At 42.6% G+C, this 72,089-nt stretch overlaps 3 protein-coding genes across 3 annotated transcripts in view; 2 read left to right on the top strand and 1 right to left on the bottom strand.

The window, feature by feature from the left end:
* Nucleotides 1-1,813, bottom strand: part of ipmkb (inositol polyphosphate multikinase b) — a gene marked incomplete in the record, with an annotated part of 27,558 nt that extends 25,745 nt beyond the window's left edge. Inside the window, 1 exon segment of the mRNA XM_034237165.1 lies at nucleotides 318-1,813. Within this exon segment, the coding sequence (XP_034093056.1) occupies nucleotides 318-555 (238 nt within the window).
* An 18,214-nt stretch (nucleotides 1,814-20,027) lies between these two features.
* On the top strand, nucleotides 20,028-47,941 carry ube2d1b (ubiquitin-conjugating enzyme E2D 1b). The gene is made up of 7 exons (XM_034237166.1): nucleotides 20,028-20,255; nucleotides 29,309-29,372; nucleotides 29,988-30,019; nucleotides 31,910-31,987; nucleotides 34,539-34,644; nucleotides 46,700-46,793; nucleotides 46,891-47,941. The coding sequence occupies exons 1-7, from the start codon at nucleotides 20,232-20,234 to the stop codon at nucleotides 46,934-46,936; spliced, it is 444 nt and encodes a 147-aa protein (XP_034093057.1). The 5' UTR covers nucleotides 20,028-20,231; the 3' UTR covers nucleotides 46,937-47,941.
* Nucleotides 47,942-70,214: 22,273 nt separating this feature from the next.
* Nucleotides 70,215-72,089, top strand: part of tfam (transcription factor A, mitochondrial) — a 7,614-nt gene continuing 5,739 nt past the window's right edge. Inside the window, exons 1-3 of the mRNA XM_034237162.1 lie at nucleotides 70,215-70,500; nucleotides 71,608-71,750; nucleotides 71,948-72,018. Of these exons, the coding sequence (XP_034093053.1) occupies nucleotides 70,415-70,500; nucleotides 71,608-71,750; nucleotides 71,948-72,018 (300 nt within the window). The 5' untranslated portion in view covers nucleotides 70,215-70,414. The remainder of the gene's footprint in view (nucleotides 70,501-71,607; nucleotides 71,751-71,947; nucleotides 72,019-72,089) is intronic.

The raw sequence follows: 72,089 nt of genomic DNA, 5'->3' as shown, positions 1-72,089 counted from the left end.
TTCACTCTTGCTGACAGCAATTGTAGGCTATAGAATTAGTAGAGTTAGGCCTTTTGTGAATTTCTTCTTTTTCATTGTTTAGGTTAACTGATCTTCCCACACAGGTTTTCCAATAACAAACTGTGGGTGGTGCAGTCTGAGGAAAGTTGTAGATAAGAAACTGTTGGTGGGTTGTTTGTGGGCTAAATGTTCCCCCCAATCTAAAAGCAATATATTATCCAATTCACAACAGTTGGCAGCCAGGTGTAAACAAATTGATCTATTATTTTAATGACAGAAGCTTTAATCATAGGAAAGGTCTTGTCCATGTTACTTACCCACTGTATCCACTCCATACTTGTGACCCGCCACCTGATGTGACAGCGGGACGCAGCCGTTCAGGTGAGCCTGGCCTTGTGGCCCCGGTGACCGTTGACCGGACTTCTCTTTCCCGGGGTGCCCGGCGGAGAGCCGCGGGGTCAGGCTGACCCCAACAGCGCCTGAGCTGGGGGTCAGTTCCAGTCTTCCAAGGGCTAGAGAGGACTCCATCATCATTTGACGCTGGGTTGTTGACATTTGCAAACAAATATTTAAAAAATGGGGGGAAACAATCTTTGTCTAAGAAAAAAATAAAATAAAAAAATCAACCAGATGACTGAATTGATTCACATGCTGTTATTATGTAAGCACACAATACAGCCCAGAACACAAATTGTTAGGGCGTGAGTTTGAGAAGCCCTCATGGAAATGGTCCAGTCCAGGCGAAACCAGCACAGCAACTTCGGTCGTGTCTGCCGTGTTCGACCACCGACAACAGTCACGGGCAGCAACAGTGTCGTTCCCCCCGCTGTGTCCGGTTGCGAAACAGGGCTCCCGAACCAGCGTGAATTGAGTGATTTTCATATCTTAAACAGAAGCATAAATACACCCTGGCCACATCCCACTTCCTAGTAGTGTCAAATAGTTTGAAGGCAAGGCCGACTTCCGTTTGCAACTTCCAAAATAAAGCGAATGGAGATATCGAATCTGCAGTGTACCACGGTATTAATAAATCGTTGATATATGTTGCTATTAGAGCCGCCTGTCGTTGTGTCAAAGTGTTTAGACTCTGTCCAATCTCAAACGATGTTGATCAAAGTCAAACCAAATACATTTGGCATATTTATTGTGAAGGCAAGGTCAACCCACTTCCGGTCTCAACTTGATCACGTTCTGCTAACCTGACGCAACTTCACTTCCTCGGTCCAGAGAAGTAAATACTGTTGTATCTCAGTAATGGTGATATTACGACACACTTAACAGTGATATCCAGTTCCAGTCATCAAATAGAGAAGCAGGCGGGGCGAATGGAGACAATAAAGTGTCGAAATTGCATAAAGGGCCATTCATCAGTCCTTGTGTTTGCTAAGTCATCGATACTGTCCATTAGGCTGCTAAGCGAGCCCTTCCTCGCGTCACAATTCGGCACACCAGAGGGACCTGACACTTGTCGTACAACCGTCCTCTAGACGAAAGGCAACCCGTTCAAGATGATCACAAAAAAGATGCATTATCGTCCTTAAATCCATCATATTGGATTGTATCTCAGTTGTAGATATCCAGGTGAGTGTAGGCGGCTACCTCTCCGTACCGAACAGCGCCCAAAGCCTCCCACACGTTTGCGACAGTTTCCAATAGTGCCGCAAATCATTCCTTCACATCAACTGACAGTTCGGCCCAATCCCAAACCAAGGCCCCGTCTCAGGTCGGTTAAATTAAATCCTTGCTTCCCTCACTTGCGTCGTTTCCCTGCGACTAGTCCCTCGCACCAGGGAAGCATGGAGAGACGCAAGGAAACCACGAGAAGCAGGGAAATGAGTTTTAAGAGCAATGGGACGTCCTTTCCTCCGGAGCGTCACGTGAAGCGACGTCCGTTTGTGATGACGCTGCACAGCTGATCGTCTGACAGCAGCTCTGTCCCCGTTATTTCCACACACACCCCCGCCTCTGTTTGTACACATTTACTGACACAAACATGTGTATCATCTGTTGCAGACCCAAATAAATAAAATAAAATAAGAACTCATTCTCAAAAAAGATAAACGCCATTCTTAAAATGTATAAACGAACAATAGTTTGATTAATATTGATTAGAGTGCACAATAGAAATAAAAATAATTGAGAGAAGAAAAAGAGATATGTTATCTATCAAAACCCAGTTAGATTAACATTCATTGGATTGCACACTTTGTGTGTTTGTGTGGATATGTAGCACATTAACATTTTAATAGCACTTAATGACTGACTGAATGGAAATGACAATAAATGAAAATGTAAAACGAAAAAAGCGATCATGAAATTGTTTCCAACAAATGAATAAAATGATTTTTCACCACTTTGTTGTTCAGATATATCACATATTTGTAAATAAATGATACATGAATTGAAACAAAACACAGTATAAACTGAGGAGTGACTCCCGTGAGGTTCATGTATTTTCTTCACTCCGCTGGGAAACGGCTCTCATGTCAAGAAGCATCAGATCAGTGCATGCGCTGCATCGTCCAATCAGTGAGCGATACACAGTAAGGGGGCGGGGCGAGTGTCTGAGGATTTCATCGGAGGATGGTCTGGTGGTTCCTCGGTTATCGCTCCTCCATTATCGCTCCTCGCTCCTCGGTCCTCGGTCCTCCGGCAGAAATAAGAGCCACGGGACGGTACTCAAGATGGTGCAGACAAATCAACTTCCGGTGAGACCGAGGAGCGAGGAAATGAAAATAGTCGACCTGAGACAGGGCCCAAGTCATACACATTACCCCTCCGTGACGGAGTGAACTCTGTGGAGTGACACTCGCAGCTCAACGAGGCTCCCTCTTGTCAGATGGAGGGAGTAAATACAGCAGCAAGCTTTGGGACAAACTCCCCTCTCTCCGGCAGAAACAGGAAATGCCATGTGTAACAACGGTTTCAAATCAGCATCTCTTAGACAAAAAATAAAAATTCATAACTAAATTAAAACTCCAAAAATCTTTAATTGTGTTACTTCTTCTGTAAAGCTCTTTTAGTTTTAAACCTGATTTGTATAAGCTTCTTAGTTTTTACAACAATCTGTAAATATACACAACTTTATCATAAAATGCACACATTTACCTTTTTCTAGATTAAACACAGGTACGATCCTAAATTAAAAACATATGAGATTATCATGAGGTTGTTAACATCGCAATTTATCAGTGGATGTTTGCTGGAACTACTTGTTAACAGCGTGTTTCCTGAGGGACACACACTGCGTTGAGACCGGCAGGGGCGCGGGAAGGGGGGGGGGGGGTGAGGGCGCTGCAGCACTCCCTAGCGGCAGGCGGAGCAGAGCTCCCCTGTCTGCACATTTATTTTATTTTTATATATTTATTTCATTTCATTGTGCCTGAGATTATATTTTATATGATACATTATTATTCAAATGATCATTTAAAACTATATGATAACTTATTTTGCTTCAGGGAAGAAAAATAAAAAAGATGTGGAAAAAAACGTTTTTTGTTAGGAACAGTATAACCCTAACCCTCAGTCGGCTATTTTTAACGTGACGCACAACAACACAAGTAACTGACATGGCGCAAAAACGTATCTCGGAATTTGTTCTCTCCATATCATGTGCATAATCTGTATATGTATCAATATCATGTTTGTGGTATTTTAATTATTATTTTATGGTTATAGCTGCTGCAACTGTGCATAATCTGTGTAATATGTAGCCAATACATTCCACATTGTTGGTAAAATAATATTTTACATATTTGTAGTGTGTGTGTGTGTGTGTGTGTGTGTGTGTGTGTGTGCTTTTGTGCATGCTAGTGCCCGTAATAGTGTTCACTAGAGTCCATTGTTATGCCACTGTCCGTGGCCCATTCCCAAACCGCCCGCTACACCCTACCCCTCCGTTTGCGCGGAGGGTCCGCCATATTAAGTGCTGTTCCAAACCAACGAGTGTGGAGCGGTGTGGAGCATGGATGTATAATAAGAACTGGATACAGCGTGGGAGGCGGGGCCTCATTCATTCCTATGAAAGTTGCTCATTGGCACATGATAAAATGGCCCCAACTTTTGCTTTTGAGAGAGCGAAACGTCACAGATTACCCGGCATGCCTGAGAAGTACCCAAATGTGCGCACATAGCGCATGCGCAACTTTAACCATGCCCCCCAAAATGCTCGTTCACATCAAGCACGTCAATTTGCGTACACGTAACAGCACCTCACGTTCATGACAGCATGGTACTCGATTGTTATTATGATGGATTTGATATTAACGAGGCAGCAGTTAGCAGCTAGCTGCTAGCTAGTAATTATGCTAATTTGCACATCAATCGTTATGTACTTTTATATTACGCTGTAACAGGATCTAGTGATATCCAAGCAACAGAGTTTAATTTAGCATGAAATAATTATTGCACTGTATATATAGGCCTATATATATATATATATATATATATGTATATGTATATATATACATATGTACATATATACATATGTACATGGGCGTAGGAAGCATCCTCAATGTGGGTGGGACAATTTGACGCGGGGTGTGGGCAGGTGGTGGAGGGAGGCGTGTGGTGCAGTGCGTTGTTTTTTTTTGGGTCAGGGGGGCACAGGTTCAAACCTCACTGCAGTCAGCGTGTCGTTGTGTCCCCCCAAATTGCTCCTGTGGGGATTGTCCACAGTATTGAGTATGTTAGTCGCTTTGGATAAAAGCGTCTAACAAGTAACATGTAATGTAATGTAATATTTTTTTAAATGTTGAAGTTAAAAGCATCAATCTGGTGCACTTTGAGAGCAAAGTTAGGGACTAGATCTATGGATACATCTCTCAACACCCATATGAAACAGAACTGTTTAAGACAGACTTACTTTTTTTGAATGCATATTTTACAAATCACTCCCCTTTTAAACTGTATTTTAGTTTTACTGTCGTCTGAGCTGGAATTATTTCATACCTTTTATTCTCTTATTTTGTATAATGATCATATAAAAGATGTGCCTTGGAAATACTTGTTTACATGAGATAACTTAGAGTCTTAGACTAAAGTCTCTCGTTCACTCTCTCTCTCTCTCGCTCACTCACACAAAATGCGCTCCTCGTGCCACACACACAGCCGAGCTATGACACACAAAGACCCATAATAACTTAATGCTGTATCCTATTCTTTTCGATGGCTTTATTGTATGATAAGACAGAGGAACAGATCGCCACCGGGCTTACAACTAAAGACACAGCTACGCACAGAACGCAGCATGTGTATGGCTCTGAGAATCTGCCTTGGTACAAAGTAGCAGGGAAAACATGGGACGGAGTTTCATTGATTTGGGCATTCTCTCAATAAGCAAGTGGAATGGATTTGATAATGAAGCACCGACACAGCGCTCTACAAAGGGCGGCGAGTGGATAGACCGATGCACGGACTTTCCACATGGGGGGGGGTCTAAACTAATCATTTTAAAGGTGGGGGGGACTTGTCCCACCCTCATATAATGGCTGCGACGCCCATGCCTATGTATATATACAGTGCAATAAGCTTCTTAGTGGAATAAGAAGCTACAGGGACGTTAATCTACGTCGGTAATATTAACTTTATTTAATACAACATTTACGGTACAAGATTTAATCATACAGCCCATGTAGTATAATATTTTACAAATGATGAATTACAGCAAACATGTGCAATATATCCATTATTACAGCTCCGTGGGATGGCAGTAAGGCGATATGGGTCCGTTCTTATTGTGCATCCATGGGTAAAGATAAACCCATGTAGTGCTGAACACGTAACTTGAACGTGCAGGGCGGCGCGGTCCCGTGGGTTAGATGCGCGTTCATAATGCAGAGGGAAATAACTCTCAGAATAACGTTATTAGCACATTTTTACAACTTGAGGAACGAATGTTTTTAATAAGGGCTATACAAGTGTTCATACTGGGTAGTTTATTTAGTTTCAAAAAAATTATCCAACGATTTACAGACCACTCTTTCTTTCTTTCCACTCTTGACTTACATTGGGTAAGTCAATGGGAAAAAGTGTTTCCTGGCCTGGCAACCAAACAGAAGTGTAGTACCGCCGTTTGGCCATTTGGTCTAACCCTAACCCTAACCCAAATAAAAAAGGAAAGTGAAACTTATGCTTATCACCCTCTCCCACATTAATACAAATGATCCCAATATGTATGATTGTATGAACTATGAAAATATCTTAAAATCAATACAAATGTATTTATTATAAACGTTAGTCCTTAACATCTAACACTGTGTATATCACCATTCAAACATCTTTTAAAAGTTGAACAAACCCCACACAGCTCAGTAAAGACTGTGAAATGTTGACTTTATTTGATCATTTCAGTAAAAACTAACGTTCATATTTCTCTTTTTGATTATAATACTGATGAACGTTCAGAAAAAAGGACTTTGGCAACTTACCACATACGTTTTAAAATGCTTAATAAGCACCGTAACTTTCATGATATCATTTCTCGGTCATAATCGGTTGTTTCCGTGAACGGCCAACTGTTGAGTGACGGCAAATGCTGCGGTTGCAATGCATTGTGGGGCAGCATTTTCTCCTCTCCTTTCGGTTAGGGAGGTCCAGTGGTTCCTAAGCTAAAGGAGGTTATAAAGGAAGTTTGAAACCTCCTTTCCTTCATTTGGAGAATTGGAACGGCACTTATCATGGCTGCCACTGAGGGACTTCCGGGTCATTTCACTTGGTTAGGAAGGTTCCTAAGCTAAATGGACTATTGGAACGCAACCCCGGATTAGAAAGTCAACATCTCACGATCTTTACTGAGCTGTGTGGGTTTTGTTCAACTTTTAAAAGATGTTTGAATGGTGATATACACAGTGATAGATGGTAAGGACTAACGTTTATAATAAATACATTTGTATTGATTTTAAGATATTTCCATACAATCATACGTATTGGGATCATTTGTATTAATGTGGACCGGAGGGAGAGGGTGACGAGCATAAGTTTCACTTTCCTTTTTTATTTCAATTCCAACTTTGGGTTATGTTTCTCTGTTGTCCCCGTTCATAAAGCATAAAGCAACAGCATTAGAGCACGGTGCAGAGTCTCTAGTCTCGTTCTTATTAAACATCCATGTTGTAGTCCGCTGTATATAAAACTGTAGTTTCCATAGTTCCCCCACAGCCGCAGACGCACATTCATGACGTCCGCTGGCGCATCATAAACACGTCGGATAGTGAAAGTGCATTCGGATTCTCTAAAGTACCGCAGTCTCTTCTCCTAAGTCCTTTTGAATTCTCCTATCCACTATCCCTTAACCCCGTGACGTTTCACTCAGAGGTCAAGGAATAGGAGATAGGGTTAGAATTTAGGAGCTGATTTTTGGATTATCGGAACGCAACCCCAGTCTCTACCTGACCGGAGTCAACGCTGTGTGTGTCCGTCAGGAAACACGCTGTTTACAAGTAGTTCCAGCAAACATCCACTGATAAACTGCGATGTTAAAGGGAGGCAATCCTCATGACACGCATTTTTAAATAATTATCATCCGATAAAACAGACCAGTCTCTGCCAGTCTTTTCTTTTTTTTTTTTAATCCGATGACGTTATCAGTGATTTTAAGCTGATTAATTACCAAAATAACATCAACCCTGTGGGCGGCGCCATTTTGACGAGTCACATGACTTATTTTACCGGAAGTGACGTGAACTATGCGTTTGGTGTCAAGGACATATGGACGTATGTGCTTTGTTCATGTTGTTTACTCTAGTTACTCTCACAATTCTATTGAAATATGCCTCATTGTATCGCGAAACATTGCCACAATTCGGATAGGAACAATCCACGGAATGCTCGGTTCCATCTATTGCCAACGGGTAAGCGTAGGAAGTACGTTCGGAGGCAGTGGCTAGCGAAATGTGCTCGGCCTGAACCGAAAGATCCACAGGCGAACATTTCAAGTTTCCGGACGACTACTCTGAGAGTATGATGAAACATAAAATGGGATTTATTAATCAACCATTACTTAATGGCAGCGACGTGCAGTCAGGGGAGGCAGGGGAGGCAGAGCCTCCCCTGTCATACTCCAATGTAACGGAAAAACAACTAAAGAAAAACATTAATAGTAATAATAATAAAATGTCTCCACTGATCTGTGTTGTAAATGTGATTTATGTATGATTCCAATCGTTTTTTATAGTCAAAATCAGCAAATTGGCCGAGCTCCGCTACAACTACGGGTAGCGATGAGAAGTGAGGCAGGGACGAGCTCTGCCTCACGTAAGCCCACAGTAACTGGCTGGAGCGCGGGCACTAATGTAGCACGGGCACTTATTTTGTGAGCGCGCTCAAGCCAGTTACTGTGTGGTGAGGTGAGGCACAGATGAGCTCTGCCTCACCTCAGAATGCGTCACCCCACAGAAACTAGCTGGAAAGCGGGCCCTAAGCGCATGCCTGCACCATCTCACTGTATGTCACCAATGTAATGTTTGTAGATCCCTTTATTACATGTATCCTCGCCATCCATAGTCTCTAAATAACTTATTTCACGTATATATGATATTTAGGCCCGCTGGTCTCATCATACAACGGCAATGAAAAAAGAACCAGGGGAGGCAGCCATAACCTCTGCCGCATTGAAGGGGGCGCACGTGAGCCCACAGGTTCCTGTTGCTACTGTTATTCTATGCAGAGACGGTAGACCCGGGCCCTTTCTCATTTCATCAAATCCCCCTCCTCGACTCCTCGACTCCTCGGTCCTCCGGTAGTGACCCGGAAATGAATTTTAGCGCGCCATGTTGAAGGACATCTCATTTCTCTCAATGCACTTTGAGGACCGAGGATCGAGCGTCGAGGAGGCTCTCTGGAGGAGCTATAACCGAGGATACACTGATGGGTCCTCCACGGTCCTCCACGGCTCCTCCGTTCGCATCTCCTGTGGGCGGGACTAAGTCTCGAGGATAGGAGTCGAGGATAGGAGTCGAGGAGGGGAGTTAGAGAAATGAGAAAGGGCCCCGGTAGACGCGAACAACAAACTAGACTGTTGAAACTACAGGAAGATAAGGAGGACTTTTACAAAAAAGTAATGGAGATTGTTTTCCAGAAGGATAGCATGGACTTCATCTTCAAGTCAAGGTAAGACCACCATTGTAATGAAAATGGGATCTTACTAAGAAAGAACAATCCAATATTTAGATTTTGGGTATCCTTTTGTTGAACGGTCTGTTTAAAATTCAATCGAAGCATCAGACTAAAAAAGCTTTTGAAAATAACAGCAGATAACGGAATTGCAGTTTTATTGCTTATAGATTATCAGAACATTTCAAAGGGGACACAGTCACATTGGATATTAACCTATGGATTAACTACATCATCGTTTTTATTGTTGTAATGCCATTGAAGACGAGTTTAGACCAGACAAAGACCAAGGTAAGCCATGTTAGCCTAGCGCATGTTAGTACCTAGCGCCACTTGTTTTGATGTACGTTTTTGTTGATAACGTCACGAGTTTGTATCTTTCAGTGTTGAGGTGAGCACCGTTAGATTCTGTGTCTTTACGATCATAAATGATGTGTTGGATGTGCAGCTAGGATAAGTAATAAGGGAGCTAGGAGTGATTTTCGGTGCAGTAATAGGTTAGCATTTTTCGCTCGGGGCTAATTCAGAGGCTCACTGTTAGCATTGTGTGTTTGTTTTTTTTAAGAAAAAAATGAAAAAGATCAGTTAAATTAGTTTTTTTCCCCGTTATATGGATATAAAATATTCATAGTTTATTAAATATTAAGGTTCCTTAGACGTTGTTTCCTGCAAATGACGTGATTTCGGCCCCGGAACCGGGTCCGTGGGGCCTAAGAGGATAACAGAGTATGTTTTTTATTTTTTTTACAGTTGTATTTGGATGGAATGAATACCTATAGTGATAATTTAAAGTAAGTCTGCCTGGACTTTATTTTTCTAAACTTCTTCCTCGGCTGACGAGTCCGAACTCAAATACTCCGCCATGTTTTCGTCGTGTGTTTACAAAGTGAACGCATAGATGACGTCACGACCTAGTTTTTCGGATCATGTGACTACTGAAAATGGCCAAAATGGCAGCTGCCTGACGGAATATACAGGTTTTGATAAAAAAAGAGCTATAAAATCATTATTTACCGGGGAATATCGCTGATTTCTTCAGGGTATGGTTTAAACATGTTTCACTAAATACTGAAGTTTTGATTAACTATCTAATGACTGGAGCCTTCCTTTAACAACCTCATGATAGCCTCATATGTTTTAACTTAGGATCGTACCTGTGTTTAGTCTAGAAAAAGGTAAATGTGTGCATTTTATTTTAAAGTTGTGTATTTACAGATTGTTGCAATAACTAAGAAGCTTATAAACATCAGGTTTAAAACTAAAATAATTTTACAATAAAGTAACACAATTAAAGATGTTTGGAATTTTATTTGAGTTATTAATTTACATTTTTTTGTCAAAGAGATGCTGATTTGAAACAGTTGCTACAGTTACGGCATTTCCTGTTTCTGCCGGAGAGAGGGGAGTTTGTCCCAAAGCTTGCCGCTGTATTTATACCTCTATGATTTATACCTCTATGATTTATACCCTTAACCCTTAATGGAGGGAACTTCATTCAGCTGCGAGTGTGGCTACAGACGGAGTTCACTCCGTCACGGAGGGGTAGGGTCGAGGGGGTGATTTGGGATTGGACCATCGTTGGAAAGCTCCGTCTCGCCTGCACAATATCATCGGATCCAAATATGGTAATTTCCTTTGTATCAGCAATCAATCGTGAAAGTACAAAGGGGTCTTAAACCAAGAAACGAAATCTCATTGGCTGGTGTACATTTTTGACAACGTGATTCGTTCAGATGCGTAACGTGGTGTGCTAAAACACTTCCTGGTTAGCTTTCCGCTAGAAATTTAAATTTCAAAATGGCAAAAGAACGGCAAAAAAAACGTTCACAGAGAAGACGACAACAATTGTCACTTGCACGAAGCAAGGTTAAACAAAAAACAAATGACCCCGAACATGAAATACCTTCACGGAGTGCGTCAATGCGCAAGCTATCATCCAAAGAACAGGAGGGTTTAGCTAGCGCCTCACTGCAGTCTTTAAAGGTTGTTTTCTCAAAATGAGTTTTTTCTCCTACCCTGAGTTCGAAATGTCCACTTTAGTAGCACTTATATACACCAAACCTTCCAGTTATATTCCTATCAATATTATGAAGGCTTTTACAGAAGGGTTTGTTCATATATCATTCATAGCCTGAATTATACAACATTGTATACCTAAAAACATGGCGAAAATTGATATGTTAGGGCTGTTGACAGTATTTTCTGATTTATGGAGTGATAAAAAGAGATATCCAAAATATATATACCTTCTGTAAAAGCCTTAGATACTAATATGACTACAAAATGAAACAAGAATTTTGAACCTGGCTTTATCCAAAGTTCAGATTTCAGTTCCTGAAATGTGTTAAAATATGCGCATATTTAATGTGATAATGGTCATTTGCATATTCAAACATGCTATTTCAGAAAACTTGTAGTACAAAGAACAATTGCCTTATTGTAAGTAATTAACTGGAGACATTTCTAGCTGATATCTTTAAGTTAAAAAAATTACCCTATTCACCTGGGGTGTCTCGCCTTAAGCATGAATTTGGATAACATGAGGTAATATGTGTTTAGTTAAAAATAATAAAACCTTACTTTCTAGGATACATCTAACTAAAATGTGTAAATGTTTTATTTTCAGTTTAAGTGTAAATATTAAATGAAAATTATGTATTTGACACCATGTGGATAATAACTGTTACTGTTTGAGTGGTTATAGTGATTTCTCATTGGTATACCACCAAGGTTCAAACTATCGCTAAATAATCAAAACATATCCCAAATGACAACTTAATTATAGAGACCTTAGCCTTTACAGTACTCTTTGTAAATTAATTAATTTAACGTAGATTATTGGATTTTTTTGTATACACAGGTGATCTTGAGAGAAGCAGGAAACAGATCCACAGAAGATAATGTTAATGCTGGAAATGGAGATTAGTGATAAAATATACACATAGTACATTACAGACAATGATTAGTTGCTAAATAGTTGTTAATCCTGGTTCGACAGTGATATTATATACAGACCAATATACATATTTAGGTTTTGTTTTGATATAGTAGATGGCTTTTAATGGAGATATTAGTGTTTAAGGTTTATTAATGTTTAAATCATGTGTGAGAAACTTGATTTAAGGGTTCCGTTAACTCAAATATCCTTCGTTTCTGATTATTTCTTTATTGCAAATCTTAACAAACTAATACAATATGATGGACATTTGCCCTGTCAAAGCAAGAACAGCAGATGATGGCCGAGTACCACAAGTGTCTCATTAGGCCCTTGCAGTGACCCACAATGCAAAATATGACATCATAATAAATCAGACCTGGGCTTTTTCTGATATTATATATCGACATGTCTGCTCTGACGAAGCTGAATAGTAGGACCCTCAATTTGTCCTGCTATACACCCATGAAAGCATTTTTAATGTCAGAAATATGTCAAAATGTCCAATAGAGTTATGGAACCGTAGCAGGGTGAGCTCAACCTACATTGGTGATAAAACTCCAGCAATATCTCAGCAGCCTTTTAGTGTAGAGTAAAATCAATGGTAATCCAAGCAAAAGTGGAACTCCAGTTAGTAGTTGGACTGTAAAGGCAACACGCCTCAAAAGAGAGGAATAATGACAATTCAGTGTGGCTCCAGTAGGCACTGGATCATCCATGGTACATTGGGCCTCAAATGGCAGTGGAATTCCATTAGGAAGTGAAATAGCAAAAGGCTCTGTGCAGCAGAGGGACTGATGAACAATGGGTCCGCAGCAAAGACTGCTGCTGTTTTTTCCACCCACTCTGAAATTTGACAGCTATGGTCCTCACGTAGGAGGCTCTTTCAAGTATACTGCATGGAAACGATAGTGCCTTTTTATATTGTTAGGCTCCTTTTCTAATCCATTCATTAATTTCTCAAAATAATACATCTATATTTTAAGGATATTATTGTTACCAGTAAAACCCTTTCCACATTTGTTTTTGTTTAGTGAATGATGGGTAATAAGCATTTTTGATTATGGAATCAATGTATTAATGTTGTTGATGCCTATGTGATTCTCTGTGTTTCATTTGGAAAAAGGCAGTCACTGAGAACTAAGTAACAGTAAAATGTCTTTGTACTGAGGAAGATCGCTAAATAATCAAAACATATCCCAAATGACAACTTCATTATAGAGACCTTATAGCCTTACAGTACTCTTTGTAAATTCATTAATTTAACGTAGCTTATTGGATACACAGGTGATCTTGAGAGGAGCAGGAAACAGATCCACAGAAGAGGATTCCCTGTTAATGCTGGAAATGGAGATTAGTGGTCAAATATACACATAGTACATTAAGCAATGATTAGTTGCTAAATAGTGGAAGATGAATGACTGAATGAATCACCCTTGTAATCAGTTGAGGACTTGTTAACTGATAATAAATAAGGCAAGACATTCTGAAAGTCCTTCAAAGAAAAACTGGGTGTTCTCTCTATGCTGCAGGAAGTTAAAAGAAACACTTAGTCGGTAATTCGTAAGCAAACTAGCAACTCTCAATATTTTAGAAGTGATTCCCAAACACTGTATCAAGTAACATACTGTATGTTTTCAACAGTGAGTTTGAGATGTCTCTCTCTTGTATCAGCCAGAACATCAGTATATATTATAGTCAGTCTGTGCCTCCTTTCTCACTCTTGGCCCTTCATAATATCAAAACTAGTCCAGCTGTCAAAAGTGAAGGCCAGCTCTGTTCTGGGGAGCCCGCTTGACACTGTGGAGGTGGTGGGGGACAGGAGAGTGATGGCCAATCTGTCTTCACTGCTGGACATCATGTCCCACCCACCCGAGGGTACTCTGCTCCTTCAGCAACAACAGGCTGGTGTCCTTTCTCCCTGCAGCAGTCAGACTGTACCACCGTTACAGCCCTTGGTAAACCAGAGTGTAACCCCACTTTAAGTGCAATATAGAATGTCTTTTTGGCTGCTATTTCAATACTCAGATTGTAACACCACGGTTGAAAAAAAGACTTTGCCATGTGGAATATACACTTTTTACACACTTAATGTTGTCACTTGCTGCTACCTCAGTACTAATATATGTTTACTTATATATTATAATTTACAATGGATGTTTAGTTATTTGATTTCCTTTCATTAACGCATGCTTCCCTCTGTATTTAATATGTTACTCTTCTCCCTGCTGTGGGAGTAGAACATGTCATAGATATGTTTGATTGAGCCATTTACATGTCACACTTCTTCCTGAATTGAAACTGAATGTTGTGAGTGATCATGAGTCTCAACTGCATATTGTTCATACTGTTAACTGCATATGAACATAACTTGTAAGGGATAGGTTTAAATCTTCTGGGCCTCTTATTTGTTTAAACTTTAAACAATGTATTTCATTTTGGGTCAGGCCGATTGTCGAACCTCAGATTGAGGAGGAACAATGCGGATTCCGTCCTGGTCGTGGAACGACGGATCAGCTTTTTACTCTCGCAAGGATCCTGGAGGGGGCCTGGGAGTACGCTTATCCGGTCTACATGTGTTTTGTAGACTTGGAGAAGGCGTATGACCGAGTTCCCAGGGAGTTACTGTGGGAGGTGCTGCAGGAGTATGGGGTGAGGGGGTCTTTACTCAGGGCCATCCAATCTCTGTATTCCCAAAGCGAGAGCTGTGTCCGGGTCCTCTGCAGTAAGTCGGACCCATTTTCGGTGAGGGTTGGCCTCCGCCAGGGCTGCGCTTTGTCACCAATCCTGTTTGTAATATTCATGGTTAGGATTTTGAGGCGTAGTCGTGGGGGAGGGGGTCTGCAGTTTGGTGGACTAAGGATTGCACCACTGCTTTTTGCAGATGATGTGGTTCTAATGGCTTCATCGGTCTGCGACCTTCAGCACTCACTGGATCGGTTCGCAACCGAGTGTGAAGCGGCTGGGATGAGGATCAGCACCTCCAAATCTGAGGCCATGGTTCTCAGCAGGAAACCGATGGACTGTCCACTTCAAGTAGGGAATGAGTCCTTACCCCAAGTGAAGGAGTTCAAGTATCTCGGGGTCTTGTTCTCGAGTGAGGGAACAATGGAGCGTGAGATGGGCCGGAGAATCGGAGCAGCGGGAGCGGTACTGCAGTCGCTTTACCGCACCGTTGTGACGAAAAGGGAGCTGAGCCAGAAGGCAAAGCTCTCTGTCTACCGGGCCATTTTCGTTCCTACCCTCACCTATGGTCATGAAGGATGGGTCATGACCGAAAGAACGAGATCGCGGATACAAGCGGCCGAGATGGGTTTTCTCCGCAGGGTGGCTGGTGTCTCCCTTAGGGATAAGGTGAGAAGTTCGGTCATCAGGGAGGGACTCGGAGTTGAGCCGCTCCTCCTTCGCGTCGAAAGGAGCCAGTTGAGGTGGTTCGGGCACCTAGTTAGGATGCCACCTGGGCGCCTCCCTAGGGAGGTGTTCCAGGCACGTCCAGCTGGGAAGAGACCAAGGGGTAGACCTAGGACCAGGTGGAGGGATTATATCTCTTCGCTGGCCTGGGAGCGCCTTGGGATCCCCCAGTCAGAGCTGGTTGATGTCGCCAGGGAAAAGAAAGTTTGGGGCTCTCTGCTGGAACTGCTACCCCCGCGACCCGACCACGGATAAGCGGAAGAAGATGGATGGATGGTTTGCTTCATGACCCTTCAATAACATGTAAGAAGCAAGGGTAGCCTTTTCTTACGATAAAACGCCTCTGTGTTATGATGGATAACTGTTGATTATTTATCCCAGTGTGACAAAACAACTGTTTTATTGAAATATAGCATGACAGTTTAGTATGGAATGCATGTGAAATAAATAATCTGCGTTCCTGACATCAAATGTTCCCCCATGAGACTTTCTCTGTCAGACACTTTAAGAGCCTTCTCTCCTCATACATCCAGAAAGGTCCATGTTCATAATTGCTCTGACAATTAGGCTGCCTTTATCTGTTAGAACGATTATGTTATCACTCATACCAGCATGCAGTCCCATAAACACAAGTTCTGGGAACAGTAAACAGATTGCAGCTCTGTTTACAGTCAGTTCTCTGGCTCCAAACAACATCATGATAGTGTTTACGACATGGGCCTGTCGAGGACCTTTGCCTCGTCGTTAAGACCATAACACCATACTTTAGAAGAAATGGAATTCAGCCGGTGGCTGACGTTAGAAGAGGACTCACTCCTTAAGTGCTCATATTATTATTTTCTATTTTTTGCATATATATTTCACACTGGCCCTTAAAGTACACAATCAACATTACCTGGGGCCTGTACTACGAAGCTGGCTCAACCTAACCAGGATATGTTTGAGTTAGCCGGTTGGCCTAATCCAAAACATACGCGCTCTCGCTAAATTGTACTACGACGCTGATTATCAAGTGGATCGCTCAAGCCAGCCGTGTCCTATCTAGTTAGGTGCGCGTTCACATGAAAGGGGTGGTATCTGGAGCATTCGACCAATCACAGACATGGAGAAGCGCACTGACAGCGCAGCGTCATAATTCCTGAATGAAAAGTCAACTATAATAAGACATATGAAGAAGTTAAACTTTAAACATCCATGACTTAAACACTTGATCCAGGATCAAAGCCACAGAGCTGTACCTGCAAGGTGAATACAGCTGGTAAAAGAACAAGTGTTTGAATGCGTTAACAGGTTTGATATCACTGCCCCGTCTAAGACACCATCTGACTTTCATTACATTTGTCTCGAGTGTTTCGTCAAGTTAATGTGTTGCTTAAAATAATACTTCTGCATACAGTCTGTGACACTGTGAGTGTTGCACTGCCAGATACGGCTAAGCTGACTCAGATAAGAAAATATATTATACATTATGAAGTGATATGCCGCGGACTGTACTTAATGTTACTCTGATCCGGTTACTTATGTTGTGGCAGATATTTAAGTAAGCTTTCTTAACGCTAATGTTATAATAGTCAGATTGCTCTGAAGATGGAGGTGATATTCTATTCATGTTCACGTTCACACCAGCGGCGCCGGATTCATTTCAGAAGTGGGGGGGGGAAAAAAGTGCGAGTGTATGTGACATAGCCTACTTGCCAACCCTCACGATTTTCGCGGGAGACTCCCGTTTTCCTCCCGGGGTCATATTTATCCCGCATTTCTCCCGATTTCTGACTAAATCTGATTTGTTTCATTCTAACATAACGCACCAAATGTTACTGTTTCCACTCGGACTTCAATACAGCTACACCATTGTTTGGTATCCATGGTAACGTGTCTCTTTAGTAGCGCGAGCAAATGAAAGTCTGAGAGGGTCTTCAGGAGGAAGATAGTCAGAGAAAACAGAACAAGAATGGACAACTCAACCCTCTGCTCACTCCTTTCCTGTACATTAAACTATACAGACCAGCCCACATATGACAGCGCAGTTGCTCATTCCATCTCTTCTTTTTTCCTGCTATACGCTCTTGTTTGACAAGCTGAATGTTGACTGGTGTTTGACTGAAGTAAGCTCTGTGAAAAGTTCCAGTTATTAACTCGGTATTTACAAAGCTGTCATCTCCACATTTGGAGAAAGTTACAAGCCGTTTGACAGCAGCACATCTGCATATTTCACAGAAGGCTCGTTTAGTGGTTTTGCAAATAATTAACCACTCTCTGTTTTTGTACCATTCTGCATTGAAGTACCTTTCTCTTTGCCCAAATAAGCTTTTATTGGCCCGTCACAATGTCCCGACAACAAACCTCCATGCAGTCGGTACCAGCCTGTTTCGGTTCAACGATGCCGGCGGCGGCGGTTTTGACAGCCTCTGCGGCCGCAGAGCTGCTGCTGGGGTTCATCTGGCTGCGCTGGTTCTATGGTTGAAGGACCAGGCTCCGGAGTTGTGGATGTCAGGGATGTGACATTCAAGTTGTTGAATTTCAGCTTAGTTTGACTGTATTTTGTTTTCTTATGCGCCGGTTCTTCTGACATGTTTGCAAGTTTATCTATCTAGGTTAACGGCTGACACACACTGAACAACGTGACACATAACGTAAACAACGTAACAAATAAACACATCTAAGCTTTGTTATTGGTTGTAATGTACATGGATATATTTGAATGGTGTGACAATGTCCTATTTGATTGGATTAAAATGTACATATTCTTCCTGTTATGTCTGCCTGCTGTATTTTACCTAATGCAAAGTGACCTGCTCCATCGAAATCAGTCGCATTGATCCGAAGACACATTTTGAGTTGTATACACTGTTGGAAAGAGGAGATTCCTAGCTTTCTAATGATATCAGGATTGTTTTTGTACTATATTAAGCAAAATATGTCACATTATATAATGACTGTCACCGAGTCATCATTTTGAGAAAAAGGTCTTAAAGTTTCCTCTTCTCTGGATCGATCTGATTGATTATTAGCGGAGCAAATGATCAAAGTAGTACGGAGGGAAGATATTTTCGTTTGGATTACTGGTCTGGGGGAAGCTCGCGAGTGTGTGCGTGTATACCACGTGTGTGTGTTTGTGTATTTTTGCGTTTGTTTCCCGGGGAAAACTTTCAGGAGAAACACCGGCTGTTGTTATGCTTGCTGTGACGTCAAATTACTCCGTTCTCCGCTTGTAATTATGCCGTTAAAAGCTTCAAAGCTGTATTTATCATCTGAATTTGCCGAAACAAGTTTAATATTCTGAAAGCCAATACTTTGTTTATTTGAAATCAGATGAAAACAAACTGTAACGGACCCTGCGGTGTTATCTATGATTACTATGCCTTACATTCATAATGTCAGCGGAGGGAGGGGAAGCGGCGCTGTAGAAGAGCAGAGTGGCGAGTGAGAGGCGAGCTGTGTTCTTCCCTTTACAAGCTTCAAAAATGCCTGTAGCTAATGAGATTGAATATAACAATCAACAATAACAAAATATACACAGCTAGATCAGATGGCGTTCTTTTTAGATGCGACTTTAGAGTAGAGGGGAATTATTGAAACGGGATGTGTACAGGGTTCCGCGACATCCGCTGCTGCGAAAATGTGGGGCAGGGCCGTAAAGTGGGGGGGCCAATGGCCCCCTGGCCCCCCCGCTTCCGGGGCCCTTGGACTTCACACAGTCGCTGATTTTTGCCGGCCGTCTTTCCTGCAACGGCAGCTTTTCTGTATTTCCTTTCTCCTGTAATATGACTTGATCGCTTTAACCTCCGCACACTGAGCTCTGATTGGTCAGCAGGCAGTGCTTTCACTGAGTTGAGCTCTTAGCCTGCAACCTAACCTGGTTCCGACCAGGTTAGCCGCTAAGCATAAGTTACCATGGAGATCTAGCCTGCTAAAAAGAGAACCAGCTTCGTAGGACCGGAAAGCCGGAGTTTCCCTGAATTTAGCCGGCTAAGCGAAAATCCTGCTTCGTAGTATACCCCCCTGGCATTACCTTTGCATCTGGTTGTTTTGTTATTGCTGTGGTTACTGTATTTTATTTAACAAATAACACATTGTAATTATATTCTGAATGTTACAATGTCAAATACATACCAGTAAGTTGTAATAAATCAATGCATTTCATTACATTTCTCTTTCTTTGTGTTTAATGAGGAGATGAACAATTGGTTAAATGGTAATGTCACTTTGACAATAAAGAACACAAACATGAAGTCAACTGTGAATTTACAAAAAACAAACAAGCTTCATGAGTTGATAAATATCTGCATAATTTGAAGAAATTACTGAAGACAAATGTAGAAAGGTAAGTATATGTATTAAATATTGCCTTTATCTAAGAGATATTGTGAATGGGAAAATTGAGTGATTTAAACTACTTTTTTTGTATCATTTGCGTTTGGCCAAAGTACATTTTTGAAAATATGCACCCAAAAGTTAGTAGACACCTTTTCTTCAAACGAATATAACAGACATCAGACCTGATATGGAATTTAAAACAGGATATTAAACTCTTTGGACAGTAGGTGGCGGTATGCATCTTGAAGTTTACAATAAACCAGAGGAGACGAAGAAGAATAACGAGAAGAACAAGGAGAAAGCGGAAACAAAAGAGGTTTTCTGAAAACACAAACACATCTCCGTCTCTCGAAGCACTCAGGGAATAAACTACAGCCATTGACATCGCCAGCAATAATATTAAAACCAGATAAAGAGCCAGTCGACCTGTGTGGAGGAGAAAACGGCACCGGGCATCATGGCACTGAAAAGAATACAGAAGGTAATGTGACTGGCTAGCTACGGTTGCCAGCTAACTAGCTAACAGCAGAGGCTATTGTAAAGAGTTAATTTCCACAAAACGGCGTATTAACAACATTTTCAACGCTACCCTCGCATTGAAGCATTTTGATATCTAACTTTTTAGCTTTTTGCAAAGAACTTGTCTGTTGACACCGCCTAGAACAGCTAGCAGCCGGTGTCAACTTCAAAGTTTCGGGCTAGCCTGCTAACAGTTTAGCTAGCTCAGTAACTACTCCCTGACAATCTGTCACTGTGTGTTCTTTAAAGTAACAGGACAACAGTCAATTTGTACTTTTCCTCTTTGTGTGGTAAACAAATACTGCATTAAGATGAAAGCCTCACTGTCCTCCATTTGGTTGTTTATAGTGGTGGAAGAAGTATTCAGATATTTTGATTAGATAAAAGTAGAAAAACTAAATTGTAAAAATACTCTGTGACAAGTAAAAGTCCTGCATTCATAATCTTACTTAAGTAAAAGAACAAAAGTATTGGCCTCAGAAAAATACTTAACGTTCCAAAAGTAAAAGTACTTATTCTGTCCCATTTCATAAAAAAATATGTGTACTAAATAACTGAATTTGAATTGTTTTAGCAATAGCGTGTTCTTCACAGCTGGTAAAAGTGGAGCAACTTGTAATCACTTTATATACTGCTGCTGAATATTGTACCTATAACGATATAGCATAGTTTATTTCTTTGTTTATCTATATTGTGCATTTGCTAATAATCTGAATCTGTAAAGTAACTAGTAAATCAGTTTGTCAAGTTAATGTAGTGGAGTCAAAAGTACAATATTGGTTTCCAAATTGTAGTGAAGTAGAAGTATAAAAATACTTAAGTAAAGTATAAGAAGCCCAAAATCGTACTTTAGTACAATACTTAAGTAAATGTCCTTCACTACGTTACACCACTGTTTATAACTCTGCCATTTAGTTAGTGAGGTCATGGGCTACTGCCTTAGTATAACATGGATAGACACCAGGGGAACGTGATGTATCTCTTAACAACCACGAGTCCTTACAAAATCCATAATTGTATTATGATATGATTAAAAATGCAAGTGCATCAGCGTGAGTGTATACACTTATGGCTATCCTTTAAAGGTCCCATGTCATGCTTTTCCGGTTATTACCCGCCCCCTTGTGTGTTATGTAGCTTTTCCTGCATGTAAACAGTCTGCAAAGTCACAAACCCTCAAAGTACACCCTGTAGCGAGTAAAACTCTAACAAAGAAAAGACATGTCTATGAACGCCTCGATGGAGATTTCTCTTTTTCTTCCTGGGTACAGTGACGTACCCATACCGTTGGGTTACGTATTGTAACCCTTGTTATATTAGCACAGACGGAGCCCTCTACTGGATTCTATGGGTACTACCTTACCCTAGGAGCATTCTCCCACTGAGACTTCTATAGACGTAGCCGGCCTTGGGCGGGCCTACCTGAATGCGCGCGCATCACACCGTATAAAAGGAGGCCTGGCCTCCTGACTATCATCCTACACCATTCTTCAGCGAGCGGAATAGGACAGACAGTGCCCTGAGTAGAGGTCTCCGCCTGTGCTAATATAACAAGGGTTACAATACGTAACCCAACGTTATATCTCTCACAGGCTCCGCCCTCTACTGGACTCTATGGGTACAGTGGGTGGAGCCCCGATGTATACGCGCACTGTCGTCCAACAACATTCCACCCTACTGCCCCTGACCGGCTTTTCTGGTCAGCAGCTGCTGTCCCACATTCTCCTTTAACCCGGTTGTAACCGAGGATAAATCTGGGCTGTGGCTGAGCAGCAGAGCACACCCTGCTGCGCTTACCTCGCAGAAAGTGTGCTCAAAAAACAGTGCCGGGGGACCCCCCCCCCCCCCGCCCATAGACGGATAGCCCCGAATGGGCTTACTACACGCCTGCCTCCCTGAATCCCTAAGGATAACAGGGAGAGCGCCAGAGCCCATGCCCCACACTCAAACACTAACCCCGTGCAGAGTGTGTGGACTAAAGTGTGTAGGGCTACCCCCCTCCCTGTAAGGGCCCAGCGCGCCCCTCGCCCATCCCGGGACCCTCAGAGGGCCCGAGAACAGCGAAGGCGCATTACGTCCGGGGAGGGGGTCAGATGCCAACTGACCCACAACCCCCCCCACCCTACCAGTCCTGTGTTGCCCCCGCAAGCACAGACGAGGAGAAAGAGCCTGACATGTCCAAGAGATAAAATCTTATGAAGGGGCCTGGCGTCGACCAAGACGCCGCTGTGCATATATCCTCCACACTCACACTGTTGAATAAGGCTGTTGACACGGCTACAGCCCGTGTGGAGTGCGCACGAGCCCCCGTGGGGCAGGCTCTCCCTGCCTGTCTGTAGGCATGTGCAATGCACTCGCAGAGCCAGCCTGCCAGGCGTTTCTTGGACAGAGCTTTCCCGATCACCCCACCCCCGAAGCACACGAACAGCTGTTCGGTGCTTCTAAGGGCAGCTGTGCGCTCCACATAACAAGCTAGCACACGCACCGGACAGCGGAGGTGCAGTTTAGCTTCCCTGTCCCCACCATGGGGGGGAAGACTAAAACCCCCTAACTGAATAGCCCTCGACCTGAACGCACTCCTTAGGCTCTTGGGCACAAAGGAGGGGTTCGGTCTGAGTGTCGCGCCGCTCCGGTCACCCCGAATCAGTAAACAGCTCGGGTGCACCGACAGAGCGGTTACTCGGACACTCTTTTGGCTGACGTTAAGGCAAGAAGCAAAGCTGTGTTCCCCAACAGTGCTTTTAGGGAGGAGAGCTCCAGAGGCTCAAATGGTTCTAAGACCAGAGCTCCGAGCACTAGGGGCAGGTCCCACTGCGGGGTGGAGGCGTGCACTACTGGGCGCAGCCACCTGACCCCCTGTAAAAACCGCAACATCAGTGGTTGACTAAAGGCTGGCATGCCGCCAAATCCCTCATGGCAGGACGAGATGGCTGCTGCATACACCTTCACTGTTGAATGCGCAAGCCCTCTGTCCACCAGTAACTGTAAGAAGGAAAAAATAGAGCCTAACTCACAAGATAGGGGCTCTATTCTCCGCTCCTTACACCATCGCTGGAATCCTAGCCACCTTGGCCTGTAACAGGCTGTGGTGGATCCAGCTCTAGCTGCTTGGATAGACTGAATAACGCTGTCAGTTAATCCACCCTGTCTCAGCCTGTCCCTCTCAGGAGCCAAGCCTGGGGAGGTTGGCCGAGAGTGGGTAACACCCCGATTGCACCTGCCTCTTGAGACATCGCCCCCCAGAACTGGGGAACCGCCCAGGGCTGGCCCACCTTCATCTCTGTCATCTCTGAGTACTACGGCGCCCCGACGCGGTCCGGAGCCACTAGGATGACTGACAGACGTTCTCGCCTCACTCTCCCCAGGAGAGGGAGAATGAGACGCAGCGGTGGAAAGGCGTATAGCAGCTTCCTTGGCCATGGCACGTGTGCAAACGCGTCCACCCCCAAGGGCGGGTCGTCGCCCAGGGCCATGGAGAACCACAGGGCACAGTGGTTGTTGCGCTGGCTGGCGAACAGATCCACTTCCGCTCTCCCGAACTGGGCCCAGATCTGCTTCACCACCTCCGGGTGAAGCGTCCTTTCGCCTGGCAGGGGGCCGACCTCACGTTCTCCAGTCCCGGAATATGGAGTGCTCTCAGGGCTAACACCACCTCTGAAGCCCATAACCACAGCCTCTCCGCTGTGGTCAACAAGGCGGCGGAGCGGACTCCGCCCTGCCTGTTGATATAAGCCACTGTGGTGCTGTTGTTGCTCCTGACCATTACATGTCTCCCTTGAATTAGGGGCATGAAGTGCTGGAGGACTAACACTACCGCCCGTAGCTCTAGGAGGTTGCTGTGTCGAAACTCTGTTAGAGCCCAGCGCCCACCTATAGCCTTCTTCAGGCAGGTCCCTCCCCATCCTGTTCTGGATGCGTCCGTGAACACTGTGATGTAGGAGGTCATCCGTCCCAGTGGAGACCCCCTCCGGAGGTGATCCGGGGACCCCCAAAACCGGAGGTTGCCCTCCACTGAGGGGGGGATGGTCACCAGCCGCCGTTTGTGCCTCTTGGGATTCAAACGCAGGCTGGAGAACCACCTCTGCAGGCGGCGCATATGCAGTAACCCCAGCGGGACCACAATGTGAGCAGCCGCCATGAGACCCAGAGTCTGCATGACAGTTAAAGCTGTCACTGTCGCCCCCTGTCGCAGCCTGTGAACCGCCCGGAGAAGGGATGCACTTCTGCTCTCTGACAGGGTGGCGCGTAGCATGCCTGCATCGCCTGTTGGTGAGGTATGGGGGTACTCTTTTTTCAATTGATCGCAAAGCCTAATTTGGTTAGGTGTGTGATCAATTGTGCTGTGCTAAACATTGCCTGTTCCCGGGACCCAGCCATGACTATGAGGTCGTCTAGTAAAAGGAAACTCATGCTGTGGGCGCACAGCGGTTGAAGCGCTGTGGCCACACATTTACTGAACGTGCGTGGGGATAGAGAATAGCCCAACGGTAGTCTGTTGTACTCGTAGGCTATCCCCTGGAAGGCAAAATGCAGACACTTTCTGTGCTCTGGAGCAATTTCTACATGAAAGTACGCGTCTTTCAGGTCGATGGTGGTGAACCAATCGCCTGGCTGCACAAGCCCCAGTAACTGTTTCATAGTTAACATGCAGAATTTCCTGCAGGAAATGTGGCGATTCAGGCCGCTGAGATCTAGAATAGGTCTAAATTCCCCTGTCTTCCTGAGAACCAGGAAGTACATGGAATAAAGATCATTTTCTCTATGCTGAGGGTGCACAACAGACACAGCCTGTTTCTGCACCAGAGCCTGAATCTCTGCTGAGAGGAAACACATCTCCTGGGAGGACAGATTTACCTCTTGCATGCCCATAAAAGAGGTGGGTGTGGGACACCCACAAGACAGTGGTCCATGTGATACAGTGGTACAGTGTATAGACATGTGGTACAGTGGGATGCTGCAAAACTGGAGTGAATGGCCCCGTTTCAGCGTCCTGTCCCTCCACCTTGTTAGCACACAGATGAGTTTTCATTCCCCAGAACATTGTGTTAATGGATAAGTCCTCAGCTGTGGGGCCGCAGCTATGAAGCTGTGATACTCTCTGGTGACCCGTTCCGCCGCAAAACTCCCCGCGAAGGGAAGATTTGCCCATGGAGGGTTGACACAGAAAAGGCCGATTATTTACTGAGGACCCTGAACGCACCGCCGCACGCTCTTGTGTGAGCGCGCGCTCCACCCTAATGCTGTTCTCACCACTACGGTAAACAGCATTAATCGGAGTCTTTATAGGCGTAGTGTGTTTTACTAAGGTCCCTGAATGCACCGCCCCGCGCTCTTGTGTGAGTGCGGGCTCCGCCATAATGCTGCCTTTACCACTACGGTAAACTGCATTGGAGTCTTTGCTCTAGGCGTAGTGTGTTCCCTGACAGTAATAGCATAGTGCTCTCCTTTAGATAGCACTCCCTGCGGTTCATCCCTCTCATCTGCGCATGCCCACTAGCCACCTCCTTTACAGGAGCTACAGCTGGGGCAGCGAATGGGGAATTTGTACGGTTAACATTGTGTGTAAGTGTAGCCTTTGTGGAAACAAAAGACACTTAGATTTGGATACAGATCAACCTCATTCTTATTAGAAAACGTAGTGATCTGTGCATTATACAGAGAGGAGGCGGGATTCGCCCCCTCGTCCCGGGCAGAGAGATTTTCTCCCCCCGCCAGCCAGATCCGTAAAGACGGAAAGCCCGTCCCCGTGAGTGCCGGCACGCCAGTTCCACGGGGTGGGCCGAAGAGGTGGAGGGCGCCGCGGGCACGGGATCTCCGCCGGCACCTCTCTCCCTTCGTCTCACCTCTCTACTGAGGTCTTTGAACGCACCGTGGCCCGCCCTCGGGGGAGGGGGGGGCCGCGCGCGCGCGCCGTCACAATGCCGGCTCTTTGAAACGGACATTATGGGGAAAAGTGGAATTGTGGAGAGAAATTACTCTTACTCTGGGATAAATGCAATAGTCTTTACTGAATGCATTTTTCCCACACACCTCACTCCAGATCTAGAGTTTACAAACGTAAACCACCGTTCTCCTGCGGGGGTCCCTGAACGCACCGCGGCCACTCTCACGAGGGCCGCGCGCCCACGTATTAACGCTGTATTTCCCATTGCAACGGTGAAATGCATTAATCGGAGCTATTATACCAGGCAAGGTGTGTTTTCTGACAACAGCACACCGGCAATAGCGTCTCTTGAACCCGCACAGTGCTTTGACAGCACTCGGTTTATTCCACTCACGTGCACACGCCCACCTGCTGGCTCCCTATACTGGGGTTTACAGCAGGAGCGGGGAGTGTAGGACAGTGTTTCTTCCTCTGGGAATGGGCAAGAAGCAGCCACGCTGCGACTACTCCTCATCTCGTGAGCAAGGAGATCGATCCAAAGAGCCCTTCCGTAAACACGGGGGCTCCCAGGAGGTCAACACGATCCTCTTTGGGAAGTGCCACGCGGCGTGATATCCCAGGGACATCACACGGCGGGCAGCGGCGGTGGCCTGTGATGAAGTAGGGTCGACCCTATATCATGTGAAGCCACCGAGCACCGGTCCCCGGGGGAACCGGGCCTGGGGCAAGGCCCGTGGACCAAGCTACTTATTCGGCCTTGCGGCCCAATAATCGCTCTGACCTGGTGAGGCGGGGGCATCTCTAGCAATGAGTGAGTAGCCCACACACCTGCCACCATGATCATCATCCAGGGAGAGTACAGCCCTGGGCGGTGGACTTCCATGGACGCCAGACCCGGAAGGAATGGCGAACGTGAATGGCACCGCCTCGGCCATATCCTGGTCCCCCAAACATTCGAAGCAAAGGTGGTGGGGATCGGCGCCCGCTATTTCAGCCAGGGCACGAAGGACAGGCCCGGGTCTCTAGCAGTGGCGTCTCCCTGGAGGTATGATAACTCTTTCTTCTTCTTTCAAACGTCTCTCAGTCCTTCGTGGAATCACTTCCGCTGCTGAAGAGAAAAGGATGATAGTCAGGAGGCGAGGCCTCCTTTTATACGGTGTGATGCGCGCGCATTCAGGTAGGCCCGCCCAAGGCCGGCTACGTCTATAGAAGTCTCAGTGGGAGAATGCTCGCAGGGTAAGGTAGTACCCATAGAGTCCAGTAGAGGGCGGAGCCTGTGAGAGATATAACCAAATGGACTAGTGGTGCACGATAATTATCGGTCCGAATTGAAAAAAAAAGAAAAAAATACTGCGGTGTGGGTGGATTGGGATGAGGGGCGCTTGTTTTTCACTCGGCTCCTCCCGTTTTGCCAGTACTGTGGTATTAATGGTTTAGGAAGAGGGGAGTTTTTCACAAATCCAGAGCTCCCTAACTCATGCCTGGCTGTGACGTAAATGGTGTGCGGCCGTGAAACCAGGACAGTAAACAAACATGTCGCCGGTAGTATGGGACTATTTCAAAGTTTCAGAGTTAGATAGTTCGCTTGCTATTTGTATTAACAAATGCAATGCAGAAGTTCCACGAGGAGGGAAAAAGGCAACGAGCTATAATACTTCCAACCTGATTTGTCACCTGAAACATCGCCATCGCTACGATGGTATGTTAAAAGCGTACGAAGACGCCTGCGCTGCTAAACTAGCGGCGAATCCAAAGCGAGCTGCAAAGGCACCGGGGCTTTTAACTATCGACGAGGCTTTTAAAAAAGGCAAGAAGTTTGCGACCCCAGGGCTAAAACGATCTCTAACTTCATCATAGAAATGATGGCGCTTGACGAGAGTCAAAACTGTTCTTGGCTTTGTTTTGTTCATAGTAGTAATGCTCATGTCATTTGCTCACTACTAGTCTTTTTTTTTACCACCAGGTGTGTAAAAACTACAGGTACATTTAATATATATATATATATATTATATTATTATCGGTTATCGGTATCGGTCTTGAGAAGCAGGAAGTTATCGGTATCGGTATCGGTTTCAAAAAACCAATATCGTGCATCCCTAAAATGGACCAATCATGTTACGTCCACGGAGCCGTTACGTTAAGTCCTTGGATTGGTCCAAATGGACCAATCCGCGGACTTCCTCACACACACACACTCAATCTTTTCTCAGCTGCAGCTCCGCCGATTTCTCCTCCCTGAGACGGCGGGACGCGGCGAGGCTGTGAGTCGGTGTGTGAGCACACACACAAACTTCCAGCCAGGCTGCAGGTGTGTGTGTGTGTTCGGGCTGGGTTTCGCTGTGTCTCGCTGTCTCGCAGACGGCCAAGGGCTCACAGGGAGGGGGGGGCAGGAGCTCCAACTAGCCGTTTAGGACAGAGTGAATACACATACTATACAGAGATGCTGTATGAGAAACGAATGTGAGTTTGGAACATTGAACAATATAAATCTATTTTAGTAGACCTCAACAATGGAATTATGATCAGTAGAAATGGCCATGACCTTTAAATATAAGCTTGAATATATAGGTTTAATAGGTATAGCTGCTCCTTCATGCTGCTCCGTTCTAACCAGGAAGTAATCTGAGGCCTCTTGAGACAAGTTATTTGCCATTGAATCATCAAGAAGCAATGTCTGCTATTCGGTGAAGTGGCACTTTAAAAACTGATACCCGCCAATAACCAGTAGCTAATGCTTAGTCCAGCTGATTCTGCTAGTGTTTGTGAATTAGTAGACACATTACATAAATAACCTTTGTTCATACTTTTTTCTCTGCTGGATCAGTTGTTTTACAAACTTTTTGTTCCTAAGGGGCAACATATACATGCTGTGAAATGTCCTTGTAAGTAATAACAGTTGGCGTGTGTGAAAACTGGGGTTTGAACTTGGATTCAAGTGTCTACTTTCTCTTTCACTTGAGGAATACCATGAGATGAACTGGAGAGCAAAAGTCACATTGAGTTGACCTTGAGTGCCTGCACAATTTTACATTTGAAAATGTGATCTCAACTTATTATTGAAATTTAAAGACTAAGTATTAGATATGATTAAGCTGAATAACTAAGAGTTGTGTTTCTGTTGCATTGAGCAGGAGCTGCATGACCTGCAGAGAGACCCTCCAGCTCAGTGCTCTGCTGGACCAGTGGGGGAAGACTGTGAGTACACATGCATTTCATGTGTTTTTTCAAATGATTATTTTGTCATTTTATTGTTTTAAATGGTGTACAGGCATAGTCAATGGAGAAAGTGGGGATGAATATTTCAATCCAACATATCTGTTGTGCAGATAATGCTATCTGAGACAGCACCAAGTGTTGTAAACTATTTTGAGTATAGTACACATTCCCATTTTTCCATTTTATCCTGCTAACAAAATGTGTAAGTGTATCAGAAATTCATGTTTACCGCAGATTTTATTTTCTGAATTCCACAAAAAAAATCCCATTGCTTTTTGACGATGCAACGCTAACTTCCCTGATGGCCTACACAAATACGTCATCACTGCACGACTCTATACTGAATCACCATTGGAACTGACTAACTGAGCTTAGAGCTGTGAGGATGTTAGCTCAGCTGTGATTTGCAGCATGTGACTTTCTCTTAGAGGTACATTATAAGGTTAGCTTCACCTGAAAGTTTGAAACAGAAATGATAGTTGTGGGGAGGGATGAGCTTCTTTAGACACAGTGCGTGTAACTGATGGATGATGGATGATGAACATTGCGTCTTACATTCTCCTCTGTCTGTCTTTCTCCCTGAAATGCTTTTAGTGTTTCACTGGCAGGCGACCATAATGGGTCCGGTGAGTATCACAGCATCAGTCCTCTCATACACACTTCTGCTACACTGGAAATAGTCTCTTAATTGCTGCTATTGGAAATGATTACCATTGCTTGACGTAGGCCTTTAAAACCACTCTAGGGATTTGTTTGGAACACTTTTGCATTTCCTTTTAATAGTTTTGCTTCTCCTCATATTACTTGGCTCATTGCGGTTACGTTAATTGTATTAACGTTGAACTGAGAAGCATATTTTCTTCCAATAGTGAATAAAAACAGATACTCGTATAAAAACTGAACTATGAAAAACAGATTCAATACCAGGTTCACATGAATGTAATGTTGAAATATAAGCCTGTGTGTTAGGGCTGCTCGATTATGGCAACAATCCTAATCACGATTATTTTGGTCAATAATTGATATCATGATTATTAAATACGATTATTCATTGACTTTGAAAACATCCATTTATTGAACTTTAAAACAAATACAAATAATAATTTGAACAGTACTTTTTAACTGTTGATTACCCTGAACGCATAATTCAACTGAAAAACCAATACAAAAATAAATGATACATTTATATTCAAATTTTAATAAATAATATCAAAATAATAAATACCGATAAACAAGATCAACAAATATTTTGGAGCGCACTTCAACAAGCTACTAAACATATACAAATATGATAAATAAAAATAAATTAGACTAAAATAAATGAGATCAAATATGTTGCAAAGCAAAATAATCGTTTTTCGATTATGTTGTTTTCGTAATTGTGGCAGGCCAAAATCGTAATTGCCATTAAAATAGGATGAATTGCACAGCCCGACTGTGTGTTTGAACAGGTTGAACACATTTACCAAAGTGAAATGAGCAAATAAAATTGACCTGGGGAAATTGGATTTCTAGACATACGCTTCATTTAAGAATGAAAATAATACTAATTATTCAAAAATATATATATTTCTAAAGACATACAAAGTTAAAGTAAGAATTAACAATAACAACATTAAATAAACATATTTAATAAACACAAGACATTGAAATGAAATATCCAGTAAAAGATCAAATAGAATAAAACATTTAAAGGTGGGGTAGGTAAGTTTCAGAAACCGGCTCGAGTGCACTAAAATTTGAATGTACACAGCCGAAAAGAATCCGCTCCTTCCTTCAGACTTCCTTACAGAGCACCTCCTCCAACACACATGAACATGACGTCAGCAGACTGGTGAAAGTGGCCGCCTGTTGCTGGCGAGTCATCGAAGTACTGCTGCAATGCACGCCCAATGAGGGCACGAGATACATTTGTGCGTGCACGAGATGGAAGGCTGACAGACAAGGCGGCAATCCCGGCTAAACGGATTGGTTGTACTTTTTACAGTATTACGTCTTCCACAGATGACATTTTTTAATGGATTTTTTGTCAAAGCACTTAAGATATTCATTGCTATCGGATGTTAAGAGCATTCCATGGAATATAACAAAAAGTGTATCTCGAGCCGGTTTCTCAAACTTACCTACCCCACCTTTAATATATACATAAGAAGTAGAAATGTGGCAATTTACTACAATCATTATTTCACAGCTGGCTTACCTTTACCATGGCAACCTATGAAGTGCTTATTAGTCATGACACTGACAGACCCTCTTTAAGCTTGGCAAATAGGTCATGTTTGGTATTTGTTGCATGTTATTCTATTCTAGTTGTGTGTTTTCAATTCTAAATATTTTACACTGCTGAAGTAGTTTTCATGAAATGATAAATCAGATTACTGCTCTGGATTTGTCAGCGTTGTTTGTTATGTGCTTGTAATAACGAATGTTACTTTTTCAATGTGGACACATTCAAGTTGGTTAGCAGCTGTTTCCATGTTTGACTGACAGCTATGTCTCCCATGTGTTCATGTCAGGGTGACAGTCCTTACCAAGGAGGAGTGTTCTTCCTCACAATCCACTTCCCCACCGACTACCCGTTCAAGCCTCCAAAGGTAAGAGCTGCTCACATTTCTGTCCTACTGTGGACCTCACTGTCAGGAAGTCCTCTGGTCCTAGACTCTCTCTTATCACCTAACCCCTAGTTTCCACCGGGTCCGTCTGCAGCGTGTTACGGGCGCGTTGCGGCTGCGCCGCGGCGTCCGCAAGGATCGCGGCCACTCTAGTCAATGGGTGCTATTCCACCAGACGCGCCGCGTTACGGCTCAGAAGCGTCCCAGAAGCGTCTCGCCGCTGGGCTCCGCTCGAAATAGGATTGAAGTCTATTTTTCGACGCGACGCAGCCGTAAGGTAATGTCGGGCAGGAAGTGGAACAGTGACAGCATCCGGCCCATCCCCCAAATAAACTAATTTGCAGACCCCCCTTCACATCACTACATCGTCTCCACAACGACACGCACAATGGACGACGAAGTTTTTATATTGGAAGTGGAAGAACACTTGATTTTATATGACACAACACATCTTTTTTACAAGGACAACACCAGTGTTCTCCTTCGGTTTACAGGCACTGTGTGTAAATTATATAGAATAATTATGATGATGAATGCATTTTTTTTACCACTAAAATACAGCAACCCATCTTTGATTCATGTTGTTTTTAACTGGACTATTACAATTATTATTAATTATGTCTGTAGTCTACAACACAACAAAATAGGAAATAACAACAATAAACACGATTTAAACAGACACAAAAATAAACCATTTAACTACGTAGCCTACTTACTTTCTTGTAGAAGTACAAATGTCCAGGAAATATGCCCAAATCAACAAGAACTGCGAGCCGGCATGCACGACGCTCCGCTTCCGTAATGCTTCTGAAATGCTCGTGAAACGCGCCCGGTAGGGTATGACGCCGGAGGAGGCCGGACCAAAACCGCGGCGCAGCCGTAACGCGCCGCAGACGGACCCGGTGGAAACTAGGGGTAAGAGAGAGTCCTACTGTGGACCTTACTGTCAGGAAGTCCTCTGGTCCTAGACTCTCTCTTATCACCTAAGGGAGAGTCCTACTGTGGACCAGAATCCTGCAAGGGTCTGATTTTCAAGACCCGCCCCGCACCTGCGACGTGCAATACCGAACCCGCCCCGCTACCCGCACATATTGCCAATTAGTTCCGCAACCCGACTCGACCCGTCGGCACAAGATCCCCAACCCGACCCGACCCGTCGGCACAAGATCCGAACCCGCATATATATATATATATATATATATATATGAGCAGTGAAAACGTGCAATTATTAACACACGCAGTTGCATATTTGTCTCAAAAAGCGTGGGATGTTGGTTATTTCCTCCATCTAGGATGACACCAAAAGCCTCCCAGACGTTGGATTTCGCTCTTGAGGAAGTGTTATTGAAAATGCTGTATTCTCCGCTAGAGAGCTTCACCTCAGCCATTTCGAATGTGGCGCGCTCAGCAGCAGATTGATGCGCTGCAGAGGTTATGATTATGCGCGGTCCCGCGGGGGAGAGGTCTGAAGATTTAAACATTAAACTAAATTATTATTATTTTAATATATTTATTATGCAACACCCGCGACCCGACCCGCATCATCTTTGTTTTACCCAGAACCGAACCCGGAAAAAAGGGTTTGAAAAAATACCACCCGCGAATCACTTTTTTTGCGGGTCACCCGTCGGGTACCCGACCCGATGCAGGACTCCGCTGTGGACCTTACTGTCAGGTAGTCCTCTGGTCCTAGACTCTCCCTTATCACCTAAGAGAGAGTCCTACTGTGGACCTTACTGTCAGGAAGTCCTCTGGTCCTAGACTCTCCCTTATCACCTAAGAGAGAGTCCTACTCTGGACCTTACTGTCAGGAAGTCCTCTGGTCCTAGACTCTCCCTTATCACCTAAGAGAGAGTCCTACTGTGGACCTTACTGTCAGGAAGTCCTCTGGTCCTAGACTCTCCCTTATCACCTAAGAGAGAGTCCTACTGTGGACCTTACTGTCAGGAAGTCCTCTGGTCCTAGACTCTCTCTTATCACCTAAGAGAGAGTCCTACTGTGGACCTTACTGTCAGGAAGTCCTCTGGTCCTAGACTCTCTCTTATCACCTAAGAGAGAGTCCTACTGTGGACCTTACTGTCAGGAAGTCCTCTGGTCCTAGACTCTCCCTTATCACCTAAGAGAGAGTCCTACTGTGGACCTTACTGTCAGGAAGTCCTCTGGTCCTAGACTCTCCCTTATCACCTAAGAGAGAGTCCTACTGTGGACCTTACTGTCAGGAAGTCCTCTGGTCCTAGACTCTCCCTTATCACCTAAGAGAGAGTCCTACTGTGGACCTTACTGTCAGGAAGTCCTCTGGTCCTAGACTCTCCCTTATCACCTAAGAGAGAGTCCTACTGTGGACCTTACTGTCAGGAAGTCCTCTGGTCCTAGACTCTCCCTTATCACCTAAGAGAGAGTCCTACTGTGGACCTTACTGTCAGGAAGTCCTCTGGTCCTAGACTCTCTCTTATCACCTAAATGATGTAAACCATAATACCTGATAAGTTGTACATTATAGGATTTATAATGTATATCTCTTATCTTTTTACAGGTAGCATTTACAACAAAGATTTATCACCCAAATATAAACAGCAACGGGAGTATCTGTTTGGACATTCTACGGTCCCAGTGGTCTCCAGCACTTACAGTGTCTAAAGGTAACTACGACTCCAACTTCACTGTGCTATCCACTTTATCTAATGTCTTGTGTTTTTTATGTTATCAGTGTTTTATTTTATTTTTGTCTGTAAAATGAAATAGAATGAACCTATTCAATTGTACTTTATTTAAAACAATTTTTTAAAAAGCAGTGGTGGTGCTTTCCAGCAGGTCCTATCTATATTACTAAATGAATGTAATAATATCCTGTAATCCAAATTTCAAAAAGCTTTATTGGCAAGACTAAAATGACATACAATATTCAGGGTTCGTACGGGTGCTTGAAATCCTTGAAAATGCTTGAAATTTGACGTGGTGTTTTCAAGGTGGGGAAAGTGCTTGAATTTTGGGAATGGTGCTTGAAATTGAGATAAAGTGCTTGAAAATGTAAATGCTTTACTTTTACAATAAATTGCTGTCTGACTGAATAGTTCGCTTTTTAGATTAAAAGAAAAGAATTGCTTCGCTTCTACATAAAACAGCTCCGCTGCGGCTTCCCGCACTATGCGCGCGACCGGCAAGTGTTTGTGTTACGTGTGACCTGGGCATTCTGATGAGAGTGATAGATGACTGTGTGCCAGGAGGTTGCAGTTTCAACGAGCGTTGGCTAGCAGAAGACAAATACAAGCCATGGCTTAGACTAGGGCTGTGCAATTTAATCGATCCTGCGATATATATATCGATATTTAGTTTTCCGAGAAAGTATCGATATTTCAGCCGCGGGTTTTACATTAAGTCTGATAACTGTGTTCGTTATTCTCGCGTCCAGGAGAGAAGCTTTAAAAAGGAGACTAATTGAGTCTCTGAGAAGGTTCAAATGTATACTTTAATTAATAAAAAGCGCGGTAATGTTACAAGCAGAAGATGGTTCAGTCAGAAAAACAGCTGTGTTCTGGCTCTCGTGAGCGAAGGGAAGAGAGCGAGCTCCACCTTTCCAGCTGTTAAATATCCTCTGCTGGGGGCCGGCCCTCCACGTCTCCAATGTTCGTTGTTGCGCATTACAGAGGATTCAGACATTGTACATTAAATCAATCAATCAATCAATCAATGTTTATTTATATAGCCCAATATCACAAATGTTACATTTGTCTCAGTGGACTTCACAGTGTGTACAGAATATCAGTATGACAATACGACACCCTCTGTCCTTAGACCCTCACATCGTACAAGTTATAAATATATAACTAAACACGCCTTTTCTCCTCCTTATCTCTTTCATGACTTTTCATTTAATACATTTTAAACGCTGTAATCAATACTCCAAAAATACCTCACGGCTGGTATCATTTCCGGATGTTGTCTCATGCTACCCACGTCTGTAAACAAACGTATTCAAATAAACTGTACCTTCATTTAATATTCAGCAATAATAATATCTCGTCTATAGTTGTAGTGTTGAAATCAGTAGGTTTCGGTGTGCAACACTCCGTGTCATATCGCTACTAAATTCACCTCTATAGTAAATGGTATATTAGCCACATGCTAAATGCTAACCGGAGATGAAGGATTTTCAGAATAAAAGCTTAACAACTGGTTGTGCACAAGAACTTCTGGTTTTTCAGTATAAAACAGCATTTAAACTGACGGTATGTTTAAGGTACTTTATGCCATCAAAACATTGATTTTAATTTTTAACAAGTCCCATTCAAATCCCCCGTGTTCCGCCACCTGCTGCACCTTTTAATTCTCCATTGTGATACTGCACTTTATGTACTTACGTTTCAAAGGCTTGTAAGCTACAGTTTGCACTGTTTCAATAAATGAAACTAATTTTCTCACCACATCTTTTGATTCATTTTGTCCAGCATTTGCAAGCTGTAGACTCTCTGTCAGAGCCATATATTGTATAATTGATGCTTTCAGTTTTCAGTTGAATTAATTCAATCCAAGTCAATGGAACACTCACAAGATGTCACCAAAATCACACTGTCCCTTTAAAATCTTTCAGAAATGATATAAGTGTATCGAATCGTATCGAATCATATCGTTGGCTGAATATCGTGATATATATCGTATTGTGAGCTGAATATCGTGTATCGTATCGTGAGATTAGTGTATCGCTACAGCCCTAGCTAAGACGAGGGTCAAGCCCACGAGTAGCCTCCTGCAAAGTTTGCAAAAATAATGATGCGAGAGTCTGCGCTGACGAGCCACATGAAAGGTACGCCGTAGTAGAGCATTTTAGATTAGGCTAACGTTGCATGTTACGTTTGTTTAAGCTAACGTTAGCAAGCTGAATAGCGAACTCGATTGAGGGATAATAATAATAATTGCAGGGGACAATCATTTCAGAGGAGCGTACCTATGTTATGTGCGTTACAGTCGCCATCCTGTGGTCTTCAGAGGATGAAGCACTCAATGCATTTCGTGTTATAGTCACGAAATATAATCTATTGATTCGACACAGAGCGATTTTGAAAGCAATGTATTTCTACTGGTAGTATGTTTCGTGCCTAAACCAAATGTGACTTGCTCTATCGAAATCAGTCACATTGACCCGAAGACACATTTTCGTTTGTATTACTGGTCTGGGGGAAGCTCGCGAGTGTGTTTTTGCGTTTGTGTACCGGGGAAACACTCACAAGAAACACCGGCTGTTGTTATGCTTGCTGTGATGTTACATTAGTCCGTTCTCTGCTTGTAATTATGCCGTTACAAGCTTCAAAGTTGTATTTATCATCTGAATTTGCCGAAACAAGTTTAATATTCTGAAAGCCAATACTTTGTTTATTTGAAAACAGATGAAAACAAACTGTCTTTTATATAAAATTGAAGTATTATACAAGTAAAACTACATGTTGCTTTAATCCCATGTAATTGTAGAATGAACACAGTCTTCCTTTGTATAAGTCAGGTGTCTTGAGTAGTCAGCATTACCTACAAATCATTTTACACATTTGTAAATATTATTTTCCACTTGTTACCATTGTGAGTCTATTTTTATGCAGCTCTGCGTGATTTTGTGGCTACAATTCAGACTAATACACTACCAGAGGTGGAATAAGTACTCAGGTATTGTACTTGAGTAAAAGTACAAGTACTCAGATCTTGTACTTGAGTAAAAGTACAAGTACTTGAGTAAAAGTACAAGTACTCAGATCTTGTACTTGAGTAAAAGTATAAGTACTTGAGTAAAAGTACAAGTACTCAGATCTTGTAGTGAAATTATAAGTACTCAGATCTTGTACTTAGTAAAAGTAGAAGTACCAGAGTGTAGGAATACTCTGTCACAGTAAAAGTCCTGCATTCAAAATGTTCCTCTAGTACAGGGGTATTCAACAAAAATTCAACGAGAAAATGTCCCCATGCAAAGGTCCGGAACATCCAAATGTCTAAGTTGCTTTATGCATTAGTGTGATATATATATATTGAAGTAGATGTAGCTTCATCAACGTCTGCATGTAATCAACAACTGACAATCAAATAAAGAAAGTACAATTCAAAAACAACTATGTATTGTCAATTAACATTGAACTACAGATATACAGTAAATACTGTGGCTATGTGTAATGTTCCTCTCGGGCTGCATTTCAAAATAAAATAGAGAAGATAAATAAAATAGCTTTTGAAAATATGTGCATCTTAAAAGTGCTTAATTTTAGATAAATAAAATAAAGTGTAGCAGCAGCTTGAGTTTCCTTTTTTCTTTGTTAACCGTTTCACATCATGACTTAACTGTTTCAGTCGATTATAGAACAATATCAGTCTTTACACATCATAACAATTGAACAGTTTTAAAGTTTCTCTTTCTTTCCCTCTTATATTGCAGTCCCTCACTCACTTTTTTAAAATTCAGTGCGAGAATTGAGCTTGTCCTGCCAGGAGCTTGTAAATCTGGGCTGAAATGGTGTCAGGGCCATTCTCATACACATGCAGGTGCTCATTGGTTACAGTGATGCAAACACAGGTATGGTGAAAAAAGAGAGAACTATTCGAAGCAGAAAAAAACAGCGTAATATTCCATCTGACAAAGGCCTGTGCTATAATGCTTAAATTAACTGGCTATTCTTTATAATATACTCTGATCAATAGGAGACAGAGATGTTAAGTTACAAATCAAGGGTTTTTATTATTACACTGAACAAAAATATAAATGCAACACTTTTTTGCTCCCATTTTTCATGAGATGAACTCAAAGATCTAAAACATTTTCTATATACACAAAATAACCATTTCTCTCAAATATTGTTCACAAATCTGAAAAAATCTGTGATAGTGAGCACTTCTCCTTTGCCGAGATAATCCATCCCACCTCACAGGTGTGGCATATCAAGATGCTGATTAGACAGCATGATTATTGCACAGGTGTGCCTTAGGCTGGCCACAATAAAAGGCCACTCTGTAACGATTGATGTGTACATTAGCATAACTACTAGCTAGCCGCTAGCTGCTAACTGCCGCCTCGTTAATATCAAATCCATCATAATAACAAATCATTACCATGCTGTCATGCTGGCAAATTGACGTGCTTGATGTGAACGAGCATTTTGGTTAAAGTTGCGCATGCGCTATGAGCGCACATACGGGTACTTCTCAGGCATGCTGGGTAATCTGTGACGTTTCACTCTCTCAAAAGTTGGGCCATTTTATCATCATGCGCTAATGAGCAACTCTCATAGGAATGAATGAGGCCCCGCCTCCCACGCTGTATCCAGTTCTTATTATACATCCATGCTTGTACCGCACACGCTATTTGTTGTTTGTTTATATCACGCAGTCTGTTCTTCTTCTCTGTCTTCCGGTTGTTGCCTGTTTTGAATGACAAATACACACTACCGCCGCCTGCTGGTAAGGAAAGTTATTGCCACTCACGCATGCTCGTGCTCGGCGAGTAAAGTAACGAGTTACTTTATGTAGATAGTGACGAAGTAGTGTAATATATTACTTCTTTTTTTTTAAAAGTAATATGTAATATATTACATTTGTTTAGTAACGACCCCATCTCTGGAGTTGGCGTTCTCTACTCTGATTTACATGAAGAACAACCGGAGGTCACGGCTCTCTGTTGAACAGGACTTGCGAGTGGCCCTCTCCTCAGTGCCACCAAGGATTAAAAAATTCTGCGCGCCCCGACAGGCACATGTATCTCACTAGTCGGCAAAATATCGGGGGGGGAGATATATCCAGTCTCTGATTGTGTTACGTTATTATGAGAGTGCTCTCATACTTTAAATTGTATATATTTATATTTATGTGTGTGTGTGTGTCCGCATCTGTAGCCTGTTGTCTCATTATACCGCACTCTCAATGAATTCAAAGTAAATATGTGGGGGAACAATGTTCAGCTGATCTAACAGAGATTATAAAATACAGCACTATGACAAAACACTCGACAGCTGATGCAGCTGTTGCCACGTAATAATGAATGGACGTCGCTTTAATATGACCGCTCAGAGGAGAGGAGTTCTCATTTCTTTAAACGTCTGCTGCTTCCCCTCCTCTCTCCTCGGTTCCCCTCCTCGGTCCTCCGCTCGCATCTCCTGTGGGCGGGACTAAGTCTCGAGGAGGGGAGTCGAGGAGGGGAAATTTAAGAATTAAGAAGCCTCTATAGACTTCACAGCGGGCGGAACTTGTCATAAAGTCCGCGAAAATAAAGCCCGCCCATTTAGAGGGAAGATATGATTGGTCAATTGTACTGTCATTTGACATTACTCTCGTTGAGTTACTAAAGCGGGCCCTCTGTGAATGTAGAGAGGGACCAACAAGCTCTCCCGTCTTCACATAACTCGCAGAGACGGCATTTAACCCTTCACATTCCAACAGAAATTGAACAGGCAGATTCGAAGGATTTATTTATTTGGAAATGTTATTTTAAATCAAGTTATTTTGGTAAAACTAATGAAAATTAAAAAAAATATTATTTTTTTTAAATGTTTTTTTTTTAATGTTTTCAAATATTATTTTTTAGAATATCTTAGGCCCTCACAGAGGGCCTAGAGGGCCCTGACGGCTCGCCACTGCCTTGAAATTAAAGTAAAAATATATCCTGTGTAGGGCTGTCAAACGATTAACATTTTTAATCAGATTTAATCACAGCTTAAAAATTAATTAATCATGATTAATCACAATTCGAACTATGTCCAAAATATGCCATTTATTTATGTATATTGTTGTGGGAATGGAAAGATAAATGAAAGAAGGCGGATATATCCATTTAACATACAGTATCTATGTTTATTATAAAAATATTTCTGCGTGTCAAAATGAAAGACAGCCCACACACCTATCAATCATCAAACCGTGGGGTCTTAATTAATTATGTGTTGATTTCTATCAACGGGGGAGTACTTCAGGAAAGTTGACAGGGGGGGGGGGCTAGTGGAGTACTTCGTGACCACAGAGTGTGAACGTTGTGATCAGCTGTTTTAGCGCAGTTCTCCAGTGAAGGGGGGGAGTCTCCCTCCGCAGCCGGTTGGCGTAGTTTTGGCACAATGCCGTTTAACAGACCGACGTTAACAGCAGCCCTGTCTGTGCACACGGAGACCGACTCTGTCGTCCGGTGATCTAACCGCCTTCTGGAAAAGCTTCACAAGTACGTCGGTACGCAAATGCGCTTTGTGACACAAGTGACGGTACGCATTTCAGATTACGCACATAACCTGCGTACCAGTTATGTGTTACCTGTACTACAGCAAAAGTATTCTCCGTCGGGACTTCCTGCAACAACACCACGCTGTTATCTTGATTCTGATTGGCCAGAAGACATTATCAAAGATGTTCTATTGAGAAGACGATCACTACGTGACAAAAGTTTTCAAAACCGTTTCTGGTCTTCCGTATTTCCAGACAAGTGGCTACTGAAATCAATCTTACTTACGTCTGTGCAATTTACTTCGTGAGTTGGCAGACTTTATCGTTGTCTTTGATTTTGAGTCCTTCGGCCTTGTAGAGCACGTTGGTCCACTTCATCCTGTTTTCCATTTCTTTGTTTGCAGCGGGGGCTTTCTGAGCAGCCGTTGAAGGAGAGGGCTTTTGTTGGGATTTGAGATGAGGCTTCTTCTCATCTTTAAAACTTTTCTTTTTACACTTCTTCTTCGACTCTTGCTCTTGCTGAAAAAACACTCGCTTCGCAAACTTCTTAAACTTGAGATCCTCTCTTGGCATTCCAGCTTGTTCCTCCAATCTGCATTCAGGGAAGTCTGCGCTGAACTGCTGTTGCCAAGGTCCATCCAAATTCACAACTAAGATTCTGTTCACAGATACTTCTGGTTTGTCAAAGTCCATTGCATTCCCACTCACTCCTTCTAGTGGTCCATTCACTGTCCAGCCTAGGATTGTCCTGCTTGCATAGGGTCCGTCAACCACACTGCGTATGACTTCCAATGGTTCCAAGGCCTTAGCAACATTGGTTCCTATCAACAGTCCAATCCCTGCATTTATTTCAGGCAAATTAACATTTTTCAGATGAGGCCATCTCTGTAGGTCCGCTTGTCTAGGAATGTTCCCACTGCTGGCAGGCATGCACTCTTGGGTGTAGCTTTGTGGCAGTTCAAAGAAATTGTAATTTTTTTTAAGCCAGCCACTTCTAGTCCGAACACAATATGGCTATTTACGACCCTTTCTTGGCCCATGGTTCGTAAACTAATCTGCGCCTTCTTTCCAGTTAGGCCGAGCTCGTGCATCAGATCCTCTGTACAAAACACTGCTGTACTTCCTGGGTCCAAGAAAGCATAGGTGGTGACGATCTTGCTGCCCTTCGTTGACTTGACTTGCACTGGAACAATGGGAAGTTTACAGTTGTCATCACCAGCCCCTGTAAGGCCACTTGAAACCAGTGTGCTGTCCACTGATAGCTCTGATGTATTCTTGGCTTGAGCAGGATTGTGTCTAGCTTCATTGGAAGGGATGTGAAGTATGGTTGGATGTTTGAAGCCACATTTTGAACAGGAAATTCGCTTATTGCAATTTCTGCTAATGTGCCCCACGCACAAACAGCCGAAACAGACACCTTTTTCCATCAAGAAGCCTATCTTCTCTTTGTGTGTTCCTTTTTCAAGCTGATGGCACGAGTCCAAGGTGTGACCTCCTCCGCAGCACAGACATGTCCTCCATCTTGTCAGAATGTGTTCCTTCCCTTCAGTATCTGTCTGAGTTTCTTTTTCTACAAGAGCTACAGTGGTGGCAAAGCTAGTTCCTACGAAATGTGAGCGAGGCTGAGATCTGTTTAAAGCAGTATTTGTTGTTATGAAGGGAGCATCTTGAATGTTTCCAAATACTGGGTCGGTTAAGATTTTAACTTGTCTCTCAATGAAGTGTGTGATGTCAAAGAATGTTGCTCTGCGGCTGTTCCTCTCCTGCAGCTCACAGGCTAAAGTTCTCCACTTGTCTCTGAAATGGTAAGGTAACTTTCTTATTATGATCATCATATTCGCAGCCATGTCAAGCTCATGCAAATACTGAACCTCCTCCATTGCGTTTGCACACGCTCGAAGGAAGAAGCTGTAGTCTTGCAGAGCCTTAACATCGTCTGTTCTTATAGGAGGCCATGAAAGAGCCTTTTGCAAATAAGCAGATGCCACTTTCTGCTCATTTCCAAACTGCTCCTGGATTAGAGCTTTAGCCTTGATGTATCCCCTCTCTGGATCCATGTGCTGGCAACTTCCAACCAGTCCTCTGGGATGACCCTGAGTGTACTGCTCCAGAAAGTAGAGTCGGTCACTGGAGCTGTTTGTGTTTTTCTCAACACCATTCTCAAAAGCCTTCATAAATGTGTGATATTTTAACGGGTCGCCATCAAAAACTGGAATCTCTCTCTTTGGCAAGGATGAAAGGCATTGCTGTTGTATTAACAGGGGGGTTATTTCATTTAGTTTTCTCATAATGCCCAGTATGTTGTTTTGATCTTCACTTGCGTTCAAGCTATCTCCATAATTCATTTGTGTTTTCAAAGTGGATTTTTTCTGGGATACTGGCTCTGAGGAAAGGAACCAAGGTGAAATGTTCTTATTAGGCCGTGTTGTTGGATCGAATAAGTCAATGCTAGCCTCCCTTTGGTTTAGCAACATTTGTGGAGTATTTATATTGTCCTTAGCAGTGTAGAGGACTTGTGGTTTAATGTTTCTTTGTTCGATGTAAGAGTTCATTCCATCCGAATGCCGTGTCTTTGAACTTTTCCCACTTAGGATGCTCCCTGTTTGCAACACATCTAATTTAGCCACATGTGCTGCAATATCCTCCTCCATCTGAAGTTGCTCCTTTCTCCTCCTAATTCGTTCCTCCTCCATCTGAAGTTTGCTCCTAATTTGCTCCTCCTCTTCCTCCAGTTCATGTTTGTCCTTTAATAGTTTATTTCTTGCCATTAAAGCTGCCAAGTCAGCCTCTGTTTTACGGCATGCAGACGAAGCAGTAGAATTTGCAGACTTTTTCCCCAAAGCAGAATTTTGTGATCGGGTTGCTCTTCTTCCGATTTCCATGTTTGACACACTGTCACTTGGTTGTACATCCTCTTGCATGTCATCTGTAGTTGGAGTATCCGGCACAGCAGCAGTTATTGTGGTAAAATCCTCTTGTGGCTCATTTAACCACTGTTTAATGTCCCTCTGAAAGCTTTCACTGTATTCCAAGATACTGGCAAACCATTCTTCTTGTTTCTTCAGTTCATCCTCTGGGAGTAAAGGAATCAACATTTCATGTGAAATAATGGCTTTTTCACCCAGTTGAATTAATTTCTCTAAATGAGTTTGCACACGTGAGGCCTTTCCCCTTTCTCTCGTGTCCTTTTATTTCTGGTATGAGTGCTTTTATTTTGTTCACACTGGTTTTACGTTCCCGTTATTTACCAATGCCTTCGCAGTGAGTGTGCGTTCTCTTTTCCCATAGTCCATTTCAACACCTTCAACGTCAACATTTATTGGACTCATTTTCTCCGTTAGATTATTCAAGCTTCCTCAGTGCATTCGTTTTATTGCAACACACTCAAAGATCGGAAGACAATTCCTTCAAAGCATCACATTTCCATATGGCCACATCAACAGAGCAGCGCGATTGTCCATTGACGGCCATGCGACAGAGCGGAGTTATATGGAGATACACAGCGGTGAATATGTGCACATGCAGCGGTAAGGCTTACCTGGCTGTGATCCGCGTTGAATGCGGCTTCCAAACTGCAGTCTCTATTAACAGCCAGTGCTTACCTCAGTGAATTATTTCCATATCTCCATTCTCATCCAGTAGATCCTTAATCCATGCGCTGTTTGATGATGATCGCCTTACGCTTTTTGTGCTTGTTGTTTTTTTTGTTGACAAAATGTAGCGACAGCAGGAAACAAATAAGTCGCTGAGAGGCTGAGGCCGGGCCTGTTTGCTGTTGTATGACACCAGGCCCGGACTGGCCATCGGGAGGACCGGGAGGTTTCCCGATGGCCTGGCCTGTTAAGTGGCCTGAGGATTTTTTTTTTGTATGTATGTATTGTGAACGCAACGCTGCGCAAATGTGGGTCTGACTCTGCCTCACAGAGGGTGACTGACTGTCTACATGATGTGGCCTGCCGACATGGCCACTTTCATACAGATCATACACCAAACCCCTCGATTGGTCTCTCATTCAAGCTCGGGAGGGTGTGTGTATTTGTGGCGGGCGCGAGCGAGCGAGAGAGAGAGAAAGCGCGGTTACGTGTATTGTTGTTGTTAGCATCTGGTGCTAGCTAGCTGCGCTAACGGATATAATGAGCTGGCAACAAGGTGGAGGAGAGTCCTCTGCTGTCAGACTGAGAGACTGATAACTACAGCTCAGGTGAGGTAAAGGACTCTCTGAGTGTTTAGATAGTTAACTTAGTCTGAGTTATCTCAGTGGGTCTCAAACGGTTTGGTCACCATTTATGTAAACACATATTTCCATTTGAAGGGGGAGTGATTAGTAAAATATGCATGAATAATAATAACAACAATTTAACTAGGTGAAAAAAGGTAAGATAAACTTTAAAACTTGTTGAGAGCTAAAACTAGTCTTTGCTGCTGCCTCAAAGAGGAGCAGGGGGGAGACGGGTGAGGCTGGTTCAGGAGCACAGACACACTCACAACTATACATGAACCAAAAACAAATAAATAAACAAGTTTCAATGTTTTTTCATATTGGATATGGTATGTTATTGGTTATGGCCATGTTCTTATGATTTTATGATTATTTAAATGTATACAGTTCTGTTTCATATGGGTGTAGTCTCTTTATTTCCCCCTCAAAGTGCACCAGATTGATGCATTTAAGTCCAACATTTAAAAAAAAAATCTTACCGGGGGGGGGAGGGGGGGGTTTTAGAGAGGATTTGAGGTCCACCTCCACTTAAAATATGTTCACATGGATAGGTTCCTAAAAAATTTTTAAATAGTAACCTATGTCCATATGCTTATTCTGGGGTAGTAGATTTAAAGTTTAGTGCTATCACTACGGGCAGCAACGCTGTAAATATTGACAAATAAATCCAGGAAAATGGCACAAAAGAAAACTGGTAGTGGCCTGGCTGGGTCTATAATTCCCGGCCTGACTTATTGTCCCAGTCCGGCCCTGTATGACACGCTAAAAAAAGTACTCGCTGAGATCTGAGAATCTGTTTCGTAGTATGGTAGTTTAATTAAACAACTCGGTGATCAGACACATACATTGTTATAATCCAAGCAATTGTAGTCTTGCGGTCAACAAAAAAGTACAACGGCCCCGTGTCACCCTCTCTTCCACACGCTCACACCTCACACAGGTGAACAGGATTATAATGAGTGCCACCCACACCCATGTGACCCAAGCCAACCAATCAATATCGATCATGGCTCCTACACATACCCTGGCGCTGCCACTGGTGGGATGTATGGGGCGGGCCATTCTGCACATGCGTTAAATGCGTTAAATATTTTAACGCAATTAATTCAAAAAATTAATTACCGCCGTTAACGCGATAATTTTGACATCATTAATCCTGTGAGGTAGTATGCTGCAATATGTATTTACGGTATGTTCTAAATCTAAATGAAGGTGTTTACAAGATAAACAATGAACTTTATTTTAACTTGAATAATCACAGTTTTTAACCCCTTAAAGTTAATTTGTATTCCTTTTCATTGCAGTTTTATTGTCCATATGTTCATTGCTGTGTGATCCGAACCCAGATGACCCCTTAGTTCCAGACATAGCACACATGTACAAGAACGACAAAGACAAGTGAGTGTAAACGAGACGTCCACTGATATCAATCTACATCATGTGACATGTGTTGACCTGTTGTCCAATCATCCACTCTGGTCTTTTCTCTCCTCAGATACAACAAACTAGCAAAAGATTGGACCCAAAAGTACGCCATGTAAAAAAAAGAGAAGAAAACATGCTCAGAATTTTCCTTTTTCCTTCCTTTTTTTTAAAGTCACAACACACTGTACATTATAATATGGAATCATTAAGTAATCCAGGTAACTTCCATCAAACTGAACTGTCATTAACAATATCATTAATCCATGACATGTACATTGATTGTTTTTGAAAGGAAGCAGAAGAGAATGATTCCCTGCGGTCGCTATATGGACGATGATGTTTCCAAGAAGTTTGGCATGTTGTTCTTGCATCAAGGAATTTTTATTTATAATTCAAGGTTATTACAAATTGCATTCTTCATTTTTGAAGTAAGACTAGTAGATTGTAGGATTTTAAATGCCAATATATGCCATTCAGCGAGAAGCCTTTTTCCCAGAGGAGCTGAGTGATTGAGCAGCATACATGCTAGCTGCTCCTGGAGAGGAATAGCCCACGTTCAGTCCCTGCTGCAACATCAGCTGCAGGACACCCCCAACCATGGAAATGTGGATGGGTGAATGCCAAATATGTGAGCCCAACATTCTGACACATGTCATGTAGTGGGTGATCAAGGTTTTCTTTTCTTTTTTTGCATCTTGTAGCAGACGAAGTGGAATGAAACAATGTACTGTTTCCCTGAAAACAGGAGAAATTACAAGTCACGTATTACAGTCTTCTTCTTTTTCCTATTGTTATTAATTGCATAGCATTAAAATCGTCTTGGATATTTCATTTAAATTAGAGTTATCACTATGTAAATCTGTCATTCAAATTATGTTCTCTTTTCCCCTGAGAGTAGAAGTGACGTTGGCTTTTTGGTTGGTTTTACACAGGAACAAAGAAGAGATTGGAATCCACTGACTGACCTGTAATAAAGGGTTACATGTGTTCATCTGTATATCCATCTATGCTATAAAAGTGGTGAAAATATATTTGTTTGTTCCTGTGTAAATAGTCTCACTTGTGTCTTTGAAGCCTGTGTGGCACCTTTTGTACTGAATTAAAGAAAGGTACTGTTTTTATCACGACTTTATGGTTTGGATCACTGAGCTTAATGTGATGTGTGAAGGTATTATACATTTATTGTTACCATTGCTATGTTTTTATGGTGCATATTCCCAAAAGTATCTGTATTCTGAATGCAGTGTTGTATCTTCTAGCAAAAAGAAAAGATCATTACTGATAACATTTTAGATTCTGTGTTAAGTATTTGTTAATGATAACCTAACTACTTGTAAAACTTATTTAAACATTAAATCCTTAAATAGATCAGATAACTAATATCTACCTTTGACCAAGTATTACATCTCAATGTATAGATATGCTATAAGTATTTATAAACATTCAAAGGTATAAGTTGTAACATTACAGCCATCCAAATAATGCACAGTTTAATAATCATCAACAAATTGTAAAAAGTATATGCTCCATTTGTGTTTATTTGTTCAAATCAAATCGGGTTTTATTTGTAGAGCACATTTTAAAAACGATTTTTGGTCGAGCCAAAATGCGGTACATGCAAATAATAAATAACACATTACTACAGTCGTAAACAGAAGACAATACATTACAACAGCAAATATAAAAATCAAACACAGGGAAACGTCAGGCTACCTGAGTCGGCGGCTAGGAGCAGATCATTAACTCTTCAAAGGGCTGTTTCAGTGCTGTGCATGGGTTTGAAGCCAGACTGAAACTTTTCGTGAATGCCATGCGTGATTAAAAAAGACTGCAGCTGGGCGTAGACTACATACTCGCTCCAGGACTTTAGATAAAAATGGCAGCTGGGAGATGGGCCTACAATTTGTGAAGGTTTAAAATGTTAAAGGTTTACAAATCATTTGATAATCATTCACACATATATAATATAGTATATCAAATGTTATGTGTGCAACAGTAGCCATTATAATAACATCAGTGATATACATTAAACATGATTCATTATTATTGTTACGTCCCCACTAGGGATGAGGACATGCAACACACACCAGTTGGAATTGGTATAATTATAAATGGTTTATTTTAAATAGCAGCGGTAAACAAAATGGCAGGCATGCAGCCTGGAACAACAAAAAGAGCACAGGAACCAAACAAAAGGAGGACTCTAACAAAAGGAGTCTATTTGCATACAAGGAAATAACACCATCACACTAAAACACAGCTAAACTAAAGGCAACAGTCACAACATCCTAAGCTACTCTAAACACTAACTAAACTACTCTCTAGACCAGTGGTTCCCAAACTTGTTGTGCCCAAGGCACACTAAAGGACAAGTAAAAATCTCAAGGCACACCTATTGTGCAAAATAGCCCTTATAACACGTGTTATCACTCATATCATGTAAAATATCTGTAAATGTGCATAATTATTTACTAATGCCAAATAAAATGTGACAAAGACAACTATATTACTTTTTAGAAATATTATAGAAATATTTATTAACGAAATATTTCAGAAATTAATTTGAAACTTTATTAAATTAGGCTTCATCAAAGCAGCAACACACTCATTTAAACCAGACAGGTCACAAAATAAAAAATGAGGCAAAGGAAACTCAGCAGAAATTCAGCACAGAGAACTGTCAATGCAAGGAAGCTGCATTGTCCATGGTCCTGAACTACAAATTATAAATGTAACATTTCAGCAATCAGCATTGAAACATGTGCTATTGTAAATATTTTGCCGACTTACAAATTAGTGAGATACATGTGCCTGTCGGGGCGCGCAGAATTTTTTTATCCTTGGTGGCACTGAGGAGAGGGGCACTCGCAAGTCCTGTTCAACAGAGAGCTGTGACCTCCTGTTGTTCTTCATGTAAATCAGAGTAGAGAACGCCAACTCCAGAGATGGGGTCGTTACTAAAAAAAATGTAATATATTACATATTACTTTTTTTTTAAAAAGTAATATATTACACTACTTCGTTACTATCTACATAAAGTAACTCGTTACTTTACTCGCCGAGCACGTACGAACTGCGCATGCGTGAGTGGCAATAACTTTCCTTACCAGCAGGCGGCGGTAGTGTGTATTTGTCATTCAAAACAGGCAACAACCGGAAGACAGAGAAGAAGAACAGACTACGTGATATAAACAAACAACAAATAGCGTGTGCGGTAGCTTCACCTTAGCATGTGTTCTTTGCAGGTGTTTGTTGAGGTTTGACGTGGTGTTTCTATGAAGGATTCAAACTTGTATTTCCGGATCCATACTTGTGTTTTTCAATGCACACACAAATGTATTCCGTCTCATATACATGTGAATAAAATCCAGATACAGAAAAAAGTTTTACATATGTATTTTTGATCCTCACTTATTAGTTTCCCGTTTAAATCCCCTGAACCTGCAAACACAAACAGCTTTCTGTGCACGGATCGCTTTGCATTCGTGTGTGGGTTTTTTGAGACTCCCCTGAGGGTCAGCCCAGAGCCATATAATAGAAGAGTTACGACATCTCCGTTCACTCCAATGGACCACTTTTTTACAGCAATGGCGGATCGTGGAGCCTCTCAATCGTTCCCCGGAAGTTAGCGCCAAGGCTAGCAGAGCTGTGGAGTTGCAGCATAATAGACCGTTCGTGACGGACTTTTAAAGGTAAGAAGAAGTTTAAAGATTTATATTGCGGATATTATCAGTACATCTGATTCAAATTAACATGTGTATTAAAGGATGTCAGTGGATTATCCCTAAATTAGTAGATTTAGGGAACGTTTACAGATAACAGATTAAGCTAGGATACCGAAGCAAGTTAGCAACAGACGTTGAACAGCCTTTTAATTGTAAATTCCGTTCTCTTAATGTCATTTCGTCCAACGTTGTTGAATTAGAGAAGAGGGGCTTCTAAACGGGATTGTATGCGGGGGTGGAGGGAGTTAAATATTAGATAAATATAACTTTGGTGCGTGTAAGAGTGAGTGTTTTTAGCAGAGCCATATTGTGTCCTTGTGATTATGTTGATTACTACCTGTCTGTATAATGTTGCAGCTCAGCTGATTTTGGATTGATGGCAAAGGGAGAGGGACTTAAGTGAGAGTGAAAACACAAGGTAAGTTTAATACTACTGTTTTATATAAGTAAGCATACTAAACATGTATTCTATCACTGTATTATATAAGTAATCTTGTTAGTAACCTACTGTATGGCAGGTGGAGGGGCAGTGATGTTACAGGTGGAGGAGCAAAACTGCAAGACTGCAAACTCACAAGACAGAGAAATCAAAGTTTGTTCTCCAGAGATGAGGTTGATTTCACTTCAATTTTTTATTTCATATTTTCTAAAGATGTGGAAATGGCACAAAAAAAAACTTGAGAGCTGTAACCAAGACAACTGTAACAACAGGAGTAGAGAGCCACCAAGGTTTTTCAAGTCCCTCTCTTACTCCATTTTGCCAACCCAAACTTCCAGGTACATGACGGGACACCTTGCTTGTTTTTGCCTTCTTAATTGTCTCATTGCTCCATTTCATCCCCTTTGTGGTGAGTCTGCCTAATGCCTTCAGTTGGTCTTTTGAAAACGTTTTCTTATATTTCTTGTCCCTAATTTTCATTGTTTTCTTGAGAGCTGCATTTTCCTTCCTGATTTTTCTTAGTGCAGCCTTTGCTTTTTTGGTGATTCCTTCTTGGCTCTTTCATTTTCTCTTTAATTGTTGTAATAGATCTGTTTGACTGGCTGCTGGTTCCCTCGTATGCTGACTGGCTGCTGGTTCCCTCGTATGCTGACTGGCTGCTGGTTCCCTCGTATGCTGACTGGCTGCTGGTTCCCTCGTATGCTGACTGGCTGCTGGTTCCCTCGTATGCTGACTGGCTGCTGGTTCCCTCGTATGCTGACTGGCTGCTGGTTCTCTCGTATGCTGACTGGCTGCTGGCTGAGTGGGTGGTGTCCGCCCTCCCTGTCTCTCCTCACTAGCCATGTCCTCTCTTTCTTCACCCTCACTTTCCTTTCTCTCAGTCTCCTCATCCCTTCTTCCCTCAATCTTTGAGACTAATGTAAGTAGAAGACATGGCACTGTAAATGTTCGAACATTTTAAATATTATACCACTTAAAAATAACAAATATTACTTTTGTTACTAAGAGTTCATACTTATTATACCTGTGTCACCTTTCACACTATAGCTGTGATCATCAGCTATGGGCTTTGTAGATACAGGTCCCGGGGTGAATCGTGGTGCAGGGGCCCTTCTCTTTTTGACCACAGGGCGATGCACGAAGATGGTGGGTATAGCCTCTGCTCTCAGCCTAGTCTTGCCCTTTTTTGTCTTGACAAACTGGTCTGCATCAAAATGTGCCTGCGGAGTGACTTGAGGTTACTTCACACACAGAACAACTGTGTCTGAATCTTGTCTGCCCACATACATATTCCATAGTGGTTGAATACACAGTATTAGGAAACACTTTATACTTACTGGACATGTTATACTCATTACATACTGTATATAAAATATGACCAAGAATGTGAGACAACTTTATAGAAATTCATATCACATATGTTACTGATGCCATTTGTCATACTTTGTTAAACTCACAAATAATAAAGTTCCATAACTTCAGTTGGGAACAAAGACCACACCTTATCTCCCCAAGGCAATTTCCCATCCAATAGGTGTGCTATATAGGTGTGTATAACCCGTTCTCCTGTCTGTTTATCAATCTTTCAGCACAAGAACCAGAGGGGGATTCAATGGAGCCTGAATACCTGCACTGAGACCCTCACCCTGCACCTTGAGTCTCAACTCTGTGTTTTTCAAGCCTTTCCCTGTTTTTTTTTTTATTAAACAAAACATTAAGCTTTCCCAATGGTGTGGTTTTCGTTTTGTGAAAAAGTGCAAATGCAGTGTTTGTTTATAATCACATCACATATTTTTTTGCTGTTGGTCATGAAATTGCTCCTGCTGACTTGAGCCAGCCATTTTTTCCTCCACTCCGTGTCAGTGGGGAAGCCGTACATTCGTACTCCTTTCTCGGAGCGATTTGAGCATCCCCAGGCAGCACAGCAATCCATGGTGGCGACTAGGAGGCAGCACAGCAATCCATGGTGGCGACTAGGAGGCAGCACAGCAAACCAGGACAACACGGAGGAAAAGGCACAGACAAACTGCATGATATGCTATTCAATGTTTATTGAATTCCATGTATTTGCAAGGGATGTTCCTAAAACAACACATTTAACATCTTCATCATGCTGCTGCTCCTAGTCCTTTGATAGTCACCTGTCGGTCTCCTGTCCTTTCTGAAAGCCATAAAGATGACATTAGTCATTTAGATAACTTGTGTCCTCAATTACCATGGGATTACTGAAACTACCATGAATTTAAGAAAATGGTAGACATTAATCTAATCTGAATTTTAAAGCATTACTTTAGATCCCCTCCCTCTAAATATATCAATAAACATTAGAAAGTGATGCTCCTGACTACCATACAGGTTTAAGAAGATAATATTGGTTTTAAAGAATTAAAAGCTATAAATAAACAGCAACAGGCTCTTTAACCAAGGCACTGTTAGCCTAACATGTAAACTAGTTGTTCACACTAATCCTAATATTATCACTTAATATTACCAAATTCTATTTTATTTTTTAAAACATATTGATGTTAATACATACACATATCGATTTATTGTATAAATATTGCAAATCAAAACCTTTATTCACTAATAATTACCAAAAATCGTAGTTCTATCTCCTGTTATCAATGCATTCACATTGCCCGCCATGAACTTCCGGGGAACGATCCTCGTCTACATGGACCACGTGACGATAACCGTTTTTGGACTTCCGTTGTCGTAACTCTTCTATTATATGGCTCTGGGTCAGCCGATTCGTACTTGTAATTTTGTCTATCTATAGCCAATCAGATGTCTCCTTCATTCTAAGCCAATCACATGAGCGCGCCCCCACGAGGGTAAGATTACTTCATATACGCATTTTGCGCAGTCTGGTCAGCTCGAGGGCGGAGCATCAGGTGATCATGCAGAGCAGCGTGTCTCCATCAGACTCAGCAGCTGATCTGATCTCTCTCTTGCGTCCGGTTATACTTCACTCGCGTTTATGTCCATATCGATCAGATCCAGCTCTCCTGATCGGGGCTCCCCCCCCGTTAACAGGTCACTGTCTAGCACTGGCTTCGTAGTGCACTGACCGATTAGGCCAAGCTAACCTGTAGCCAGAGGCGCGGGAAGGTATTTTGAGTGGGGGTGCTGAGGTGCTGGACTCCAGCACGCACAAAAGCACTCCCCATACGCAAACACACAGTACACCCGCGACTGTTACAATGAAGGCTCGATAATCAGCTCACGGCATATAGGCAGGGGTAAAGTGCTATTTTTTACGAGTGGGGAGCGGACCTCACCTCCTCTAGGGGGTTCCGGGGGGTGCTCCCCCGGGAAGATTTTTTTTAAATATTGAAGTTAAAAGCATCAATCTGGTGCACTTTAAGAGCAACATTAAGAGATCTATGGATACATCTCTCAACACCCAGATGAAACACAACTGTAAGCAGACAGGGTTTCCCACACATAGACTATACTTGGGCGGGCCGCCCAGGTATATTAACGGCCGCCCAAGTATATTTCACGACCCATTTAGGTTTTATTTTTATTTTTATTTTTTTATAATTATTATTATTTATTTTTGTATTCGTCCGTGACCACGACGCCATCTGCGATCGATTAACTTGTGGACAACGATCCCTCGCTCCCTTGCTCTGATCTCGCCTCCTTCTGGCCTGTTAAGTGGCCTGCCTCACACAGGGTGACTGGCTGTCCACATGATGTGGCCACATGATCAAATCAAAGCCCTTGATTGGTCTCTGTGTGTCATTCAAGCTCGGGATAACCTCAGCTCAGGTGAGGTAAAGGACTCTCTGAGTGTTTAGATAGTTAACTTAGTCTAAGTTCTCAGTGGGTCTCAAACGGTGTGGTCACCATTTATGTAAACACATATTTCCATTTGAGAGGGTAGTGATTGGTCTAATGCAGGGGTGGGGAACCTCCGGCCCCCGGGCCGTATACGGCCCGCGAGACCATTTGGTGTGGCCCTCGAGGTAATTTATAAACACACGCAAAAAAGAAAAAAATTAAAGAAATCTAGACCGCAAAATAATTAAACAAGCGAGTGCCTGTTTTTCCTGGCCAAGGTCAGGGTCCTTGAACATAACACAAGCCTAACGTGTCATCACGTGGTATATGTCTCGTCTGACAGGGGTGCAGTTCTGACGGAGAGCACCAAAACGGCTCCGGCACTTCCAAAAATTGCAGTACCCATAAGGAGCCGTACACATGCTGTAGTTTTTGCGTGTCTGTGTCTTTAGTTGAAAGCCCAGTGGTGATCTGCTCATCTGTCATACTGATCATACAGTCAATAACTTTGTTGTTATTAGCATCTGGTTAGCTAGCTATGCTAACGAATATAAGAAGCTTTTTCTACAACCAGTGAGGTAAAGGCACATCTTTATATGATCATTATAGTTATAAAATAATAAGAGAATAAAGTAAACAGGTATAAAATACTATATGACAGTAAAAAAAAAGTTGTTATTAATAAACAAGAATACAAAGGAGAGTGATTTGTAAAATATCCATAAAGAAAAATAAATCTGCTTCCAGTTCTGTTTCATATGGATGTTGAGAGATGTATCCATAGATCTCCTAATGTTGCTCTCAAAGTGCACCAGATTGATGCTTTTAACTTCAACATTTAAAAACAAATCTTCCCGGGGGAGCATGCCCCCCGGACCCCCCTAGAGGAGGTTAGGTCCCCCTTAAATCATGTTCACATGGATAGGAGTCTAAATACATTTGCACACATCTTGTGTCCATATCTTTCTGTTTGCGTGGTCATGCCACAACTCTGCACGTGCATGCATGCGTGAGTCATGGCAAGATATCTGGATTAAGAGGTTGCTTTTTCTTTGCACAGAATGAAAGAAAGGTGAAATTAGTGGGCTGTGATTTTAGTATTTTTAAGCAGAGGTAAATAATTTGTACGGCCCTCGGAGGATGTTGAAAACATTGAAATGGCCCTTGAGAGGAAAAAGGTTCCCCACCCCTGGTCTAATGGATAGTGAGGTGGGCTGAAGATTGGAAGGCTGTGAGTTCAAATCCCGCCAGGAACAACACCACTAGTGTGCCCTTGAGTAAGGCACTTAGCCCTTAGTTACTCCAGGGAGAATGTCCCTGTAATCGGTCATTATAAGTCACTTTGGATAAAAGCGTCTGCTAAAGGAAATGTAATGTGATTAGTAAAATATGCATGAATAAATAAATAAAAAGTTAACTAGGTGAAAAAAGGTAAGATACACTTTTAAAACTTGTTGAGAGAAAGCTAGTCTTTGCTGCTGCCTCAAAGAGGAGCAGGGGGGAGAGGAGGGAGACAGGATAGGCTGATTCAGGAGCACAGACACACTCACAACTATAAATGAACCAAAAATAAATTAATAAACAAGTTTCAGTGTTTTTTCATATTGGAAATGGTATGTTATTGGTTATGGCCATGATTTTATGATTATTGAAATGTATACAGTTCTGTTTAATATAGGTGTTTCCATAGATCTAGTCTCTTTATTTCCCCCTCAAAATGCACCAGATTGATGCATTTAACTCCAAAATAAAAAATTAAATCTTACCGGGGGGGCATGCCCCTGGACCCCCCTAGAGGATTTGAGGTCGACCCCCACTAAAAATCACATGGATAGGTTCCTAAATACATTTATAAATACATTTATCTTTTTAAATAGTAACCCATTTCCATATGTTCATGTGTGGGTAGTAGATTTAAACTATAGGGCTATCATTATGGGCCCTGCCTGTACCTGTTCGCTCTGCCATCGCGTGAAGGGTCTGCTAACAAGCGACCAACAGAAAGGTTAATGTTAATGTTGTTGCACGTCACGTCACCTCAACCCCCCGCTACCACCACCCCCCCAAGTATATTTCAGATCTGTGGGAAACAGATCTGTGGGAAACACTGGCAGTTAATGGACCAGCACCAGAGGCGTTCCCATACACACAGGCGTTGGAGCTGTTCTTCATGAAATCCCAGAAGGATGAAGTGCTCTGACAAACAGTGCCATCTTTGCGCAAAATGATTATACCGGAATGAAAAGTCAATAAAGAAACATGTTGTTAAAAAAAAAAAAAATTTCGCGCACCCTACACCCACACATGCTTTGTGAGCATAAACTAGAGGGGAACAGGCAACACCAGTGTGATTTTGGTGACATTGTGACTGTCCTGGCCAAAATGACAGGGGGCGCTTCAAAATCCGGCAGCTCTAGCAACTGCACTGCCGGATATGGAAGCCCCTCTTTAGTTTTTGACCTGCTGGGCCCAGAGTGAAATGCTTTTGTGAGCACAAACTAGAGGGGAACAGCAAGCACCAGTATGATTTTGGTGAAGTTGTGACTATCCTGGACAAAGATATAGGGGGGGTTTCAAATCCGGCAGGAGAAATACCTGCTCTGAACATGTTATGTATAACAGTGCAAAAATAACACAGTGTCATGTGTTATCATTACTGTTATATCATTGCTTACTATTCGTGGTTATCAGACACTTAAACAACAGAGAAGGTTTTAAGAAATAGGACTATATTGACAAATCACATATTATCCCGTCATTGTCTGTTCTGTAGGAAGGAGGAATATAGCAGAGTGGGACTGCACTCAAAAACGTAAGTGTATTCCAATACGAAGATTGTGACAGATCTGAGAAACGTGTCCTTAAAACGAGCCTCCTCGCAATTGTATGCACATTATTTATTCAGCCGTTTGCTGTTTAATCTGATATATCATTCAAAAGAGAGAAAAAAGCTTTGAAAAGGGTGAAAAAAGCTTAGAAAACGGCGAACGCTCAATACAGGCGATGACGTCACCTTTGCGCGTCCCCGCGAACAGGGCTTCAATCCACGGCAGGGCTTCAACCTACGGCATAACACCGGAGCCGTTTTGGTGCTCTCCGTCAGAACTGCACCCCTGTCAGACGAGACATATACCACGTGATGACACGTTAGGCTTGTGTTGTGTTCAAGGACCCTGACCTTGGCCAGGAAAAACAGGCACTCACTTGTTTAATTATTTTGCGGTCTAGATTTCTTTAATTTTGTTCTTTTTTGCGTGTGTTTATAAATTACCTCGAGGGCCACACCAAATGGTCTCGCGGGCCGTATACGGCCCGGGGGCCGGAGGTTCCCCACCCCTGATCTAAACACTCAGAGAGTCCTTTAGCTCACCTGAGCCTCTCATGCGGCTTTCACACCAGCGCTTTTCCCTTTCTAGCTCCGAGCTAGAGCTTTTCTGGTTCAGCTCCGGTTTCCCTTTTTTGCTCCCGCTCTGTTCACACCGCCCAACACCCGACTGGTGCTGCCGCTGCTGCGTCATGACGTCACTGTTTACATCGCTGATTTGCTCCCCAACGGCATTACGGCGCTCACAACAACAACAACCTGCGTCGGGTCGATGATCGTGTTGCTTTTAATCACACGAAGCCAGAATAAATTGAATAACGACTTCTCCAACCTTATACTTTGATCCAGAGTGCCGTGGTTCATTGTTTATTAATGTGTTTCTGCAGCATTTACCGACCGCTGCAGTGTTGGCTGCTCTTCCACGGGAGTTTATTCTCCCGTTAGCTCCCGGTTAGCTCACACTGCAGCGGCCGCTCTAAAGTATTCACTGTCCGACTCACACAAGCAGCTGATTCATATCCCCAGTTCCCCTTAGCCTAAGTGAATGTGTCTGAATTGACGATGTTTGGTATCGCAACGCTGTTAGGAAAGTTTCTCTGGTATAAAATGGGTGATGTTCAGTGTTCGAATTACCCATTTGCTTTCGGGGGAGCCCTATTTTTTTGTGCACATCCTGCTACTAAATATGTCACACGCACGCTCTGTTGACTGGCGGAGCAGCGCGGATGCGATCAATTGCTATAAAAACACTCTGCTACTACTATAGACGGTATTACTGCCAAGGCACAATAACATTTCAGAGAGAATAAATAACAACATGAGGCTACTGTTTCAAAACCAATTGATAGCCATTAGCCAACATTTATTCAATTGCAACAAACAAAACAAAGCAACGACATCAGCTGCTGTTGGGGACACATGGCAGCGTTTTTCAGTGTAAAGGCTATATAACATAGGCACGGCGGCCTCAGAATTTAAATTAGTTGAACTTTTTTTCAGCTGAAGGGGAAGGAATTGGGGCTTCTTTAGGACCAGCCTGGAATAGGCCTACAGTATTGTCCCTATCGCTTCTTCCCTGTCACTCCCCTGTGGGTGGATTTCTATGGAGGGAAAACGGACCAGAAGTTACAAACATGCAAGCAGGCTATGAAACCTGTGTGTGTGTGTGTGTGTGTGTGTGTGTGTGTGGTGTGTGTGTGTGTGTGTGTGTGTGTGTGTGTGTGTGTGTGTATGTGTGTGTGTGTGTGTGTGTGTGTGTGTGTGTGTTGCTGAAAGAGCAACGCCTATAGATTGATTAGACTATACGCAAGTCAATCAGTCTGATAAAAACCTAATAAATCCCACAACCAAAAATGATATCAACAGTAGGACTGGGGCCAGTCCAAACAAACAAAAAGCTCAAACAGTAAAATATACTCTCTTACCTTACTGTAAAAGCGACCACAGGGACCTGGGCGGCTTCTTCTTCGCTTTCGGTCCCGGAACCCAGGATGTGGAGGGTTTGTGGCCAGCTTTGATCCAAGACCGTACAAATGGCTGAGGGTCGAATTGCTCCAGGGGGGGGGCCATTGATGTCTATGAAGAGAAGTGAGAAGAGGCTCTTCTCCCGCAACTTGTTGCGTTTGTCGGTGTCGGTCGAATTGACGGCAGAAAACCCCCTCTCACACTCAGCTGATGTAGGCAAAAAGGTCTTGCTCGCTGTCTGCAGTTTTTGCAGGGCTTTCCCTGGAGATTTATTCTCTAATTTGTAGTCCCGAAACTCCTCAATGGCCTCTCGGGCCGGTTCCCCCAGTACTTTTGCCAGTGCGCGTACTTCATTCTCCCCATAGAGGATAAGGGCGCTCCGTTGTTCGGGCCAAAAGCGCTTGTCCAGTGGTTTCAGCATGCGGACCAGGTCCGGTTCAGGCAGTCGCTTCTTCAAACTGTCTATTATAGACTGGTAAAACTGCAGACGGTTTATCTTGGGCCTGCTCTCTGAGAGCTCAACATCCTTGAACATGCCAGTAGCAATGCCTTCTTCCACTTTTTGTGTGGACTTTCCGCCACTGGTTTTCATAGCTGTCAACACATCGATGGTCTGCTGAATGTAGCAACTTGCATCTACCAAAGATGTTTCTCTGCGTTGCAGTTTTAGCGACAGGCTTTTAAGTTCTCGAAGAACATCCTTCATTGTTGCCAAATCAGCCAGAAATCCAGTGCTCGTGAGGAGTTTGTGCAGTCCCCTGAATTTCTGTCTCTCTGTGTCACTGCGAGATGATGTGTCGTCTGTTGCTGTTTTGAATTGGCGTGCCAGTGCGGGATAATCTTTCCAGACAGCTTTCACAGTCTGAAAACTACTAGCCACCCAACGAATAGTGAAGATTTGGCCTATTTTCAATATTTGCACGTTTAATTCTGCTGCTGCTTCTTGGAGCAAACGGGCATTTTTTGTTGACTGGTGATAGAGAGCATATAGTTTTGCAACAAAAAACTCAAATTGATTACACCCAGCTACTTCTTTAAGGCAATCCTTGACAGCCAATTCTAGTCGGTGGGATAGACAGTGAATAGACTGCACTTTGGGGAAATCCTGTTTGAGTTTTGTCACAAGTCCCCCAACTCTGCCTGTGAGTACTGCTGCTCCATCCGTTGCTATTGAGATGAGATTTTTCCCCAAGAACTCGTCATCCAATCCAGCTTGTTTTAAGCTTTTCCTCAAACTGCTGTACAGCGAGTTAGCATCCGTACCTTCTGAAAGCTCAACAATATCCAAAAAAACATTGTCCACTTCCCCTTTTCCTGTCATGTCACATCGCACGTAAATAATCATGTAGGCCCGCCCATGAACTGTGCTCTCATCTATTGTGATACTAATTAGTGAGCCCATGTCCTTTATGTTGGAAACGAATTTAGCTCTCATTTCCTCTGCGATATGCCTGATTATTTCAGCACAGGCATGGTCCGATTTGTGCACAGTCCCTACCGTAGCACCATTGAGTTGTTGTAGGAACATTACAGCAGGTAGCTTTCTGTATGACATTTCTTCTTTGGCAATCATATACGCAGATCTGAACGATGTATATGTCTCCTGCATTAGATCAGCATTGATTGCTAATACCTTGATTGGCATGTCCCTGAATCCATTCTGGTGAAAGGTGCACTCCGGTGGATTTCTCTCCGAGCGGCAAGGAGATCAATATTGTTTTTGCGTCTTTGCAAATCTCACATCCACATTTTTTATTTTTTATGAAAAGCCATGGATACTTTTCTTTCCACTCACTACATCTTTTCAGTGTCCAGTTAAAAGGCAGGCCATCATGGGCATCGTCAGCGTCAGGTTCGCTAGTGCAGGTCGAACCGGCGGCTGAGGCCGTTGTTGAAGCCTCTTCTGAAGCCTCTTCTGGCTCCGCATCGGCAGGCCTTTCCCTCTGAGTGGAGCTGTCAAAATCGACCCTACAGCCGCTAACAGCTGGCGAACTAAAAGTTGTCCGGTTGACATCTTCATTTTTCGACTCCTTTGCTTCTTTAGTCGTGAAACCAAAAGCTGCGAGGCTTGGCTGTTTTCGTTTCGCCATTTTCTTTATTATTTAGTAAACAACATCAATATGAACATTTCAAATCCCGCGCCGGCGCCACCGTAACCATAGCAACGTAAGTAGCGTAAACAATGCAGCACCGCCACGTACAGAGCAACACACAGAAATATTCACAAATGTAAAACGAATATTCAGAAACTGTAATGAACAATGCCTATAATTTATTTCAAGAACTTTTATTTACAGAAACTCAACATTTCTAATCTGTGTGACACAAATATGCACGATTTTTTTGGGCTCCCCCTATTTATCTCGAAGTCGGCCTTCGGGGGAGCTCCCTCCCTCTTCGGGGGAGCCAAGCTCCCCCTGGCTCCCCCCCATTTCAAACACTGGTGATGTTAGCATAGCAACCGAAGCTAAACTGACTACTTGCTATTGCTATCCTATTGTGGCATAAACCGTTTTCTACAGGCACATTTTACCGGCGTATTTTTATCATTATTACTTGTGATAGTCGGACACGACAACCTGTGCAGCCCATGTATTGATTCCATCCGATAGCTGCTATAATACAAAACAAAACGTCTGCCTCTCTCCACAATGATCAATAACAGTGAACGGATGGTCAAAGTAAGGTACAAATAAACAGAATCCCACGAAGCCTGGTTAGTGTTGCCTGACTTCAGAAAGTGTGTTTATAAGCACTACTGCTTGTAGGCAGGCATGACAGTCGACCCATGTTCAGGGGAGGTGGGGTTAGTTTCCTGCACGCCTCGACTAAGAGAGACGTAAGCGACGCCACCTCTTAGCTCCGAAGCTCTTGCCTCTAGTCTAGACTGACAATTTTTTGGAGCTGGAAGTGAACCGGATTCCGGAGCTAAGAGCCGGCGCCGCTGCGGTGTGAACAGGAAAAACCGGCGCTTTTCAGGCTCCAGCTCCGAGCCGGAGCTGAAAAAGCGCTGGTGTGAAAGGGGCATCAGTCTGAGAGGAGAGCTCTCCTCCAGCTTGTTGTGGAACCAACAACAGCTCCGTGTGTCCGTTAATGCAGCTAGCTAACCAGATGCTAACAACACGGTCCCTGCTGCTGGCACCGATCCCTCTCTCTCTCTCCCTCTCTCACACGAAATGCGCTATGTCCACACACACACACACACACACACACACACACACACACACACACACACACACACACACACACACACACACACACACACACACACACACACACACACACACACACACACACACAAACACAAACAGAGCCGAGTTTGAATGACACAAGCACACTTTTATTTCCATGCAACTCTCTGATTGGTCTGGTGTCTTGCCTCTGTTGCATTCACTGAACACGGGAAATTACATTCCTGCCGTCCTCTCGAGTGGCATGATGAGGTTCACGTAAAGCACGGTTAATGTATTATATTATTGAGGTAGAATTGTCCGGTGCTACAGAAAAAACATTTGGGGCAGGCCAAAATATTATTTGACCAACAATGTGGAATTTATTGGCTACATATTACACAGATTATGCACAGCGGGAGCAGCAATAACCGTCAAATAATAATTCAGACAGGGGAGCTCCGCACCCCTTGCCTGCCGCTAGGGGGTGCTGCAGCGCCCTCAGCACCCCCCTTCCCGCGCCCATGCCTGTAGCTGCTCCCTCCACACCATCCATGCTCCACACTCACAACAACTTCATACAGACATAAATAAAGCAGCTGTATTCGCCATACAGGAAACACACATTTAAAACGGTTTTGCCTGCCGTTTTTGTGTATACAAGCATTCATCAATGGTTCGGAAAGTGGCGCTGTACCTTAATAATATAAAGGCTTGTATTTGCGTGCATTTCCTGTTCGGAAAGTGGCTGAGAGTGGAGGGTGTCCTGAGATTAGCGCCTGCAGGCAGGCTCCATGGAGCTGTCAGCTCCGGACTGCGCAAAATCCGTACATGAAGCGCTACGTCATGAACGCAAGAAATCTACCCTCGTGGGGGCGCGCTCATGTGATTGGCTTAGAATTGAGGAGACATCTGATTGGCTATAGATAGAAATAATTACAAGTACGAATCGGCTGACCGTCAGGGGAGTCTCAAAAAACCCACACACGAATTCACAGCGATCCGTGCACAGAAAGCTGTTTGTGTTTGCAGGTTCAGGGGATTTAAACGGAAAACAAATATGTGAGGATCAAAAATACATATGTAAAACCTTTTTCTGTATTTGGATTTTATTTACATGTATATGAAACGGAATACATTTGTGTGTGCATTGAAAAACACAAGTGTGAATCCTTTTGCGGATCATGAAATACAAGTCCTTCTGTGTGCATGTGTGTATTATGAGACTGTTCAGAGCCCATATATTTCCAGCAGTGGATAACAGCTTCTGGCATGGACACAGTTTGCACCTCACCGTCACATTCCTGTCTATTCTTCGGACGAACTCAAAATAATGGGCATACCTCCGCTCTCCACCCCTCGAAAGTTATCGCTGACTCAGCCATGTTTATGCAGCACTGCACGTGGAGATGTGGACGCGCAAGTCGCGCAGATTACGTACATATAAACCTAAGTACTGATATAGTAAATTTAAAAAATATTATTTTTGTGTAGTTGTATATTGCAATAATAACGTATGGTTGTCACAAAATCCCACGGCACACCCGGACTTGCCTCACGGCACACCGTTTGGGAACCACTGCTCTAGACACTACTCGCACACAATATCACACGGAGATGGGCACACAAGTTTAACCACAGTTCTAACGACCAAGTAGCGAGAGGCGTCCGTCCCACATCACAGAGCCTCCAGAGTGATGATTGTCCCCAGGCTCTGAAGTCATCTCCAGCAGGTGCGCGCCGGCTGTGCGCTGCGATTGGAGTGCGTCGGGCCCAGCGTGCTCCAATCACAATCCTCCGGGGCGGACCAGGAGATGGCAGCCAATGACGTCAGGGCAATCACACTGCTCATTTACATACAACATAGATTAGTTATATTTCATACTTCTTAACAGTGAAATATCAGTTAAATAAAGTTGAACTAAACTGCAATTTTTTATGAGAAAGCTGCTATAATTTTTTGATTGACAATTATTGATATTGTAGTATTACATAAAGATTATTACATTGTTTAATGACCTTGCCTATGGACAATGATTGGATTAAAGGATTACAAATCTTTATCTGTCATATGCACAGCCTAGTTTTTGCAATGACAGTTTAGAAAAGTCTCAGCCTCTTTGAACCATACAATCAGTGGCGTGCACAGACATTTATAGGGGCAGGTGCTCAAGAGAAAAAAAGAGCACCTTCTGAGTCGTCGTGGCGGTCACGCCGAAATTGTGCGCTCCGAAATTGTGCGCTCCGAAATTGTGCGCAAAAATTTGCCGGATAATGGCGGATTTTGTTAGTTTCTTTTCGGTTTTTGGTTACTTTATTTCGGTTTTAGGGTTAGGGTTAGGTTAGGGTTATGTTATTTAATTCTTATTTTTGCCTGATTTTACTGATTTATTATCAAAAAATTAATTATTTTAACATTTATTTGTATTATTCTAAATTACTTAGGGGGGTCCAATCTGAAATTAAGAGGGGGACGAAATCCCCCCCCCCCCCCCCCCCCCCGGGATTGACGCCCCTGGTGGAACCGCCGGCTGCCTTAGCAGTGTGAGATGTATTAAAGGCACATCTTGTATGTCGTAATTGCATATATATTTATTTCAATAACCATATGATGCATGTCTGATGCAGATGCCTATCTAAAACAAATCAAATAGTAGGCTTACTAGCTTCTACACGCTAAAGCAACTGTAGTCAGGGATGCAAACTCATCAGGTATGAAAAAGGTGACAAGGATCCGAGCCCCCCGACCCCACGGAATATCGGCTTTAAAATTAGGAATAACAGAGGATTTTAGCAGTCAGAACAACTAAAGCAGCAGGTAATAATAACAGAAACGCTAAAGAGTTACATCTAATAGAAATATATAAAAGCATTTATTTTAATTGTGTAGCAGTCAGTTTATAATTTTGGCAGCACTGTTGAGTTTTTTGAAAATGTATTTTCATGCCTCTTAGTATTTTTATAATACTTTTCTACTTTCACTTGAGGAACATTTTGAATGCAGGATTTTTACTGTAACAGAGTATTCCTACACTCTGGTACTTCTACTTTTACTTAAGTACAAGATCTGAGTACTTCTACTTTTACTCAAGTACAAGATCTGAGTACTTCTACTTTTATTAAGTACAAGATCTGAGTACTTCTACTAAAGTACAAGATCTGAGTATACTTCTACTTTTACTCTAGTAGCCAACAATCTCTATACTTATACCACCTCTGTTTATAGCCTATGAAAAAAACTATTAGAAAACGAAGGCTAAAGCTAACGTTAGCAGATAGTGACAATGATATTGCGACAGAACAGCGAACTTTTCAGTTCACATCACGCTCTGCCGCTCTGCTCTGAACACCTGAACGGCCCGTTCTAACAGCTGTTCACCAGCGGCTCAGTCTGTGCCACAGTGACTCCGCACAGTTAACGAACACACCGTAGATAATGTAGCTGACCCTCATCCCGGAGCAGCAGAGTTCAGCCGGCCCGACAGGCAAGAAGACTCGAGCACACAGCTCGCGCTTCATATATTAAAAAATAACACCATGCGCGTCATGATGGCACATAACAGCTCGCGACCGCAGATTATTTCGGCGATTAGATCAAATGTAAATTATATTTGACGCAACTTGTTACATTTCCATGACTTTTCCAAAACTTTGGGAAAAATATTGTTTTCCATAACTTTTCCAGGGCCTGGAATTTGCATTTTGAAGTTCCATGACTTTTCCAGGTTTTCAATGACCGTACGAACCCTGTATAGTTTAGTTTGGCATCTGATTTAGGGGATTAAACAATACACTCGTTGTATTTGTTACCTGGTGGTTACTTACTTGGTCGTCACTAGGGCACTTTTAATCGTGTTGCTGCGTGCTGCTGCACCACACACCCGCCGTGGCCTGTCTGACTGTCAACTCTGCGCGCTGCGCGTTCACGTTGAGAGCAGGGAAGGGAGGGGCTGCAGCCAGAGCACGTATGGGAGTGCCAAGTAGAGATGGCAAATCCGGATCATTTTATGGACTCGGAGTCTTCTGAGTCAATCATTGAAGAGATCCGGATCATACGAGTCATTTGAGTCATTTGAGTCATATGAGTCAGCATGACCAAGACCGTAGAAATCCTACCGGTGAAACCGAAAAGTTGTTGCATTTAACCAGCATATTAAACTAACGTTACATTAACCTCCGCTACACAGTGTCTTTTGCTTTAATAAAACATGTGTGTGTGTGTGCATTTTAAAAAATAAGTGTTTTGCATTATATGTATATAGTTATTTTAATATGTTCCTGTACTTAAGCTAATTTTGCACAATTGTGTTTTCATTTAATAATAATAATAATAATAATAATAATAATAATAATTGTATAATTACATTTTATATATTCTAACTGTTTTGCAATTTTCTATCATTTGTTTCTTTTTGTGTGCCATGTTCAAAATAAACGAGTTTCCAAGTAAGATCCTTATTGGAAATGCAGATATTATTACAGGAGACTGTTGCACAACATGACCATTTTGTTAGAAGTCTACACTGAAACTTAATTTAGAGCCGGAAAAATCGCGGGATCCGTGAATCCAGGTCAATGATCGAGAGAGACCAGTAGCCTACGAGGACTCAGAGCCGTAAACTATAGCAGGCAGCAGATCCAGAGATCCAGCAGACTCGTCCCCATGCACGAATCTACAGCAGACTCAGCCCCTCCTCCGGCTCGCACGGCTCCCGCGAGTCCCACGGCTCCCTCGACGAGTCGCAGCAGACTCAGAGATTTGCGGACTCACGGCTCACTCACGGCTCACGGCTCACTCACGGCTCCCGCGAGTCCAACGACTCACGGCTCACTCACGGCTCACGGGACTCTCGCGGGAGCCGGAGGAGGGGCTGAATTTGCTGTTGATTCGTGCATGGCGACGAGTCTGCTGGATCTCTGGATACAACAACGTTGTAATGTGATTGTACACGTTATAAAGAGAGTAAAGAGTGACGCAATTTATAGTTTTATCAGGTGTAGGACTCAAAGGACTCGGGTTAATCGAGAGGGAGACTCGTCACGACCGGCTCATTACTAGGATCCGGGTTAATGATCCGGATGAATCATGACTCGCCCATCTCTAGTGCCAAGGGGCACGTGTGGGGATGTCTGACAAAATTACAACGCGCATTTGGGGCATTGTTGTATATATTAGAAGCTTTTAATCCAGAATTGATCAATGTTACCATGAGCCAAATACAGTACACTGTAAAAAAAAAAAAAAAACGAACTTTCAAAAGGGCACATTGCTGTCCAGAGGGCAAAACGGGCAGGTGCTCAAGCACTACCTAGAGTCTATGTGTGCACGTCTCTGCATACAATCATTTGAACATAAAAGAAAAAGACTAAATAGTCCATTAGAAATAATGCTGCAAGGAAATAGGACAAGATAAACATAATGATAATAAGATTAACAGAATGCAGTGGTAGAAAGTTACTAATATAAATACATTTACCCAAGTGCTTTACTTAAGTACAATTTTGAGGTACTTGTATTTCAATTGAGTATTTTCATGTTATGTTACATTTTTCACTTTTCTTTGTAGAAAACTTGTACTTTCCAGGTATGGATTCATAATATAGAATATAAATCAAGCAATAAATCATTATCTACTATTATAGGTTAAGCCAGGGATTCCCAAACTTATATAGCACCTCTGGCGGGGACCCTCCTGTTGCCATTTTTTGTATTACTTTATGATGGATAATATGACAAATTAATCATACAGCTTAATACATTTTCTTAATATATATTTGTATTAATAATTAATAATCAGTTATTCTTCAAAAAATTGTTTGTATTTATCTTTTGTTTGTCATTCATTACATTCATTGTGTCTTCTGTTATAAACATTCTTAACACACTGTTAAACATTAATATCAACAGTAAACATATTTTAAAGTAATTTTAAAAGTGATTTCTGTCTTTATAATATTATATAATTTTGAACAGTAATATGGTGGGAGGGGTGGGCTTGGTGGCTCCTACACAGTTTATCAATCCTAGGTTTTAGGTTTGTCATTGTCCACTTGCAAACGTCCTCTGTGCTTTGTTTTCAATACCTTCAATGTAGAAAAGCCAGACTCGCAGAGGTATGTGGTGGCAAATGGAAGAAAGGATTTGAGAGCCCTCTCAGCCAGTGCGGGATAGCCTTTTTTGACATACAGCCAGTACTGAGGGAGTGCAACAGTATGCAAGTTTCCGGAGCCATGAGGCATCTGAAAAACGGCCAGCCAGTTGATGATTTTCAGAAGAGAGGACTTCACTGATCTCCCTTCGCAGTTCAAAAACACAATTCAGCACCGCCCCACAGGAAAGCCAGCGTACGTTGGAGTGGAGCAGTAACCCCTCAAACTTTGTGCCCATCTCGTTACACAAAATACGTTTAGCAACAAGTGCCTCGCGATGGAGCATGCAGTGCGTTGCCACTACATGTGGGGCCTTCCGCCTGATCAAAGCTGTCACTCCACTTTTTTTGCCTGTCGTAGCCCCACTGGCCCATCTGAACACACACCCACACAACGAGACCAGTCAAGTCCATTTGAGATGATGTACTCGTCTAAAACTTGGAAAATGTCTCTTCATGTGGTCCTACCTTCCAGTGCTTTGCAAAATAATATTTCCTCAACAAAGTTGTCTTCTGAAATAAATCTGATGTAGGCTATGCAAGCAATTCTGCGACATTTGCTACATCCGTGCTCTCATCCAGCTGCAGAGCGAAATATTCACTTGCTCCAAAAACTGAGCAGATACTCAGTTTCACTCTCAATAGCGGCAGCTCGATTCTGATTGGCTTGAAGCGCAGTCCGTGTGATTTAAAAACAAAAAATATTAAAAGATTGGCATCAAAGGACACATAGATTGATAGATATGCAGTTATTAATAACATCTAAAAAATAAATTAAATAAATGTAACTTTAATTTTTTTTTAAATCCCCCTTTCCCTCAAACTTTGCGTGACCCCCCTGGCAGCCCCCCGGGGGTCGGGGCCCCTAGGTTAAACACTGGGTTAAGCTATATCCAGGGGTATATCTAGTCATTTAAATATTCCCCACCTTTACCAAGTGCAATATTGACTTAATACATAATACTGTAATTATAATACTAAAATGTAATATTTTGAAATCATATATGGGAAATACTGACAAATTAGTAGCTTGACTTTTTGTACTTGAGTATATTTTTTCAACACTTTTGTGCTTTTACTTGAGTACAATTTTGAATGCAAGACTTTTACTTCTAACAAAGTACTTTTACGATGTAGTATTGTTACTCTTACTCAAGTACAATATCTGAGTACTTCTTCCATCTCTGGCAAAGTGTAAAGATAATTAGGCTTCCTAAGAGTCTGTAAATAGGTATTCATATTTAAAACCACGCTGTCGCATGCACTAGGAAAGGAAAGGGTTCCTTATTATAGAACATCGTCGGAGCTGCTACATGCTGCACATCATATCCACATCCGGCTGAATTACTTTGACCTTTCCCACAATCCACCGGGGCGACAGAAGGCGCCTTTTGTAGTCCATGCATGTCAACAAGGAGGAAAGGAAGACGCTCGGCTACAATTAAAAACGAATGTGTTAATATAATAACACGCTGCTTTTTAGGGACAATACGTGTGTCTTCCATTCATTAGCGTAACATCCTTGACAGCAACATGGCTCCGTTCGGCTTAATGACTGCAGGTGCTAGCTGGCTGGCTAAGTCCTTCAGTGTGTTCTCCTGCACAAGCACTCTGGCAAGGTAGCTATCCTGAAGTCACTTTACTGTGTTAGCTGGCATTAGCTCAAGTCGAAGCAAAGGCTAGATTTAGCTTTCATTTGGGCTGTAAGCATGTTAAGGTCATTAAATCACTTTGGATACTTTTACTGAAATGTGTTTTGGATTTATGACTAGCATATGCTCCTGGTAAATACAAAATACTTTATCATCTTAAGTTACTAAGTCATAACTAATATCGTTATTGATTCAGACACTTTTGGATGTATTTTACAAGCATTTAGGGCCTTTGTGTGATAAAAAGGAATAACAGCTAGTAAGCAACATTCATAATATATGTATTACATCGAAAGTAAAGCACGTGTGTTTAGGTGAGCGCTAGAGGAGTTTGAACTTCTGACCCCATTTTAATCCTCTTGCAGTTTAATGCTGTCGGGTGTTTTTCTAATAGAGTATGAGTCAATGCCTTTAACACAGATCACCATCAGAAACGAGTTTATTAACACATACGAGCAATTTGCCTTGGTGTATATGGTGCATACATACATGCAGTTAAAGAAGATATCATTGTAAGTTTACCACCACAAAATAAGACTATTATAAAAACTATTACAACATTAAAATAGAGAAATAATTATTCAATATAATAATATATAATATGACATAATACTCCTAATAAAATATTTGCAGTATTTTACAAAAAGTGGAAAGCTGCGCAGATCTTAAAAGATGAAGTTTTGTAAATATTTAGCGGGTTGTGCATGATTGACAGTATTTAAATAAACAAGATATTGCTTGAATAGTTTAATTTCTTTGAGCAATTATTTAACTTAATTCAAATAAGTCTTAGAAATGTCAAGAACTAATGTAAAAAGATGTTTCATCCCTCACTACTTCCAGAGGCCTAAGGAGACTTCTTTATCTGTCATTTACTGTAATTTAAATAAAAGTGTTTACTGTACTGTGGTACCTTACTAGGTTACTCCGGACTAGTCACCATTGAAGTACCACTAAATGGTCAGATTTGTGAATGGAGTTTGGATAAGAGTTCCCTCTGTTAAAACAAATGTGTGCTACAATGTTTTCTGCATTGCATTATATTTATGTTTGTGTGTTTGGCTCATGCTGTAGGTGCTCCAGTGTCCTCTCAGCGACATACATCACTCCAGTGAAATATCTGAGCTCTCAGGCCAGCGGACCGCCAAAGAAGCCAGGAAACGGATACCTGAGATATATTTTCCAACAGCGGCCAGACATAATCAGACACTTCCCAGGTAAATCTGCAACACTTGCTACTTTAAAAAAAAAAAAGGCAGCCTAAGTTATTGATTTCACAAACTAGCGGCTCTTGGCACAACAAGCAGTGTGAAGGAAGCTTCATAAAGACAAATACAAATGTTATCTCAGAGCAAACGGCTGGACTTGATCAGTCTGAGAGTCTAATGATCACATTTACAATTGTTGCCTTCAGGTATCAAACCATCTGAAATCATCAGGAAGGTCGCCGGGCAGTGGAGAATGCTGACTCCAGAACAGAAGAAGGTATTTCACTCATTTATTTGTTAAACAGTACAAACTGTATGCCTTTTTTTAATAGTGCCTTATCGTCTAGT

Source organism: Gymnodraco acuticeps, unplaced genomic scaffold, assembly GCF_902827175.1.
Source record: "Gymnodraco acuticeps unplaced genomic scaffold, fGymAcu1.1, whole genome shotgun sequence".
Classification (NCBI taxonomy): Eukaryota; Metazoa; Chordata; class Actinopteri; order Perciformes; family Bathydraconidae; genus Gymnodraco; species Gymnodraco acuticeps.
This window is presented reverse-complemented; position numbering and strand designations above follow the sequence as displayed.

What these genes read in the sequence shown, in the direction of transcription:
- ube2d1b (XM_034237166.1), top strand. Translation starts at nt 20,232, where the DNA reads ATGGCACTGAAAAGAATACAGAAG. An exon ending in CACTGAAAAGAATACAGAAG is followed by an intron (nt 20,256 to 29,308) that starts GTAATGTGACTG and finishes TGCATTGAGCAG; the next exon opens with GAGCTGCATGACCTGCAGAG. An exon ending in TACAAGAACGACAAAGACAA is followed by an intron (nt 46,794 to 46,890) that starts GTGAGTGTAAAC and finishes TTCTCTCCTCAG; the next exon opens with ATACAACAAACTAGCAAAAG.